The 72,089-nt window shown below is 40.6% G+C and overlaps 1 protein-coding gene across 1 annotated transcript; it reads right to left on the reverse strand.

Moving 5' to 3' along the window:
- Window positions 1–22,053: 22,053 nt before the first annotated feature.
- On the reverse strand, window positions 22,054–23,693 carry LOC149219104 (pathogenesis-related 5 protein Cup a 3-like). Its single transcript, XM_089382528.1, has 2 exons — window positions 23,485–23,693; window positions 22,054–22,900 (listed from the first exon to the last, which is right to left on the reverse strand). Exons 1-2 carry the CDS (start codon window positions 23,540–23,542, stop codon window positions 22,245–22,247), a joined length of 714 nt encoding a protein of 237 aa, XP_089238654.1. The 5' UTR covers window positions 23,543–23,693; the 3' UTR covers window positions 22,054–22,244.
- Between the last annotated feature and the right edge of the window lie 48,396 nt (window positions 23,694–72,089).

A 72,089-nucleotide genomic window follows, 5' to 3' on the forward strand; every position in this document is an offset into this window, starting at 1 on the left:
GATGATTAATTCTCGTTTGAGGTCTGGATGATGTGTTCTCCATGACGATTGTGTAGCAGGATGATTAGTTCTCCTGTGAGGTCTGGATGATGTGTTCTCCATGACGATTGTGTAGCAGGATGATTAGTTCTCCTGTGAGGTCTGGATGATGTGTTCTCCATGACGATTGTGTAGCAGGATGATTAGTTCTCCTATGAGGCCTAGATGATGTGTTCTCCATGGCGATTGTGTAGCAGGATGATTAGTTCTCCTGTGAGGACAGGATTGATTAAGTTCTCCTATCGAGGCATCCTACCCATGCAGTCTGGGACTCATGGGAAGTACCTCTCATCTGATCAATGAGCAGGGAAATGAGGATAGGGACCATAGTAGTACCAATGGACGCATCGTTGTATCTACCGTACTCCCTATGCTAGGATGACCTTCATTGATCTGGGATCAATGATACTGGTCTGGGACTAGTGGTAGGAGTTGTACCCACTATGACACTGACTTCGGGTCGGTTGAGGACTGGTCTGGGACCAGTGGTACATACTCTGAGACTGACTTCGAGTCAGTAGAGTACTGGTCTGGGACCAGTGGTAGGAGTTGTACCTACTATGACACTGACTTCGGGTCGGTTGAGGACTGGTCTAGGACCAGTGGTACACACTTTGAGATTGACTTCGGGTCAGTGGAGAATGGTATGACACATTCTCGATCAATTCTTCTTCTTCATGGTTCAGCAGAGCTGAGTAGAGCAGAGCAGAGCCAACAGAGTTGAGCAGAGCAGAGCAGAGCTAGCAGAGCTAAGCATAGCAGAGTTGAGCATAGCAGAGAAGAGCCAGTAGAGCTGAGCAAAGCAGAGCAGAGCCAACAAAGCAGAGTAGAGCAGAGCCAGAAGAGTAGTGTAGGGCATTGATAGCAGAGATAGTACAGTTGGACATATGGATCAGCAGATGGAGTTCTCCTTGGTTGAGAGGTAGTGTTAAAATTAGCAACTAGGGCCAAACTCGACGTGGGTCATATTATTTATGGCAACTGATATTTTTATTGGATCCATCATCTGATTCCGATAAGTATTTATGAAGTTATGAATTTATTTATGTTATGGACAAATTGTTAAGTCGGCCAACAACTTATGTAGGCTCAGAAGCCCAACAGTCATGTCTATTCAACCTCTACATTTTAGTATAAATAGAAGAGGACTTCAAGTCATTTCTACACACACTTGGATCTCTTCCACTCTCTACTTCTCTTTGGGTTTTAGTAGGAGGAGAGATCCTAAGGAAATGTCGGAAAAGCTGGAACTGCCAAAAAAGCCAGAAAAACTGGAATAGCTAGAAAAGCCAGAAAAGCTGGAAAAGTCGGAAAAGCTGGAAAATCTAGAAAATCCTGAATTGTCGGAAAGCCAGAAAAGCCGGAACTGCCGGAATAGCCGGAAAAGCTGGAACTGCCGAAAAAGCCAGAATAGCCAGAAAAGCCGGAAAAGCCGAAATTTCCGGAAAAGCCGAAAACGCTGAAACTGCCGGAAAAGCTGGAAAAGCCAAAAATACTGGAAAAGCCGGAAAAGCTGGAACTGCGAGAAAAGCCGGAAAAGCCAGAACTACCAGAAAAGCGAGAAAAGCTGTAATTGTTGGAAAAGCCAAAAAAGTCGGAAAAGTCGGAAAAGCCGGAAAAGCAAGAACTGCCAGAAAAGCCAAAAAAGCCGAAAAAGCCAGAAAAGCCGGAATAGCCGGAAAAGCTGGAAAAGCCAGAAACGCCGGAAATGCCAAAAAAGCTGGAAAAGCCAGAAAAGCTGAAACTCGCGGAAAAGCCGGAAAAGTCAGAACTGCTGGAAAAGCCGGAAAAGCCGAAACTACCGAAAAAGCTAGAACTGCCAGAAAAGCTGGAAACACCGGAAAAGCCAGAAATACCGAAAAAGCCAGAAAAGCCAGAAAAGTCGGAAATGCTGGAATTGCTGGAAAAGCCAGAACTACTGGAAAAGTCGGAATTACCGGGAACTGCCAAAACAACCGGAGAATCTATCTCCGAAGGAAGGCAGCATGATGTATGAGATCATGGGCAGAATAATGATGCATGATGATATGAGCATGGGGGCAACATAATGATGAATGAGATCATGAACATGGGCAGCTTGATGATGAATAAGACCATGGAAGATGCAGCTGATGAGCAGCATGAAGATGAGAGCAGCTCAGTCATCAGGTTCAACACATGTGACAGTACAACAAGGTGTCACATGGTAATGTGCAGCAAATAGATGAGATGCTGCACTATGATAGATGAACGAGTCACCTTAGAGAATCAGTCGAAGCAATATGTCTTCAACTGATCTCATGCCGATATCAAAAGTCAAAGTGATTGACTTCTATTGTAAATGTACTATCTCTCTCATTTTCTCTGCTGAACTTTGAAGAACATAAAAGAAGAATTGATCAAGGGTTTCCCCACATTGGGGTTTGTCCCCGGCTAGTGCCACATCTTGTGTCCTCTTGTCTTGGCTTGTCTTCTGCGATTTATATTTATGTTCTATCTGCAGTTTACTTTATGTTGATGTGATTGCTAACGTGGAAAAGAAATTGAAATAAATTGCTCTAGCATAGAACATACCTAAAATTAACATCAATCTCGTTCAATTTTTTGCTCAAGTACAAGTCTAACCATGTGAATAGATGTTTTGAAGTTGAACATGGAAAGACATCGTCTGATTACCAGCCAATGATGTAAGCCGTTAACAGATGCGAGAGGAATCACCGATAATGCTAATGACCCTCAAGGTACTACAATGCATTTTTCACGGTGTGAATAAATGATTTGATGTCGAACACCATACAAAGTCTTTCGGTCGAAGGCCAGTGATGTCAACCTATCGCCGGAAGCGAGAAACCTGCCATTGATGTATGCAAGCTTCAAGGTACTGAAGGGGTGTTTCTGAGTCAACTTCTTGGATGATGTGCTGATGTCGACAAGAAGCAACTCGTCATAGGAGGGCCTTGATGTATCTCACATCTACGACACTAAACGAGGTATATGATTTTGGATATGAAAAATCGACTGATGACAAAAGGTTCAGGAGCGGCAGTCATGAAAATGAAGGTTTACGGTATTGCAAAGGATGAAGTTTGAACTGAATGACTTCTCTTGAACATGTCGGCAACACTAAGATGAAGTGGTAGAATTGACCCAAAACAAAGCAATGAATGGTATGATAGGCCAACAGTGTGATAACCATCAAGCTGAATGACCCAACCCACATAGTCATGATGATGAAGTGAAAGTGTCATGTTCAAGAGCGACTTGTTACCATAAAGTTTTCTCAGCTTTTTCCTTTTCCCCAGTCATTGCTGACCAGTACCTCTTTATTTTTTATGAAGCTTGAAGAGGATAACATATGCTTGTTGTATAACTTCACCCTTCGGACAAATCCATCACTATTTGATGCTTTAACAAGTCTAACGAAGGTGAAACTAGGCCTTGTCTTGATGGACAAGTTTGTCGCTATTTGATGTTTTTAACGAGTTTAACGACAAAGACAACTTGGTCCTTTTCATGTTTAGAGAGTTTGAAAAGGGACGAAAAGGGAATTCCACAAATTCTTTTTCATAAAATAATCTCTCAAGTCTGAAAAAGCATAAAATAATGCAAGAGAGATATCGTTTACAATCCTTTAACGAGCTGGAATAGACAAGCGCTCGACAATCTTTTCATATTTAGAGAGTCTGCAAAGAGTTTAAAGAGGACTCCAATTTTGAGGAACGAGTGGTGTCTAGGGTAGCAATTGGTTCCGGTTATGTTGGAACTTCTCAAAACATGTTGATTTATGTAAAGAGGCTAGCTAATAAGACCACTCATTGCATCTATTCCTCAAAAAAGGTAAAACAACCAAGTGAAAGCGTATGATCGACCAAAGGGATGGTGGCAATGGGATGAAAAAAACCAAGACTCATCTGACGAAAGAGGCTGACAAAATCGCAATCACGAGGGTTAAACTGGAAATGGGTTCATTTTTAGACAAGCTTGAACCATATGGAACTATGCTTGGATTATGTTTCATGTTTACACAAGCTTGAAATGAACAACTATGCTTGGATTTAGTTTCACTTTTACACAAGCTTAAAATGAAAAACTATGCTTGAGATTGGTTTACATGCCCCCAACATGATGAAAGGGAGAGTCTCCTATAACCAGATGGAAGTCGTTGCGATGAAGCAAGACGATTATCCAACACCTTTTTGACTTCGTCCAGATAGGGACGAAGGTGAATGGGGTGAGTCCCTTCACATAACCCACAGGGAAACTTAACTTTACCATTACGTGCATTCCCCCTAAGCTTCATCACATTCACCTAAGTAGACTACTTACGGTTATCAGGTGGATGGAATGAAGGTTCATATACGAGATCAAGTGAAAGACTCGACTGGGATTTTACGAGATCTAATCAAAGACTCGACTTGGAACTTGGGACCTTGTTTCATTTTTTTTTTTAAATGAGCTTGACACAAGACAAGGAACTCTTCTCAGATTCCTTGTTTCATTTTTTAACGAGGTTGACACAAGATAAGGAACTATCCTCATAGGAGTTGTTTCATTTTCTAATGAGGTTGACAAAGTAAAAGAACTATCCTCATACTCCTTGTTTCATTTTTTAACGAGGTTGACACAAGACTAGGAACTGTCCTCGTATTCCTTGTTTCATTGTTTAACGAGCTTGAAACAAGACAAGGAACTCTGCTCATGTGCCTGTTTCATTTTTTAATGAGGTTGACACAGTAAAATAACTATCCTCATATTCCTTGATCACAACTCATAAGAGGTCATGAAGGAGAGATCTGGTTCCAATGCCCCCAGTACATGATGTACAACATCATTGAATTGATTGTCAGTTGATGTAGGTATGGAATAGGTTGCCACATAATTAACCCGTGGCGGGGATGATACCATTGGTACAAAAGGACCATTTAGGGAAGATGGTTGACTAGGAGCCATATTTGGATTGGAAAATGAAAGCTGGTCAATGGTGATAATTCTACCTTCATGCGGGAAACAAATCACTCGAAAGAGTGTTGAAACAATAGCTCCCATGCCATAAACATAGTCGCGCCCAAGAAGTAAATTATAATCTAAAGGGCCTGGGACTACCATCACATTCAGATAAACGATTTTTCCTCCCAAAGTAATAGGTAACTGAGGGAGGATCCCTAATGGTTGATTGGTTCCTCTGTTAAAACCCAACAGATTCTGTGTAACAGGCACAAGCGGTGGTGAACCAAGTGCTTGCCAAGTAGTTGAGGAAATGATACTCACTGATGCACCTTCATCTATAATAGTGCCAAATACAATCATATTACAAACCTGTACTATGATCTGGAAAGGCACATAAGAAGGAAGGCGGAATCCTGCCAATCGATTCCAATCAAAGGAAGTGACTAGACTACTTGGAGGGGGTACTGTAGAAACGGGAGAATTAACCCCTTGAGTTACGAGAACGGGAGGATTTTCCTCCTGTCTTGATGGAACAGGTGGATTTCCCCCAAGCTCATTTGAATCTGAAGAAACAAAAAGAACTTGAGTGGTATCATATTCACTCTCTTTGGGAAAGGTACGATTAGCTGAAGGTGAAATCGAGTCAACTGTTACCTCGACCTGTTGATTTGGGTCGAGTATAGACTCATAGGATTCACTTTCAGAGAGAATGGGTTTGACCGATGGTTGATTTTGGTCAATCAATTCATCAAATAGTGAAGGATTTAGGGAGAGTTTTCTGTAACCAGATGGAAGTCACTGCGGTGAAGTAGAACGATTATCCAACACTCTTTTGGCTTCATCCAGATAGGGAAAAAGGTGAATGGGGTGAATTCCTTCACATAACCTACAAGGAAACTTAACTATACCCTTATTTCCATGATATTTACTACCACTAGTTGATGGTGTGTCACCAGCATGATCTTGAGAAGTTGATGACACAGGATGATGTGAACGAGAAGACCATTCTTCTAAGATCTGAGGAATATCAGGACAATTTCAAAGAAGATGGTCTCCTGCACAAAGTTTGCATGGATATCGAAATTTGTGAGGCTTGATGGATGATTTCTCATCAGATGTTGCATTCAAAGCAATGGTTGCTTGGTTGCCCCTTTGCTGAATTTGCTTCTTCTTCTTCTTCTTCCCTTTCTTCTTCTTCTTAGCCACCTAGTTACTAGTACCAATACTTTCACTAGGCAAAGAGGAAGAAGGGGAGGAAGAAAAAACCAAGGAAGAAGGCAAAGGGTCAACTTTAGGATCAACTGGAGGTTGATTTTGTCCAGTTGGAGGTGTACTCGATTGCGGAGAAATCACAACATTTTGAACCAAGGAGGTTGAAAACAACCATACTGGCAAGCCAATGGTAAATCTCGGAAGGGACAATGTAGCCATATATGGAGCACCAATATTTCCAAAAGGAGGAAAAGGACTAGGATTCCCATCAAAAGGAATTCCTTGATCGGTGGACTCCGGATTTGTCGCCATATGTTTCAACCTAAGATCAACTAAGGAGTGAGTGTGGAGGATGTTATCTGTGGTCAATTAATTTTATTTTAATCAAAGTAACATAACAAAACAAAAGAGGGATAATATAGGCAAAAAGATTTACCAAGCAACTGTGAACTGCAGAATACCTCCTGGCAAACCAAGAAGTACGGGCAAACAATCTCCCCGAATGCTATGTTCGGTGTATCATAGTGTACAAGGCGGCCGACTCGGTTACCTAAGGATGGATAGCAACCTAGAGTTGTCCTCCCATATATACCTGAAGGTACGTGGAGGCCCAGTCCGTATAAGCGTTGTCTAATGCAAAACCGCACAGTGAGAGCATTCCCATATACTTTACGTACTGTAACACCGCCCTATATACCCAAAGGTACGTGGATGAGCTACGATATACTCACGTACATGGAATGAGGTATCACACTCGGGATGTATTGTAGACAAGTTAGCGACAACTGCTTTGTTTTACGACACCGGAACACGTCTCTAGCCTAGACCTCTAAATGTTTTTCGTTAGGTGACAATGCTCCATTAGGTAAATTCAGATAAATTTTAAGTTGATATTCTTTAGAATTTTCCTTTCAAGGTTCACCACGTGATGTATGTTTGCAATTCCTAAAATGCAACTAATATGATAAGCATTCTTTCCATTCAATTTAACAATGAAAATCCTTAGCTAGTAGGGATACTTTTTTATCAATCAACAAAGAGCACAAACTAGATGAAATTCCCTAAACCATTCCTTTCAAGCATTCACAAACTTTAATATGCACAATGCATGTTTTTCTTTTCAAATCCCTTAATGTTATGATGAACAAAAAGGAAATATGCACAATCGATCAAAAATCTATTTTCATAAAAATGACGATTTTGCGACAATTTCTTTTCAAGGAAAGGAAGAATTTATGACACTTTCAATTTCAAAGAAATGAGGAATTACGACACTTTCAACGAAAAGACAAACCATATGCACATATAAATGAATCGATCTTTTATGAATGAAGACTTTACGACAATTCAATTTTCGAAGGAAAAGACGACTTTACGACACTTTCTTTCAACAAAGATCAATCGACCAAAAACTAACTTTGACTATAGACTGATAATGACAAAGAAAACATTAAAGAAACATTAATCAATCCAATCAAAGTAGGGCTCACTAAGGAGATGAAAAGACTGTTTTTAGAGATAAGACATCACTGATATTTATCAAGCAAGCAATCAGAAATTTTTTGGCAAAAACTCAATCCAAAGGTGGGAATTTAACCTAAGGTTGATCAGCGTAGGTCAAAGAGGGGCTAACTGCACTATAGAGCACTGTCTCTCACTAAACCCTGCGCTGATTTCAATGATTTCAAGATTGATCAACGCAGGTCAAAGAGGGCCTATCTGCACTAATTAGCGCAGGCCAAAGAGGGAAAAACTGCGCTGATTAAAATATTCCTTTGTTAATCAAAGCAGGTCAAAGAAGGCCTACCTGCGCTGCAGAGCACTGTCTCTAAGGCTAGACTGCATTGATTCCTGTGAGGCCACTAACAAGTCATCTAACCTCAAATTTTGACCAAAATTCAATGCAAAAGGCTGAATTACAACAAGTAAAGTATGTCAAGGTGTCTAAAGAGGTGGATAAGCTACTAGGAAAGGTGATCTTCCCCAGTAGGGTCGCCAATTTGTTTTGGGAAAATTTAGTGTTCTTGGACAAACGCCTAACCCTTCAGACTAGTAGCTCAATCTAGAAACAACAGTACAAAGCATTCTCTACATTTTCTATAAGCAATAGATAAAATAAGAGAACAGAGAACCTACTTGTAGCTTCCGCTTGTTCCTTATCTCCCTTGACCGATTCTGTTGCTCCTTCCCGTACTTAAACCACTTGAGAAGTAGCTGCACACAGACAGAAACAAGAACCCATCAAAGCATATGATAATGATCTATTGATTAAAAATAACATGGAATCAAATACATGATAAGCATATGAAAGCATCAAAACATAATACAAGCATATGGAAAAAGCTTTGAATACTTAATTAGTAAAAGGAAGAGTTACAACCCAATTTTTGCTTGATTCAGCATCACTTGTCCAGTTCAATCCCATCCTCTCCTTACAACAAGCAAGACACTTTGACATCATTACAATACTTGCAATCAGCTAAAAACTCATACCAACATCATTTCTCCACAATCTTCAGCCCCCTGATTACTTAGATGAGTGGTCTTTTTATAGGTGAATGAAGGAGATTATGCCATCAATGGTGATAATGAATGCCTTTCTAAATTTAGAAATCAGTTCCATGGAAGAAGGGATAGAGGATTGATGTTCCTTAACTCCCTTCCTCGTCCAAATGCGAATTCAAAGGAGTGGTTAGCCTTGAGAAACTTCTAAAGGCTTCCAATGGATAAGGAATCTTCAAACCCTCACGGAAATTCTCTCAAATTTGCCCAGCGCAGGCCAAAGAGGGACCAAGTGCGCTGCATAGCACCCTGACAGTGTATGGTTTGCATTGCAGCACACCCTAATGAAGGCCTACCTGCGTTGATCTTCTTAGAAGTAGTTTTTGGATGTTTTCTATGATAGAACTTCTTGGGAAATGAGGCATTTTGATGTTCAACTTCTTCAGGGAATGTAACAACTGCATTAGGGGTTAATGGGACCTAATAGTATCGATCTGTAAGTTGGGGTTGATGTGCCCAAATGGATCTGTAACATAGAGACATATTCTTGGAAGCCTCGATCCTACCTACTCTAGGATCTGATCGCTGGCCAATTCGATTGGAAATTGACTTGAAAATAGGCCCCCAAAATAGACAGTTTAGATTCAAATCCTTTTGGCTCAGAGATTTGAGATTAATGCAAAAGGTGGAAACTTGGTGGAAGGAAAATGAGGAAATGGGAAGGAATCACATGCACATGTTCTAGCTAAAACTCAAGGAAATGAAAAGCAAGATCAAGGAATGGAACAAGGAAGAATTTGGGCACATCATAAGAGACCAACAACAATTGAACAAGAAGATGGAACATATTCAACAACAAATCATCAACCAAGGCAGGGAGGCTCATCTAGTGGTGGAAAAGGGGAGGCTCCTCAACCAACTGGAAGAACATAGACATCATGAAGAGATCCTATGGAAACAAAAATCAAGGATTAATTGGCTAAGAGAAGGGGGAAAAACACTCGGTTCTTCAACAAAACAATGGTTCAACATCAACATCACAATCAGATCTTCTCCTTAAAGGACAAAGATGGGAACAAAATTGTCAAGCACGAGGAAATGGAGGACTTGGTAGTTGTTGAAATATGGCAACAAGAATATTCCAATTTAATTTGTCCTTGAATTAAATTGTGAATTAAAATCGAATTTGGTCTTAACAGCTACTTGGAAATAATTAATTAATTAATTTTAAATTAATTAGTTGGAGAAATTCAAGTTAGAAGTCTTTCTGAAGTCATGCAAGAGTTATCCCTTAAATTAAGGAGATAAGATTGAGTTATATTTGAGTTGTAATTAGTTAACACAGTTTACTGAGTTAAGTCCAGTTAAATTAGTTCCAAATTGTTTAAGGAATTAATAGTGAGTTAACAATCAGTTGATGCATTAATGCACTCAACTAGTGCTACTCCAGTTAATTGAAGATTCCCTCATCAAAAACTCATGCATGTCTATTCTGAGAAAGACCCAGTTGAGATTAATGTTCAAGGATAGTGTACTATCAGTTGCATGTGTTTTCTCATGGATAAAACTCATGCATGCAGTCAAGGATTCATCCTTGAGGATTGCACAGTTTTGAGGGCTTGGTTTTCCACTTGGTAAAAGACAAATCATCCACAAGGAACAACGCAAGGAAATAGGAGCTTGGAGGGCAGAGAGGAAGGATTGTACTAAGAGCTAGCTAGTTGTGAGAGTTAAGGCTTTGTATAATTCCTATGTATTTCCACCACGTATGATAATACAATGGTGTGGGGTTTTTAGCTGAGGCTTTCCCCAAAGTATTTTCATGTGTATTGTGCCATTGATTCTTCTTCTTCTGGTTATATTGATCAGCTCGATCTTTAAGTTTCCGCAAATTGATAGTAGAAGTAGGTTATAGTATTCTGATTTGATTTATATTGCATTATTGGGTTAACCTATCTCAGATTTTCTACATGGTATCAGAGCTGTGAACAATATACTGAGAAGAGAATTCAAAGTTTGAAGTTCGGGATTGCAGGTGCAAATCGAATTCATATCATACTTCAAGGTTGGCCAATAGCATTCTATGGCTTGAGACTCGAGTATGCCTTGGAAGGTAGCTCGAATTACATATCATGGAAAGATAGAATGGAGGTTGTATTAGAAGACAATGTCTTGAAGGAATTCATTGATCAAGAAATCCCAAAGCTAGCTTCAAATAATGCACAAGAGTTGGTTGAGTGGAAGAAGTTTGTGGTGAAGGTGAGACAGATCATCCTTGAGGGAGTTCGAGACCATATTGTCTCGAGTCTCCATGGGAAGGATACTCCATTTTCAATGTGGAAGACATTGAAGGACCTCTACTAGAGCAGTAGCAACCAGAGGAAATTGGCGCTCAAGGATAAGCTTCGAAGAATTAAGATGGAGAAGGGTGATACCATTTCCACATATCTGAACAAGCTCACCATCTGCAGAGATGAGCTTGGTAGTGTGGGAATAACTACTGCCGATGATGATATGGTGATCCTTGCTCTCCTTGGCCTTCCAAAGAGTTGGAATAGCTACCAACACTCTATGAATGGAAGGGAGAAACTGCTGGATTGGGAACGACTGTGGTCAGATCTTATGCAGGAGGAGATCAGGAGGATCACACGAGATAGTTATTCATCCAAGAATGATGATGAAGAAAATCTGGCCTTAGCAAGTAAGGAAAGGAAAGGGAAGGTGAAGGCTTCCCATTCCAAATTGAATTCTTCTCATGGAGGGAAGAAGGGTGACATATCTAAAATAAGATGCTTTAATTGTCACAATATGGGACATTATGCAACTAATTTCCCATCGAAGAAGTCCAAGAAGGGATCCTCGAAAGGATCAGAAGGTGAGGCATTAACCTCTTAGTTTGAAATGGACTTTACCCTCATCGCATGCATGGTGTCATCGATGATGGGTTGTGTTTTGTATCTTGACAATGGAGCCTCATTCCACATGACCGGTGGTAAAAATTTATTCAGTGCCTTGGAGGAGAAAGACCTCAAGACGCGCATGATGGGTGGCGACTAAGGTATAGTGTTTCAGGAGTGGGCACGGTTGCTTTTTAGAGGGAGTATGGAGCTCCTCTCACCTTGACAGATGTGATGTATGTGCCTGGACTGAAGAAGAACTTGGTATCGATCGCAATGTTGGAGGACAAAGGCTACGATGTTGTCTTCAGTAAAGGAAAGATGTTCCTAAGACACATAGCCATGGGTCAGACCAAAAGGATAGGGATTTGGGTGAAGAATCTCTATAAACTAGAGGTAGATGATTGTGCAAGATTGAGTACTAAAGCAGAATTGGTGTAAAGCCAAGACATTGACGAGTTGTGGCATAGGCAGTTGGGCCATTTGCATCATGGGGCTTTGAAGATAATGTAGTAGATATCTACAGGACTTCCCAAAGGTAAACTTGAGCAAGTTGACACATGCAAAGGTTGTACCTTGGGAAAGTACACCAAGTCTTCCTTTCATGATCGAGACAGCCGAGCAGAGGTTATCTTAGAGTGAATTCATACTAATTTGTATGGACCATTCTCGACGACATCCATAGCGAAGCAAAGGTATTATGTGATTTTCGTCGATGACTATTCTTGTAAATGCTGGATTTATTTCATGCAGAAGAAGGACCAAACTTTCACAAAGTTTTGCGAGTTTAAAGCTTTGGTCGAGAAAGAGTCAGGGAAGAAGATCAAGGCCTTGAGAAGCAAAAACTATGGAGAGTATGTCTCTCAAGAGTTTAAGGACTTATGTGTAGTGGAAGGAATTAAACGAGAGTTGACGACACCTCATAACCCACAGCAGAATGGGGTGGCCGAGAGGAAGAACAATTGTAGGGGTAGCACGGGCAATGCTACATGACCAAGGCCTACCACTTCACTTGTGGGCTGAGGCATGCAACACAACAGTCTATTTGCAGAATAGAAGCCCGCATCACATACTTGGGATGAAGACACCAGAGGAAGCTTTCTTCAGTAAGAGATCAAATGTGGGTCACTTCAGGATCTTTGGCTCATCGGTATATTTCCATGTGACAAAGGATGCATGGAAGAAGCTTGAGCTGACAGCAGAGTTGGCGATATTTGTGAGGTACATTGATACACCTCACAACTATCGGGTGTACTTGCCTACCAGTCGGAGGATAGTGGTTCACAGAGATCTCAAGTTTGATGAGCAGAAGGCCATGCGAGTTTCCCTTGAGAGGGAGCTCCAACTACAGGATGTGGAGGAACTGTTGGTTCCTAAGGAGGAGGAGCCTCAGACTGATGTGGAGTAGCTGCATGCAGAGGTTCCAGGAGTGGAGACATCCACTCAAGCAGAGTCTTCTAGAGATGGACGAAAGCACACAAGAGGAGCTGACAAATTGTTGGAGGATGTGAGAGAGAATGTGGGAGCACCATCTTCTCAGCACAGACAGAGGAGGTCACCTGAGAGGTACACTGGATACATGACCCTTGCTAGGGAATGTGTTGAGACTGAGCCATCTTCCTTTGAGGAAGCACTGCAACAGCCGATTTGGGTTGATGCTATGGTGGAGGAGTATGACTCCATAGTTCATAACAGTGTTTGTGACATGGTTCCGAGACCGGAGAACAAGTCAATTGGGAGTTCCCATTGGCTTTACAAGGTAAAGAAAGCCATTGATGGTAGGGTGGAGAAGCATAAGGCAAGATTTGTTGCCCGTGGCTTTTCACAGGTCGAGAGGATCATGTTGCTGCATTATATTTCGACAGAGGAGCAAGATGTTGACATTTTGACAAAGGAATTGTCAAAGTGTAAATTCAAGTTCCATAGAGACAGAATCGGGGTGGTAGATAATCCCTTTCTTGTTGAGAGGGAGTGTTGAAATATGACAACAAAAATATTCCAATTTAATTTGTCCTTGAATTAAATTGTGAATTAAAATCGAATTTAGTCTTAATAGCTACTTGGAAATAATAAATTTATTTATTTTAAATTAATTAGTTGGAGAAATTCAAGTTAGAAGTCTTTCTGAAGTCATGCAAGATTTATCCCTTAAATTAAGGAGATAAGATTGAATTATATTTGAGTTGTAATTAGTTAACTCAATTTATTGAGTTAAGTCCAGTTAAATTAGTTCCAAACTGTTTAAGGAACTAATAGTGAGTTAACAGTCAGTTGATGCATTAATGCACTCAACTAGTGCTACTCCAGTTAACTGAAGATTCCCTCATCAGAAACTCATACATGTCTATTCTGAGAAAGACCTAGTTGATATTAATGTTCAAGGACAGTGTACTATCAGTTGCATGTGTTTTCTCATGGATAAAACTCATGCATGCAGTCAAGGATTCATCTTTGAGGATTGCGCAGTTTTGAAGGCTTGGTTTTCCACTTGGTAAAAGACAAATCATCCACAAGGAACAATGTAAGGAAATAGGAGCCTGGAGGGTAGAGAGGAAGGCTGGAGAGAAGCCAAGATCGCATGTGAGCATCTGTGAGGATTGTACTAAGAGTTGGCTAGCTGTGAGAGGTAAGTCTTTGTATAATTCCTATGTATTTCCACCATGTATGATAATACAATAGTAAAGGGTTTTTAGCTGAGGCTTTCCCCAAAGTATTTTCATGTGTATTGTGCCATTGATTCTTCTTTTGGTTATATTGTTCTGCTCGATCTTTAAGCTTCCGCAAATTGATAGTAGAAGTAGGTTATAGTATTTTTCTTTGATTTATATTGCATTATCGGGTTAACCTATCTTAGATTTTCTACAGTAGTGAAGCACTTCCACAATATTCTTACGGAACCGAATGAGGACAGGACAAAGGGAATTTGAAGAATTACACAAAACATCCCTCACCTAGTTTTGCAAGATCAGAACCAGGGACTTATGAGGGTGGTCTCTATGGAGGAAGTGTAAGAGGTAGTTAAAGGAATGTCAAAGAATAAAGCCCCAGACCCGAATGGTTTTACAACAAAATTCTTCCAAGTTGCTTGGTCCTTGATTAGCAAAGATGTTATGGAAGTTGTGGAGGAATCAAGACGCAACCAAAAGGTATGTCCCAACCTAAATTTTGCTTTCATCGCTTTAATACCTAAAACTGCAAAATTTGAGGACCCGCAAGGGTTTAGACCCATAACATTGCGTAATGTGATATACAAAGTCATCGCCACTGTTATTGTGAGACGTCTCAAACCCCTACTGCCCAAGCTTATCTCTCCTAAGAAAACAGGTTTTGTTGAGTGCCATCAAATCTTGGATGGCTTCATAATCTCCCAAGAGACGATCCATTCCCTAAATCAACTCAAAGCTCCCAACATGATGATCAAACTCAATTTATCCAAAGCTTATGATCGCATTAGCTAGACATTCCTCAACAACATCCTCAAATCCTATGGATTTGATCAAAGATGGATTAATTGGATCACAGTGATGGTTTCTTCCCCTGTTTACTCTATCCTCCTAAATGGCTCCCCTACTAGAACTTTCAATCCTTCACGAGGCTTGAGGCAAGGAGACCCTCTATCGCCATTCCTATTCATCCTGACCACAGAGGGTCTAGGCGGTTATTTGAAAAATGAAGCCCAATCTTTGAAGATTTGAGGTCTTTGCTTATGGGGCAATGAACTTCCGATCACCCACCAACATTTTTTAGATGATATCATTGTCTTTTTCCATGTCTCTCTTAAAGAAGCCTAGTGCATCAAGAATATCCTCTAAGACTTCATGGATGCCTCGGGGACCTTGATCAACAATGACAAATCTTGCATCTTATTTTTCAACACTACAAGAAATGTCAAATCTTTTTTGGCTCAAGTGTTAGGATTTGGCATCAGCTCCCTTCCCTCCAAATACTTGGGGATGCCCCTGTCTCTGAATTCTATGAAAACTTCCTATTGGAACTCCCTCCTCCAGAAAATCCAAAAGAAGCTCAGTAACTGGACCTTTCGAAATCTCAATCTAGCTAGTTGCACTATCCTTCTCAAAGTTGTTCTACAATCCATCCCTATCTATCAGTTATCGGGTATGGCAGCCCCTAAAACATCCTATTCCAAAATGGTGGAGACCTTCAAAAAATTCCTCTGGGGAGGAGCTCAATAGCTAAAGAAATGGGCTCTAGTCTCATGGCAAAATTTATCGAAGCACAAAATGGAAGGGGGACTAGGATTAAGAGATCCCCTTATTCTAAATCAAGTTTTGGGAGCTAAATTATGGTGGAGATGGATTAAAGGAGGGGAAGATCTTTGGAAGCATATTTGGACCAAGAAATATAGAATGCCCATCTGGACAAAAGATATTCTCAGGTATCGGGACCCGCCTAAAGGATCGTCAATATGGAACCTAGTTTCCCAAAAAGAGAACTTATTCACCAACATTTCTTCTGGGAAATCAGATATGGAGCTATCGCCCAATTCTAGCAGGACTCATGGCAACAGAGGGGAATTCTTTTCACCAAATAAGACCTGAGCGAATTGTTCCTCTACACCTCAAGAAATAACTTCCAATCTGTTAACCAATACTGGAAAGAGGACTTGGGCATTGAAGAATGGAGACAATGGAAAACTCAAGCGGATTAGCCCGAACCACTTGACTCGAATGAATGGAGACAACTAGAAAAGGAACTGGAATCCAAAAGAATAATTAGATAGCAAGGGCCAGACATACTAAGATGGGGATACACAATAAAATGCACCTACATGGTCCAGGAGGCTTATAGATTAAAGGTGGGTAGGGGTCAAGAGAAACAAAAATTAATATGGAAAAAAATGTGGGGAGGAAAGTGGTGGCCAAAAGAGGCTACCTTTCTATGGCTGGTTTGTAGAGGGAGAATCTTAACATGTGATCAACTTCAAAAGAGAGTCTTTTATGGTCCCTGCTCCTGCATTCTTTGTGGGAATCATAATGAGGAGCTGGAACATCTACTAAACACATGTCAATTTTCCACACAGAAATGGGACCAGGTGGAGGATCTCTTTGGCCATATGGATCGGGACCCCCAGAGTATAAGAGTATCCATCCTCTTGTGGCACCAAGGCCTATTCTCCAGCTTGGTACTCAACTGGGCCTGGAATCTAGTCCTTGGATTTACACCCCGGGATATCTGGAAGGAACGCAACCAAAGGATATTCAAGAATAGAGAACAGACCCAAGAGTTAGTTTGGGACAAGATTCTCCAAAATATTAGATAAACTATCCTGGCAAAGAAATGAAGCCCAGAAGACTGGCAAGTTAGCCTTCAAGAATCTAGAATCCTCAAACGGCTTGAACTAGCGCTGAGCATGATAGCCCCAAACTCTTGGAAACAAATTTCAGGGCGAATGGAATCAAGCCAAACCTTCACTACCCCACCAGAGGGATTCATCAAAATCAACTTTGATGGTGCCTCGAAAGGAAACTCGGGTCTTGCAGGGTTTGGAGGGACATTTAGGGATCACAGAGCAGAGACTAGGTTCATATATGCATATTACTACGGGCAGGCAAGCAACAATGAAGCAGAATTTGTAGGAGCCCGAAAAGGCCTAATCCTAGCCAATACTATGGGTCACAGAAGGATAGTATTGGAGGGAGATTCCCAACTTGTAATCAACACCCTTAGGAAATTAAGCCAAGGGACGAAATGGGATAAGCTTAGTCACAACTGGAGGACTGCTAGATTGGTGCAGGAGCTCGGGGGGCTCATCAAGAACTTCGATTATATAATCACAAAGCATGTAAAGTGAAAAGGAAATAGAGTTGTTGACTTCCTAGCAAATTGGGGATGCTCTTATCAAATTGAACCCCTGGAACTAATCTGCCCCCCCCAACAAGAGGACGGGAGGTTGAAGCCACTAGATGAAATCCTCATCCACGATAAGGACACTAGCTTAAGCAGCATATGAACACTGGACCAGAACCCCTGATTGGGGTGTGTACTTGCCAATCGATGAAATCAAGGAATTTAATGGTGAGAGCCTCGAAGTGTGAACCCACCACCTTCCACATGCATGGCAAGGCTGGGAGGGTCACGTCGGGCAGCTGTGAGAGTTATAGTTGGGAGGGTGACAATAGGATAGGTGTCTGTCTCCATTATGGTAGTGAGGTTCTGAAGGTTTGCATGTAGGGTGGTAACCAGAGTAAGCAAGGAGATTACCGCAAAGGAGGGCATTGAAACAAAGGCCGGTGAATAGACTAGGCTCGCATCTAGGCCGCCATAGTAAGGGTGAATTGGTATGTTATCGTTGCAATGCTGGAAGTCTTCGGGGTTTATGGTCTGGGTTGGCAGGGTATCAGTTGGCAGGGTTCTATAAGTCTGAGTCCTACTTTGTTTTGTTTAATGCTGAGTTTGGGTGTCTGCAACGGAAATTGGCTTGGAGACACCACCATTTCCCTGCTTTTTGGCATTTGGCTTTCCCGCTGAGGGATCCTCCTCACCATGCATGCTGGGAGGGTAGCTAGAGAGGGTAGGTAGGGTGGGGGAATTGCAATTTTGAGGCTTGCTGAACTCTAGGCCGAAAGGCCTTGGGTTGTGGTTGAAAGCCAAAGGGACATAAACATCACCGTGATGGACAGGATGGGGGATACGGTGGCCTCAGACCTGTAACAGAGCGAGGTAGACCCAACAGGGAACAAGCCTGATGGGCGCTAGGAGTCTAAGTGAAGCGGGGCTAAGGGAGAGTTGAGTAATTTCTTGTGTCGGAGGGGCAATGTATGGGGCTAGGAGCCTGGCAATAACAGTGCAGTGTCTGAATTTGTTAGTGTTGTCTCTAGAAATCAAATTACAAATTGTTTTGAACCTAATTTGGATGGTGAACAACTCGGTCAGTTTTTATGCATGTCAGGTGGACTTTGTACATGTAAATTGCAAGGAATGAGTCTCGGGCAGCCTGCAAGCAGGTGGCTCAACCCGTCGAAATGCTTCCACTACCACAGAGTATATTATCGAGGGTGAGTTAAGATGGTCCAAGCAACGCCAAGCACACACAACCCAGCTCTATGCGGTTGAGGCAAAGGCAGAAAAGCCAGATGAAAATATGAAGAAGGGGAGTCTCATAATGCGGGAGGCAAGTTGAAAAGCCGCAAGTTGACAGTGAACATTCCCAATGAAGCGACGGAAGCATACCATAAGGGCATTGACGAGGAAATCCGGTAGCTCATAGAAACATGGGAGGCCGGCCTGAATCGACAGGCAGGCTCCATGGAAATTGAAGCTGAAGATTGGCGGGTCTTAGTACTAGATCCCGATCAGACCTGAGGCAGAATAACACAGTTCAAACACACCATCTTCCTTTATTGGTCAATGAAAGAAATCCTGGGCAAGGCCCTAGAACAAATTGCCTTGAACATGGCTGCCGCAGTGCATACATTCCCGGACTACAAAAGGGAATTTCAGAAAATCGTGTTTCAATCGCAGAAGCAAGATGGTCGCCTCCAGCCGATTGAGAAACATTTGCCTTGCATCTTGCCAGCGGATGAGCTTCCAGGGTCGAATGTGAAAGGCCCAACACCAGTGGATTTTGCCTCGGCAGAGGATGCAGATCACTGAACCAAGGTCTCTTGTATAGTTTTTGATGCAGATAGCATTTACTTTCAATTGTAATTACAGTGATGTTAGTTTGCAATTAAGTAGGGAAATAGATATGGACATACAACTTTACATAGCTTGGATAGGAAGGATCAAACTGTTTCAATTTTGGATAGCATTCCAGGTTGTTAGGTGACCAATAAACTTGGTTTCCAGCAAGTCGAGACCACTTAACAAATCTCTCAAATAGTTGTAACTCACTGATTAAATTTAATAGAAAAAAACGACCTACTAAAGTTAACCAAAAATATATATATATTCTTCCCATTTTTTTACACATTCTTTTAATTAGCAAAATTCGAAGCCCGCAGCAGATATGGCTGCCAAAGAATATGCTTATCATCACAGTACGGTCACTGGTGATATTTTTTAAAGAAACATAGCAGTATTTCTCGCGTAAGGATATAATTGCTTCCAAGGAAACGTCTACTAAAATTAGTAGCAACATGAGGGGAATGATCTGTGCAGTGTGGGAACCGCGAATGGCAACACTTTCTCACTTGTTTAAACTTTAAAGGCATATTAAAACAACCCGAATCAAACTGTTATAACACAAAATGATGAAGCTTCTACGTAACCATAAAAACTTTGAACCTGTAGTTGCCAAAAAAATGAAAGGCTTCCTCCAGTTACCTGTAGCTGCGAAACCCTTCTGAGAACAAAGTTTCAAATAATCATAGCTGTAAACAATTAAACCTAAACCTGGAGCTATGAAAAAAATTGAAAGCCTGTTCCAGTAACCTGAGGCTGCGGAAACAATTAAAGGCTCCCTCAGTTGAACTGTTCCAAACCCCTGTAACCCAAATATCATCGCAAAAGTGGCGCCTCCCAGATTTGAACTGGAGACCTTCGGTATGTTCACCTGTACGCATGATAAACTCTGGAAAAACCCTTGTTTTTTTTTTTTTTTTTTTAAAATCGAATCCATCAATAATTATTGGTCGACAGTATCCATTTTGAGCAGATGATTTGTAATAAATTTTCGTTGCGTATTATGAGATATAAAAGTGGGGAGTGGTTTATAGTGTGATTTTTTGGACTTTCCAGAACTGAAATTTTGTGAAAAAATTTGAAGTAAAATTTTGATTTGTGTTATTTAAATTGGTTTTTTTACTGTATATATAAATAACTGAATCATGCCGGAATTACTGATAAAAATTGTAATTTCGATACATTCTTATCAAATTTTGAAAAAATTATACTAAAAACAATTTCCAAAAAATCACTCATGACAACTCTCAAAAATAACATTTTATAATAACATAAATTTGGACAAATTCTTTCCAAAAAACAATGCCATTATAAATAATAACATAAAATTCGCTAGTTCTTTCCCTTTGGTCGATATTTCATTTGTGAATTCGGTAGATATAACACTAATGATATCAACCTGAGCCACCAAAAAACTTTGGCAAACTACAGGATAAACCAATTGAAAATGGAACCAATTTAAATTAAAATAACCTATCTCAAATAATGCAAGCAAAAAAAATATTGTGCAAGTTTTTTAAAGTGGAGGAGAGGGATTATCACGGTGGTTGCTGTGTAGTGGGATATAGGTCTTTTTCCCTTAAGAAGCCGAGGTTGCTGGTAAATCTCTGTAAATTTCTGCCTGATATGGTTATTCACATATTATGTATTATTTTTTAATTGATATATATTGAATATTTAAAATATTTTGAGAAAAAATTACATTGAAAATTTTAGTTTATTCATTTCGAATCAATCAATATCGTTCATTTTTAAAATAAAATAAAATAAATCTAAATAAAAAACAAATCATCCTAACCATTTATTTGTTTATTTATACCAATCATTCTATATATTTTGTTATATACATAAATAGTGATCATGACGGACTTAGATGCAAAGTTGATAAATCCATATATTCAACAGTGTATGAGTTTTGGTTGCAATCGTATACATGTTCATGCCCTATACATGTTCATGGCCCATCCACTGTCATTATCTTGACATGAACTACAATTTTCCAAAGCAACGTCACTAATCTAAGAGGAATAGGCTAATTTAGATTGATGGACGCAGCTGCTGCATCTCGGGACTGTGATGATGAGCATGAGAAGTAAACTGCAAGACATTAGAACTAGTAGTCACGATGTAGGATTTTGTCATCCGTTAATATATAATTTTTTTTGTAAGTTTAGTATGATTTTCTGATTTTCGAGTTTACATGTTTATTATTCACCTTGCTACAGGGAGGATAGCACAAGATTCGAACCCAAGATGTCTGATTTGGTGAGACTTCATTCCACAACGATCGCCACTTGAGCTATCCCAAGCAGACAACCAATATATAAAATATTAAAAAAACAAACCATTTCAATTTAAATTCAGCTAATGGCCTTAAATGCCTGTAAATCCTCATAAAAGCAAATAGAACAAATAACATATATATTTATATTGATGTGCCTTGAAGATGAGTCCATTATTAGAATACCTTTCCACAGTGTAAAGTGAACTTCCATTTTATGAATGGTTGAGAGAATCTAATGAATTTCTACTTTACAAATCTTTAATTTAGCTGATTTACCGAATGAGTAAAATCAGTGTTTAATTGTATTTTGTTTTGTATAGGATTTATGTATCTTTGCTATTTATATTTCATGGTAGATCTGTTTTTCATCTTTTCTTGAAGATGAACAACAATAGATGGTTCGAAAAATTAACTTGAAACCAATAACATGATTGATCCAAAATACATTTTGAATAACAACTCTTTCCTAAATTACTCTTGTTAAAAGAATGACTATATTAAACATCAACAAGCTTCTTCTTCCATCCCACAAACGGACTAGCACTGGCCTTTGACGTGAGGCTCAGGCTATTCACAGAAAATCAACGGAATACCATTGAACTGTGAAATGGGAGAATTTCACAGTAGAACTTATTTAATTATTTGACAATAGGACTACTGGATCAAAATTTCCTCGTATGGAGATCTGACGCACGCACCATAGTGGTGCGACCAAACGAGAAAAATAGATACAGAGAGAATCAAGGGCAGAAAAGTACTCTGTAGGATGTACTGCTTTGGCATTGGGTGATTGGCTCTTCAGTGTCCCTAGGATAAGTATAGGCCTGGGGGCAATGGGACTTGAAAAACCGGGAGTAAATATTGGAAGGGCAGTTGCGAGTATAATTACCGGCGCAGCAGAAGAGATCGGTCTGAGGAAAAGCCGCGCAGCTGCTCAGGCAACCTTGCTTCACCTTCAACTCTGGCACGCAAACAGCGCTTATGTTTTCTTTGCAGGACACAGTAATGCATTTGGGATTTCCGTTGGGAGTCAATGGACCGATGGATACGGGCACATTAAAGCCATCGTTGACCGACACATAGTAGTAATCTGTTAAGCCATACCCGTACACCTGGTACCCCGCCCATGTGTAAGGGGCTGCGCCCGTGTCATTGCACTTGAGCTTCCCCTTGCAGTCACCGGTGGTGCAACTCCCCACTCCCGATTCATTAAATGTGCAGTTCGTTCGTGCCCAGATCCTCCCGTTCTGCGCCGGACCGCCTGGACTAGAGGGAAGAGTTAAATTCCAGGTCTGCCCGCTCTTAATCTCCTGCCCATTGTTTGGATTGTTACTGGCGCCCCAGATTGTGTGTGAGCAATTGTTGGTTACTACAAATAGAGTATCCGCAGTAGCTTCTGTAAATAAATAAATAATTAGTGGGTAGATCATTCTTCCATTTAAAAATTTAATATTAAGATTGATCATTCATCGTTGTAAATAATTAGTCTTATGATTAATGTTGGTTACTACAAATTGAATATCTGTCATAGCTTTTACAAATAATTACTGAGTAGATCATTCTTTCATTTAAAAATTATGATTTATCATCAATCATTACAAATAATTAGTGAGTAGATCATTCTTCCATCTAAAAATCTAACGTTATAATTAATCATCTCACTGTCACTAATTCTAAATTAAACTTATCACAAAACCAGGTAAAGTAATACCGATAATTCTCTGATAGATCTATCTTGATAGATGGTTTTATCTTGCCTATTCAGTAGGTGTATTATGTGTTGTTCTCTGGTCAATATGCTGTCTAATTATTGGTGGAAGCTTTTTGTATAATCTGTTGTATTTGCTCCTTGTCGGAGACGGTCTTCCTATGTCTTCCTATGTATCCAAATCTTTATATTCTCTCAATATAAATCCATGATGATTTTCTCTCTAGAAAAAAAAATTCTCTGAAAAGCAAAATTATTTGTAAGTGACTCACCTCGAATGGAGCTGTAACAAAAGATGATGAATATTATGCCTATGACCGATGCCATCATGGACTCTGCTGAAATAAAATCCAAAATCTGAACAACTTTTCAATGAATATTTACATAGTTGTGGAACCCTTTTTATATAAAAAATTGTAGCAGCTAGAGAATTTCTCTGCCATATTTGCTCTGGTTCTGTGAAGTGGTCTTGAGTTCGTTAAATTTCCATCTCTTGATCCCGGAGATAAGGATCAGCATCCACACGGAACCAATTTAGGTTAAATACAGATTTTGTGATAAGTCCACGCTATCTCATTATGGTTACCCATAATATATCATTTTCAACCATTAAAAATAGGTAATTAAATATTCTTGATCAAAGAGTCATAAACCATAAATAGGTTCAAAATTTAATGGTTGTTTAGTGAAATAATAAATTCATACTGTCAGAAATGTCGATACATTGAATTGCGTAGAAGTTTTAAAATGTTCGTTCGTTTTTGGTTTGAGTTGATTTTTTATTTCATTTATGATGGGAGAATAATTAAAAAAATTGTTTTTCCAAAATAAGTAGGAAACTTCCATCATATTTGATATTTAAAAATTTTAAGGCAATTTATAAGTTAGAATACGCCAATTTGTAAGTATCATGATAACCTAATAAATATTTATATTTATAATATTATGGTAACTATGTTTATATTTATTATTTTATTTTATTTTTAAAAATGTTATTAAATAATTTAATATATTATATTATAATGAGTGTTTTATAATTTTAATATTGTTTAAAATATTATAATTTGTTGGAATTGCAATTTTGAGTTTGTGTATTCTAAACAATATTAATGTTTTTTGGGTTTTTTACTCATCAATAAAAAGGAATGATTAATCTTTCTTTATACAATTGAACAATCAACTCACATACCATATCTTAATTTTTAGGGGTTTTCAAGATGTTAGATTAGTTTTTACATTTACAATAATCATTTAAATTCTCAATATATCTAGGTTACGAGCTCTTGGATATACTATTGGTGTTATAGTGGATGTTAGCTCTGCCACAGTTTGCAGCATCTGATGGGCAAAAAGCAGGTTTGGTAGTGCTGGTCACACATTCAAGAGGTTTGCAGCAATGGGTTTCTTCTTCCCCTTCATCCCCCTTATTCTCCTTCATTACCCCTTAGTCCCCTCACAATACCCGTTTAAACCCCATATAAAAACTTATTATTTGTTTACCCCGGCATTATGTTTTAACCCTTATAACCCTGCACATATAAAATAATCCACAACCCGGGCCCACCCCTAACCTGTCACATGATCCGTTATATCAACAATAAACCTGTGCATTTATGCTGACTATCTGATCATGTCGTCATATCATCCAATGGTTATTACTTTCCCCGCTCCGCAGACCTGTGCACCTGTTAGCTCCTGGGAAAATTGGTTTCCCACCCATCGCATCAGACACATTTTCATTGAATCGCGCTTCCCCTGTACATAAATGGTCATTGCACAAAGGTGGTGCGGCAAAACCACTTCCCACCATTGTACCATTTCCCCCGCCCATTAACCATCGCCTTCCTTTTGCCACTCGATCACCGTCGGATCTACTTGACCGCGATCCGACGGCCCTCATTCACCCTGTTCATCCGCCTCCTGATAGTTCACTCTAGCATGATATCTGCCGTCTATTTCTCTAATATAACGGCTCATATTCAAATTGTGCCTTTGTGCCTTCCTATTGCCCTCCGTCAGCATATCTTGATCGTCCATGCAATCCATCCGACGACCAATGTTTCATCTCGGTCCCAGTTCGATTTCAAAGTATTTTAGGTGTATTCTTCAGTGTTTTTTCGAGCATGTTCTGCGCGCGCAAAGGAGAAAGTAAGCCATCAACTCCCTGTACTCCGTGCGTTAAATTCTCAACTACCTGCATTCAACACAGCACGGCCAAGGACGAGGAGAATGATCCTTGAGCAGATCAATGATAACAACAGTGATTAAAAATTATAAAGATAATATTTCACTTGTTCAAAAAGTACATCAAAGTATAGAAACGACCATTTTGTTCATTAAAAAATTCAAATCTTATCAGAAGCCCATAATAGTTTGTAAATGCGGTTGGTGGTCAATTAAGAAACCTCCACGCATACCCTAGTAGAGATTTTTGTAAACTGATTCTATATATACCTAGAAAAATGATGTAATAGGTTGATGAGTGTTAGATGAGTGCTATTGTGTTGTAAGCTTCAACTTCTAGAGAGTGTAACTACTGTGAGACCTACAGTGTCTGGTCTTCATTTCCAACTAATATAAGCTTCTTTTACTGTCATTTGCTCACCTTTCACTTCTTCTATGTTCCGGGTTGTGCCTGTTTTGCATTAATTCATGTGCTGTGAATGTTTTAGCATCGGAGGGGCTGTCATCCCACCTCTGTGTTAGAATTTATCGTTTATCATTGAATCTGCTTACAGGTTTCTATTGTTTTAATACCAGAGAGCTTTCATCCTATTTGTGTATTAGATGATAGATTTACAGACCTCCTAACTAGTTGCAGCTGGCCATCACAGTGTCCTGTGTATCTGCTGCTGTAGTCAGTCTTCTCCATCATCACATTTTGCTTAAACTGTGAATAATTGGTGGTTAAAAGCCTTGTAGTTTGGGGGTGTTCACCCATGTCTGGGGTCAATCATAGTAGGAGTGGTTATCTGGCTTGAAAATGCAGCCTCTCTTTCATTCATCCATCATTTATCCAACATTTTATTGAGTTTGTAATGTTCCCGAGCATCACTGATATACAACCTAGGTGAGTTTCTTGGGGTGATAACATTAATTGGCGCTGTTGCCGGGGAGAGGAGAATCGAAGTTCAGCTTCCCTGGGAGAACGACATAGCTTCAAGCTTTGATGACAGAGAAGGTTTGAACAAATATTTTGGTTGTAATCATCTATCTGGCGACTCCATTGGAGGAAGACCATCCTTTGGTGACTCCACATTGAAGTTCTGGCTCAGTTTATGAGACACACTCGAAGAAATCCTCAGAAAGCTCCAGCTGAACCAGTGCCTAAACCTGAGAGGATTGTTAAATCGAAGAAATCTTTACAGAAAGGGGCATCAGGATCAGGTAAGCCTAAGAAGTCTCATTCATCTCTGAAAGATAAAGTTATTGCTCAAGATATACATATTAAAGATTTAAAAATCATCACTGTTAATAAAGAAAAACCTTCAGAGATTGGTTCAGCCCCTTGTATAGTTAGTTCCTCTTTGAATCTCAGTCCAAAGAAAGCATCCCATGTAATCCAAAACATCCCTTTATCTCTGCCATCCATCACATCACTTCATACCATTCAATCTGCTAGTGTTCTTCCGAATATTCCCATCATGGCAGAACAACAAGCACCTACGAGGATAGAAAGAATTGTTGCTACTAGATATTGACCATTGGTGTTGCTTGTGCCTTTAAATCCTATGCCCGTGGGAGAATATCAGAAATATATGCCTAAATTTACTAGTACAGAGGGAGTAACAACAGAAGAACACCTTGAAGCTTTTTACAGTTATGCTGATAATTTAGATATAAGTGAAAATGATGTGTGGACGAGAGTTTTTGTCCAGAGTCTTGATGGAGAGGCTAGGAAGTGGTTTAGAGAATTTCCCCAGAGATCTATAACTGATATTGAAGCATTGGATGATGCATTTTTGAAGCAATGGGGAGATAAAAAGGACTTGCTGTATTATCACACAGAGTTTGGTAATCTAAAGAGGGACAATGGGGAATCAATACCTGATTTTAATAAAAGGTTCAATAGAATGTATAGTAAGATACCAGCTGAGGTGAAGCCTACTCCTACCTCTGCCAAACTCACTTATGCCAATGCTTTTGACTCTAATTTCAGCTTATTATTGAGAGAAAGGAGATGTGCTACATTGGCAGACATGCAAGATGAAACCCTAGAAGTAGAATCCAATATTATGGCTACAGAGAAACTAAAGGGTCAAGCTGACAGAAGGAGATAGAGAACTCAGGCTTCTACTTCCTCTAGTTCATCTTCAGAGCCTAAGTTAGACAAAATGACTAAAATGATAGAGTCATTGGCAGCTGAAATTTCTAAGCTAAAGGTTGAGCAAAACTCAGGGAAAATAAGGCAACAAAATACATTTGCTCCAAGAAACCCAAATCTGTTCATAAGAGAAAATGAGCAATTACAGATCTTGCAGAGGGGTGAAGAATCAAAAGAAGATCAGAAAGTTAAAGCTCCTTTTCAAAATGTAGTTATGGAGGAAGAACATTTTGAAGAAGATGAGGATGAAATTCACTGCATGGAAGATAAAGGTAGTGCTGCATTCTTGACAATGGCTGAGTATGAACAATCTTCGCTGCAAGAACAAAACGGTCAGGAGTGGGACAGAGGAGCTGTTTTGCAAACTGATGAACAACAAAGATATAATTTGAGGTCTAATGCAAAAAATGCAAAGGAAAATCCTGCACAAAGAGCTGTTTTCCAAACAGAACCACTGAAAATCAAGCAAAGAAAGTCAGCAGCTGATCCAGTCATCCTCAAAGCTCCATTTCAAGAGGTAAAAATTGCTGATAAATCATCTTCATCTTTCAGCTTTGAGTCAGAAGTTCAGAAATTAAAAATATTTGTGCCTCTGGTTGAGTTGGTGAAGAGTGAAGTATTTAGAAGGCCTATCCTTGAAGCCCTTGAGCTGGAAACCAAACAAACCTCCACTGACTTTGTCAATTTGCAAGATGACAAGCCTGCCATTGTGCTCAATCCCATGGTTGAGCCTGCTGATAATAATTCTCCATCTTTTTATGTTTGTTTGACCATTCATGATAAAACCCTTCACAATTGCCTGCTAGACACAGGGGCCAGCCACAATTTGATGCCTAAAGCTGTCATGGAAGAGTTGGGCCTTGATATCACTAAACCCTATCATGATTTATTTTATTTTGATTCAAGGAGGGTCAAATGTCTTGGATTGATTAAAGATCTGGCGATTACCTTAACTCCGTTGCCCATGAAGAGTATGATGATGGATATTGTGGTGGTGGATATCCCTCCTAAGTTTGGCATGCTGCTGTCAAGAGGGTGGATTAAGAGATTGGGTGGGACATTACAGAATGATTTATCTTATGCAACTGTCCCAGTGTTTGGAGGAGAAAGCAGGAGGTTATATAGAGAGGCACAATTGGCATACATCATTAGTGATGAGAAGAATCCTACAAATCATCCCATTTATGTAGTGGACACTGATTTTGGAGCATGCATTCTCCAGATAGAAGAATCTCATAAGGCCGAAATGCAGCTCAGGAAACCAATAGTTCAGGCCTAGAAAGAGCAACGAAGTCAGATTTGGGAGATGTTCTTTGATGGAGCATGTTCCAGGGAGACTGCAGGAGCAGGGGTGGTGCTAGTATCTCCGTAACAAGAAAGCATTCAACTGTCTTTTCAGCTGGTTTTTCAAGTGAAAAACAATATAGCAGAGTATGAAGCTTTGTTGTTGGGCCTTAACGCAACAAAAGACAGAGGAATCAAGAATATGAAAAACCAAATTAGCCACCCACTTTGAATACCTGAGAGGCACTATGATCTTGGTAGCCAACAATTTTTTAATTTCTTTTTCAATTAGTGGAAGAAGCATTGGGTTTATTGGTCTCAGCTTCTATTTGAAAGGAACAATGTCTTTTTCCAGAGGGATTTTATGGCTTCAATCAGATTGCTGTGCACCCAAATGATCAAGAAAAAACTGCATTTACCACTCCTTGGGGCACTTTTATGTATGCCAAAATGCCATTTGGATTGATAAATGCTGGAGCAACCTTTCAGAGAGCTATGGACATAGTGTTTGTGGGAGAGAAAGATAAATTTGTCCTTATCTACCTTGATGATATTACTGTTTATTCCAACAGCCATCTAAATCATCTACAACATTTGAAAAAAGTATTCTTGAAGTGCAAAAGGTTTGGAATCTTTGTCAACCCCAAAAAGTCACAATTTGCTTTACGTGAAGGCAAGTTGTTAGGAAATCTTGTGTTAGCTGCAGGTGTTCAGATTGACCTAGAAAGAGTGAAAGCAATTTAGGCTTTGACTGTCCCCAGATCAAAGAAAGATATACAATCATTTTTGGGCAAAATAAATTTTGTCAGGAGGTTTATACCAAATTTCGCTGAATTAGTTAAGCATGTGACCTCCATGTTAAAGAAAGGAGCAGAGGTAAAATGGACCGATATAGCAAGACAATCCTTTGAGTCTATTAAGAAGGCTATTATGGAGGCTCCCACTTTAATAAGTCTTGATTATAGCAAGGATTTCCATATTTTCTCATTTGCCTCTCAAGACACCATTGCAGCTGTTCTATTGCAGTAAGATGATGAAGGTTCAGAGCATCCGGTGGCATTTTTCAGCAAGAACTTGAGGGATGCTGAACTGAGGTATGATATTATAGAAAAACAGGCATATGCTCTTATTAAGTCCCTAAAGGCTTTCAGAGTTTATATCCTGCATTCAAAAATAATTGCATATGTTCCCTCTGCTGCAATAAAAGATGTCTTAACTCAACATGATGCTTATGGAAGGAGGGCGAAGTGGATTGCTAAAATGATTAAATTTAACATAGAGCTGAAGCCCACCAAGCTGGTCAAAGGTTAGGGTTTTGCCAAGTTATTGGCTGATGAAAATTGTAGGTCTTTAGACATTGATTTCCTATGCACAATTGCAGCAAACAGTCAGACAAATGAAGAGGAAAATGCGGTTGAAACAGAGAGAAAACAGTCAATGGCCGAGAATCTAGCTTCATGTAACTGGTATGCTGAAATAATTAATTTTTGCTGAAGCTGGAAATACCTTCAGAATTAAGTACAAGTCAAGCTAGAACTTTAAGGCTTAGAGCAACAAAGTATTGCATTATGGAAAATCTGCTTTACTGGAGGGATCCATCTGGAATATTTTTAAGGTGTCTAGACAAAGAACAATCAGAAGAAGTTATGCAGCAGTTTCATAACAGCATGTGTGGAGGGCACCATTATTGGAAAACCATAGCCCATAAAATTCTCAAAGCTAGGTACTATTGGCCCAATTTATTTTCTGATGTATTTTCTTTTGTTAAATCTTGTGACAGGTGCCAAAGATTTGAAGAAAAGCAGCAATTAAAATCCTTGCCCCTAAAACCAATAATTGCAAAAGGACCTTTTCAGCAGTGGGGCTTGGATTTCATTGGAGAAATCAATCCACATTACAGTGGCCAGCACAGGTGGATATTAGTTTCCACTGATTATTTCACAAGGAAAGCTGATCATAATGTGGTCATCAAGTTTTTAACAGAGAATATTTTCAGCAGATTTGGTTGTCCACACAAATTAATAACAGATAATGTAGCAGCCTTCAGGGCAAAAGAGCTGGTGGAAATATGTGATTCAATGGGTATCAAACTGGTTCACTCCACCTCATATTATCCACAGGGTAATGGTCTAGCAGATTCCTCTAATAAAAGTATGATCAGGATAATTAAAAAGCCGTTAGAGGACAATAAAAAGAACTGGGATTCAAAGCTCAAGTATGCATTGTGGGCTGACAGAGTGACCATCAACAAATCGACAGGGAGTTCTCCATTCAAGCTGGTATATGGCACTAAGGCTATATTTCCAATTCAGTTAATTCTCCTTGTGGCAAAATTCCTTCAAGATGAGTAGGATGAAGAAGAATACATGGCAAGAAGAATCGCTGATTTGACAGAGTTGCATCAGATTAGAGAACAAATGGTTGAAAAAGCTGCAGTACATTAGAGGAAGGTCAAGGAAGCCTTTGACAAGAAGGGAAAAATAAATAATTTTCAGATTGGTGACTTGGTGTTGAAATGGGATGCACTGAAGGAGAAGAAAGGCAATCATGGGAAATTTGATGCTTTATGGACAGGGCCTTTCATTATTTCACAAGTTCAAGGGAACAACACCTTCATACTGAAGAGTATGGGAGGTGAAGCAGTTTTTGATGGCCCAGTTAATGGGCGATTTTTGAAAGTTTATGTTGGTTTAAGGTCTTTGGCCTTAAAGGTTGTAAATAGTTTGTTTTTATCAGTTTTGTGCAGGCAAAGTAGACTCCATGCCCAATGGAACACTAGGAATTTTGGTTAATTTATTTTCAACGGGAAAGGCAGTGATCTACAGGTTCTTGAGACCTCATAGGGAGGATCTCATCCCCGGAAGGAGCCAGTGTTAGCTCTGCCACAGTTTGCAGCATCTGATGAGCAAAAAGCAGGTTTGGAAGTGCTGGTCACACATTCAAGAGGTTTGCAGCAGTGGGTTTCTTCATCCCCTTCATGCCCTTATTCTCCTTCATTACCCCTTAGTCCCCTCACAATACCCGTTTAAACCCCATATAAAAACTTATTATTTGTTTAACCCGGCATTATGTTTTAACCCTTATAACCCTGCACATATAAAATAATCCACAACCCGGCCCCACCCTTAACCTCTCACATCGTCCGTTATATCAACAATAAATGTGTGCATTTATGCTGACCGTCTGATCATGCCGTCATATCATCCAATGGTTATTTTTTTCCCCGCTCCGCAGACCTGCGCGCCTGTTAGCTCCTGGGAAAAGTGGTTTCCCACCCATCGCATCAAACACGTGGTGCATTTTCATTGCATCACGCTTCCCCTGTACATAAATGGCCATTGCACAAAGGTGGTGTGGCAAAACCACTTCCCGCCATTGTACCATTCCCCCGCCCGTTAACCATCGCCTTCCTTTTGCCACTCGATCACCGTCGGATCTACCTGACCGCGATCTAACGGCCGTCATTCACCCTGTTCATCCGCCTCTCGATAGTTCACTCTAGCATGATATCCGCCGTTCATTTCTCTAATCTAACGGCTCATATTCAAATTGTGCCTTTGTGCCTTCCCATTGCCCTCCGTCAGCATATCTTGATCGTCCATGCAATCCATCCGACGGCTAGTGTTTCATCTCGATCCCTGTTCGATTTCAAAGTATTTTAGGTGTATTCTTCAGTGTTTTTTCAAGCATGTTCTGCACGCACAAAGTAGAAAGTAAGCCATCAACTCCCTGTACTCCGTGCGTTAAATTCTCAGCTACCTACATTCAACACAACACGGCCAAGGACGAGGAGAATGATCCTTGAGCAGATCAATGACAACAACAGTGATTAAAAATTATAAAGATAATATTTCACTTGTTCAAAAAGTACATCAAAGTACAGAAACAACAATTTTGTTCATTAAAAAATTCAAATCTTATCAGAAGCCCATAATAGTTTGTAAATGCGGTTGGTGGTCAATTAAGACACCTCCACGCATACCCTAGCAGAGATTTTTGTAAACTGATTCTATATATACCCAGAAAAACGATGTAATAGGTTGATGAGTGTTAGATGAGTGTTATTGTGTTGTAAGCTTCAACTTCTAGAGAGTGTAACTACTGTGAGACCTACATCGTCTGGTCTTCATTTCCAACTAATATAAGCTTCTTTTGCTGTCATTTGCTCACCTTTCACTTCTTCTATGTTCCGGGTTGTGCCTGTTTTGCATTAATTCATGTGCTGTGAATGTTTTAGCATCAGAGGGGCTGTCATCCCACCTATGTGTTAGAATTTAGCGTTTATCATTGAATCTGCTTACAGGTTTCTGTTGTTTTAATACCAGAGATCTTTCATCCTATCTGTGTATTAGATGATAGATTTACAGACCTCCTAACTAGTTGCAGCTGGCCATCACAGAGTCCTGTGTATTTGTTGGTGTAGTCAGTCTTCTCCATCATCACATTTTGCTTAAACTGTGAATAATTGGTGGTTAAAAGCCTTGTAGTTTGGGGGTGTTCACCCATGTCTGGGGTCAATCATAGTAGGAGTGGTTATCTGGCTTGAAAATGCAGCCTCTCTTTCATTCATCCATCATTTATCCAACATTTTATTGAGTTTGTAATGTTCCCGAGCATCACTGATATACAACCTAGGTGAGTTTCTTGGGGTGATAACATTAATTGGCGCTGTTGTCGGGGAGAGGAGAGTCGAAGTTCAGCTTCCCTGGGAGAACGACATAGCTTCAAGCTTTGATGACAGACAAGGTTTGAACACATATTTTGGTTGTAATCATCTGTCTGGCGACTCCATTGGAGGAAGACCATCCTTTGGCGACTCCACATTGAAGTTCTGGCTCAGTTTATGAGACACACTCGAAGAAATCCTCAGAAAGCTCCAGCTGAACCAGTGCCTGAACCTGAGAGGATTGTTAAACCGAAGAAATCTTTACACAAAGGGTCATTAGGATCAGGTAAGCCTAAGAAGTCTCATTCATCTCTGAAAGATAAAGTTATTGCTGAAGATATACATATTAAAGATTTACAAATCAGCACTGTTAATAAAGAAAAACCTTCAGAGATTGGTTCAGCCCCTTGTATAGTTAGTTCCCCTTTGAATCTCAGTCCAAAGAAAGCATCCCATGCAATTCAAAACATCCCTTTATCTCTGCCATCCATCACATCACTTCATACCATTCAATCTTCTAGTGTTCTTCCGAATATTCCCATCATGGCAGGACAACAAGCACCTACGAGGATAGAAAGAATTGTTGCTACTAGATATGGACCATTGGTGTTGCTTTTGCCTTTAAATCCTATGCCCGTGGGAGAATATCAGAAATATATGCCTAAATTTACTAGCACAGAAGGAGTAACAACAGAAGAACACCTTGAAGCTTTTTACAGTTATGCTAATAATTTAGATATAAGTGAAAATGATGTGTGGATGAGAGTTTTTGTCCAGAGCCTTGATGGAGAGGCTAGGAAGTGGTTTAGAGAATTGCCCCAGAGATCTATAACTGATATTGAAGCATTGGATGATGCATTTTTGAAGCAATGGGGAGATAAAAAGGACTCGATGTATTATCACACAGAGTTTGGTAATCTAAAGAGGGACAATGGGGAATCAATACCTGATTTTAATAATAGGTTCAATAGAATGTATAGTAAGATACCAGCTGAGGTGAAGCCTACTCCTACCTCTGCCAAACTCACTTATGCCAATGCTTTTGACTCTAATTTCAACTTGTTATTGAGAGAAAGGAGATGTGCTACATTGGCAGACATGCAAGATGCAACCCTAGAAGTAGAATCCAATATTATGGCTACAGAGAAACTAAAGGGTCAAGCTGACAGAAGGAGATAGAGAACTCAGGCTTCTACTTCCTCTAGTTCATCTTCAGAGCCTAAGTTAGACAAAATGACTAAAATGATAGAGTCGTTGGCAACTGAAATTTCTAAGCTAAAGGTTGAGCAAAACTCAGGGAAAATAAGGGAACCAAATACATTTGCTCCAAGAAACCCAAATTCGTTTATAAGATAAAATGAGCAATTACAGATCTTGCAGAGGGGTGAAGAATCAAAAGAATATCAGAAAGTTAAAGATCCTTTTTAAAATGTAGTTATGGAGGAAGACCATTTTGAAGAAGATGAGGATGAAATTCACTGCATGGAAGATAAAGGGAGTGCTGCATTCTTAACAATGGCTGAGTATGAACAATCTTCGCTGCAAGAACAAAACGGTCAGGAGTGGGACATAGGAGCTGTTTTGCAAACTGATGAACAACAAAGATATAATCTGAGGTCTAATGCAAAAAATGCAAAGGAAAATCCTGCACAAAGAGCTGTTGTCCAAACAGAACCACTGAAAATCAAGCAAAGAAAGTCAGCAGCTGATCCAGTCATCCTCAAAGCTCTAGTTCAAGAGGTAAAAATTGCTGATAAATCATCTTCATCTTTCAGCTTTGAGTCAGAAGTTCAGAAATTAAAAATATTTGTGCCTCTGGTTGAGTTGGTGAAGAGTGAAGTATTTAGAAGGCCTATCCTTGAAGCCCTTGAGCTAGAAACCAAACAAACCTCCACTGACTTTGTCAATTTGCAAGATGACAAGCCTGCCATTGTGCTCAATCCCATGGTTGAGCCTGCTGATAATAATTCTCCATCTTTTTATGTTTGTTTGACCATTCATGATAAAAACCTTCACAATTGCCTGCTAGACACAAGTGCCAGCCAAAATTTGATGCCTAAAGCTGTCATGGAAGAGTTGGGCCTTGATATCACTAGACCCTATCATGATTTATTTTCTTTTGATTCAAGGAGGGTCAAATGTCTTGGATTGATTAAAGATCTGGCTACTACCTTAACTCAGCTGCCCATGAAGAGTATGATGATGGATATTGTGGTGGCAGATGTCCCTCCTAAGTTTGGCATGCTGTTGTCCAGGGGGTGGATTAAGAGATTGGGTGGGACATTACAGAATGATTTATCTTATGCAACTGTCCCAGTGTTTGGAGGAGAAAGCAGGAGGTTATATAGAGAGGCACAATTGGCATACATCATTAGTGATGAGAAGAATCCTACAAATCATCCCATTTATGTAGTGGACACTAGTTTTGGAGCATGCATTCTCCAGATAGAAGAATCTCATAAGGCCGAAATGCAGCTCAAGAAACCAACAGTTCAGGCCTAGAAAGAGCAACGAAGTCAGATTTGGGAGATGTTCTTTGATGGAGCATGTTCTAGGGAGACTGCAGGAGCAGGGGTGGTGCTAGTATCTCCGCAACAAGAAAGCATTCAACTATCTTTTAAGCTGGTTTTTCAAGTGACAAACAATATAGTAGAGTGTGAAGCTTTGCTGTTGGGCCTTAACGCAGCAAAAGACAGAGGAATCAAGAATCTAAAGGTGTTTGGAGATGTTTATTTGATAATTCAACAAATAAACAAAGCATTTCAGGCAAAGAACCTAAGGCTAAAAGCATACAGAGATGAGGTATAGAGAATCATAGACTCTTTTGATTTTTTCTGTATTTCATACATTCCTAGAGCCCAAAATCAGCTTGCTGATTCCCTTGTTGTGTCTCCAAGTCTATTTATTCCTCATATGCCTCCCAGACTAGTTTATGAAGTGCAAATGAAGTACCGACCTTCCTTGCCTGACAATGTCCACCATTGGAAAGTTTTTGAAGATGATAATGAGTTGAATAGGTTCCTTCAAGTCATTTTTGAATTTTCTGAGATGCAAATTGACCAAGAAAATGAAGCTTTATTAGAAAAACCCCAATCCCAGCTTAGAAATAAAATTGGTAAAGACAACATTGTCCAACTTCCTAGTAACCATATTCCTAAGGGCTTAATTCCTCTTGAAAGACTGTTTGACCAAAATGATGTGCCTTACAAGGCTGCCCAAAAAGAAGACCAATCTGTAGTCTGTAAGCATGATATAGGAAGCCCAGGTCAGCCCAAATTCATAAATCTATCCACTCATTTATCTGCTAATCAAAGTGCTGAATACTGTAATTTAATGAGGCAATTTGCTGATGTGTTTGCCTAGGAATATAGTGATCTAAAAACATATGACAAGAACATAATTCAGCATAAAATCCCTCTGGAAAAAGTCATTGCTCCTTTCAAATAGAAGCTAAGACCAATAAACCCAATGCTTCTTCCACTAATTGAAAAAGAAATTAAAAAATTGCTGGCTGCCAAGATCATAGTGCCTCTCAGGTATTCAAAGTGGGTGGCTAATTTGGTGGTCGTAAGGAAGAAGAATGGAGAAATCAGACTTTGTGTAGATTTCAGAAATTTAAACAAATTCTCAAAGAAAGATAACTATCCTCTGCCAAAGATGGAGCATCTGTTGCAAAAGGTCTCAGGAGCTAAAGTGATGTCATTTTTGGATGGATTTTCAGGCTTCAATCATATTGTTGTGCACCCAGATGATCAAGAAAAGACTGCATTTACCACTCCTTGGGGCACTTTTATTTATGCCAAAATGCCATTTGGATTGATGAATGCTGGAGCAACCTTTCAGAGAGCTATGGACATAGTGTTTGTGTGAGAGAAAGATAAATTTGTCCTTATCTACCTTGATGATATTACTATTTATTCCAACAGCCATCAAAATCATCTACAACATTTGAAAAAAGTATTCTTGAAGTGTAGAAGGTTTGGAATCTCTGTCAACCCCAAAAAGTCACATGTTGCTTTACATGAAGGCAAGATGTTAGGATATCTTGTGTTAGCTGCAGGTGTTTAGATTGACCCAGAAAGAGTCAAAGCAATTCAGTGTTTGACTGTCCCCAGATCAAAGAAAGATATACAGTCATTTCTGGGAAAAATAATTTTTGTCAGGAGGTTTATACCAAATTTTGCTGAATTAGTTAAGCATGTGACCTCCATGTTAAGGAGCAGAGGTAAAATGGACCGATATAGCAAGACAATCCTTTGAGTCTATTAAGAAGGCTATTATGGAGGTTCCCACTTTAATAAGTCTTGATTATAGCAAGGAGTTCCATATTTTCTCATTTTCCTCTCAAGACACCATTGCAGTCGTTCTATTGCAGCAAGATGATGAAGGTTCATAGCATCCGGTGGCATTTTTCAGCAAGAACTTGAGGGATGTTGAATTGAGGTAGAAAAACAGGCATATGCTCTTATTAAGTCCCTAAAGGCTTTCAGAGTTTATATCTCGCATTCAAAAATAATTGCATATGTTCCCTTTGCTGCAATAAAAGTTGTTTTAACTCAACCTGATGTTGATGGAAGGAGGGCGAAGTGGATTGCTAAAATCATTGAATTTAACATAGAGCTGAAGCCCACCAAGCTGGTCAAAGGTCAGGGTCTTGCCAAGTTATTGACTAATGAAAATTGCAGGTCTTTAGACATTGATTTCCTGTGCACAATTGTAGCAAATAGTCAGACAAATGAAGAGGAAAATGCGGCTGAAACAGAGAGAAAACAGTCAGTGGCCAAGAATCTAGCTTCATGTAACTGGTATGCTGAAATAATTAATTTCTTGCTGAAGCTGGAAATCCCTTCAGAATTAAGTACAAGTCAAGCTAGAACTTTAAGGCTTAGAGCAACAAAGTATTGCATTATGGAAAATCTGCTTTACTAGAGGGATCCATCTGGAATATTTTTAAGGTGTCTGGACAAAGAACAATCAGAAGAAGTTATGCAGCAGTTTCATAATAGCATGTGTGGAGGGCACCATTATTGGAAAACTACAACCCATAAAATTCTCAGAGCTAGGTACTATTGGCCCACTTTATTTTCTGATGTATTTTCTTTTGTTAAATCTTGTGACAGGTGCCAAAGATTTGAAGGAAAGCAACAATTAAAATCCCTGCCTCTAAAACCAATAATTGCAAAAGGACCTTTTCAGCAGTGGGGCTTGGATTTCATTGGAGAAATCAATCCACATTCCAGTGGCCAGCACAGGTGGATATTAGTTGCCACTGATTATTTCACAAAGTGGATTGAGGCAGTCCCTACAAGGAAAGTTGATCATAATGTGGTCATCAAGTTTTTAACAGAGAATATTTTCAACAGATTTGGTTGTCCACACAAATTAATAACAGATAATGCAGCAGCCTTCAGGGAAAAAGAGCTGGTGGAAATATGTGATTCAATGGGTATCAAACTGGTTCATTCCACCTCATATTATCCACAGGGTAATGGTCTAGTAGAATCCTCTAATAAAAGTCTGATCAGGATAATTAAAACGTTGTTAGAGGACAATAAAAAGAACTGGGATTCAAAGCTCAAGTATGCACTGTGGGTTGACAGAGTGACCATCAAGAAATCGACAGGGAGTTCTCCATTCAAGCTGGCATATGGCATTGAGGCTATATTCCCAATTCAGTTAATTCTCCCTATGGAAAAATTCCTTCAAGAAGAGCAGGATGAAGAAGAATACATCGCAAGAAGAATCGCTGATTTGACAGAGTTGCATCAGATTAGAGAATAGCTGGTTGAAAAAGCTGAGTACATCAGAGGAAGGTCAAGGAAGCCTTTGACAAGAAGGCAAAAATAAATAATTTTCAGATTGGTGACTTGGTGTTGAAATGGGATGCACTGAAGGAGAAGAAAGGAAATCATGGGAAATTTGATGCTTTTTGGACAGGGCCTTTCATTATTTCATAGGTTCAAGGGAATAACACCTTCATACTGAAGAGTATGGGAGGTGAAGCAGTTTTTGATGGCCCAGTTAATGGGTGATTTTTGAAATTTTATGTGGTTTAAGGTCTTTGGCCTTAAAGGTTGTAAATAGCTTGTTTTTATCAGTTTTGTGCAGGCAAAGTAGACTCCATGCCCAATGGAACAATAGGAATTTTGGTTAATTTATTTTCAGCGGGAAAGGCAGTGGTGTGCAGGTTCTTGAGACCTCACAGGGAGGATCTCATCCCTAGAAGGAGCTAGTGTTAGCTCTGCCACAATTTGCAGCATCTGATGGGCAGAAAGCAGGTTTGGCAGTGCTGGTCACACGTTCAAGAGGTTTGCAACAGTGGTTTTCTTCTTCCCCTTCATCCTCCTTATTCTCCTTCATTACCCCTTAGTCCCCTCACAATACCCATTTAAACCCCATATAAAAACTTATTATTTGTTTACCACGGCATTATGTTTTAACCCTTATAACCTCGCACATATAAAATAATCCACAACCCGGGCCCACCCCTAACTTGTCACATCGTCCGTCATATCAACAATAAACCTGTGCATTTATGCTGACCATCCGATCATGCCGCCATATCATCCAATGGTTATCGCTTTCCCCGCTCTGCAGACCTGTGTGCCTGTTAGCTCCCAAGAAAAGTGGTTTCCCACCCATCGTATTAGACATGCGGCACATTTTCATTCCGTCGCGCTTCCCCTGTACGTAAACCACCATTGCACAAAGGTGGTGCAGGAAAAGCACTTCCCGCCATCGTACCATTTCCCCCGCCCGTTAACCATCGCCTTCCTTCTGCCACCCGATAGCCGTCGGATCTGCCCGACCGCGATCCGACGGCCCTCATTCACCCCGTTCATCCACCTCCCGAGAGTTCACTCTAGCATGATATCCACCATCCATTTCTCTAATCTAACGGCTCATATTCAAATTGTGCCTTTGTGCCTTCCCATTGCCCTCTGTCAGCATATCTTGGTCGTCCATGCAATCCATCCGATGGCCAGTGTTTCATCTCGGTCCCTGTTCAATTTCAAAGTATTTTAAGTGTATTCTTTAGTGTTTTTTTAGGCCTGTTTTGCGCGCACAAAGATGAAAGTAAGCCATCAACTCCATGTACTCTGTGCATTAAATTCTCAGCTACCTGCATTCAACACAGCACGACCAAGGACGAGGAGAATGATACTCGAGCAGATCAATGACAACAACAGTGATTGAAAATTATAAAGATAATATTTCACCTGTTCAAAATGTACATCAAAGTACAGAAAGGGCCATTTTGTTCATTAAAACATTCAAATCTTATCAGAAGCCCATAGTAGTTTGTAAATGCGGTTGGTGGTCAATTAAGACACCTCCACGCATACCCTAGCAGATATTTTTGTAAATTGATTCTATATATACCCAGAAAAACGATGTAATAGGTTGATGAGTGTTAGATGAGTGCTATTGTGTTGTAAGCTTCAACTTCTAGACAATGTAACTACTGTGAGACCTGCAGCGTCAGGTCTTCATTTCCAACTAATACAAGCTTCTTTTGTTGTCATTTGCTCACTTTTCACTTCTTCTATGTTCCGGGCTGTGCCTGTTTTGCATTAATTCATGTGCTGTGAATGTTTTAGCATCAGAGGGGTTGTCATCCCACCTCTGTGTTAGAATTTAGTGTTTATAATTGAATCTGCTTACAGGTTTCTGTTGTTTTAATAACAGAGAGCTGTCATCATGTATGTGTATTAGATGATAGATTTATAGACCTCCTAATTGGTTGCAGCTGGCCATAACAGGGTCCTGTGTATCTGCTGGTGTAGTCAGTCTTCTCCATTATCACATTTTGCTTAAACTGAGAATAATTGGTGGTTAAAAGCCTTGTAGTTTGGGGGTGTTCACCCATGTATGGGGTCAATCATAGTAGGAGTGGTTATCTGACTTGAAAATGTAGCCTCTCTTTCATTCATCCATCATTTATCCAACATTTTTTTGAGTTTGTAATGTTCCCGAGCATCACTGATATACAACCTAGGTGAGTTTCTTGGGATGATAACAGTGGAAACCCATTAGTTTGATATTGTTCTTTGATCCTTACCCAAATTAATCCAATGAATTACCCATTCACATGGCAAAAACAAACAAAATTTCACAATCAAACTAAAAGTCATTTTATTATTTCAAAGTTTCAAAGCTTTAAAATTCTATTGAAAATTTAAATTTAAATTAAGTTTTAAAAAAGTAATTTTATTGTTTTAAAGGGTTTCAGAACTTTAACATTTTATTGAAAATTTAAATTTAAATTAAGTTTTTAAAATGTGATTATAGATTTTTAAATGTGTGATTATTCATTTTAGAAGTGTGATTATTGATTTTTACACATGGGCAGAAAGGGCTTAATTGCAATTTAGAAATTTGGTAGGAAGTAAGGTAAATGAAGGCTCAAATTACAAATTGGGACAAGCAAAAAGTTGGAACTTGTTGGTGAGAGTTTTATTTGAGTTGGTGAGAGCTTTATTGGGAGGGAGTGGGTCTATTTTAAAAACAAAAATAAGCAAAGTTTGAACAAATGGAGCGAGGACTTGAAATTGGGCTTAATCTAAAATTTAAAATAAGCACATCTTCAACAAAGGAATGGAGGGATTGATTTGAAAATTGGGCATGATTTGGAAGTGAAAGAAAAAGAAATGTTTAACCAAGATGAAAGAGAGTTTGGAATCTAGATTTAAGAAAGGAAAATAAGGTAAAACTTCCAAACATTCAAAGGGTTCAAGAAGTATAAGGTATTTTAACTAAATATGAAAACATAGTATTTGAAAACCTATAAAGGCCAAGCTTGATCTTGAATGTAATTTGTTATGGAAGTGTTTGGGCTCAGCGAGGTAATAACAAAAAGATATATCCTAAGCAAGTCAAGAATGAATCTATTTGAATATGTTATTTATCATTAGATAACTAAGCATATTATTACAAAATATTTGCCTAGTAGCATAATAGTCCAAGGCATATTCATCATATAATATCAATAAATTTCTCTTAGAAACCCACATCATAGATCATTAACAAAAAACTCATTATATTTCTTTAAACACTACCAAGAAAATCTCATTTATTGTCACATATATTTTCCACTTATTGTTGATATATCATTTTTTATTTGTTGGTTAGAAACTTGTGGTATTGAACCCATGACCTTCATTTAATAAGTGCCTTATTAATACAATCTGTCACTGTCTATTCTATGCCTCATGGGCTTATTGTGTATATATCTTAGTTGTCATTGTCCCTTTTCATTTATTTTTACTTTATCTTCCTTTTCATTTTCTCATAGTTTCCATGCCATTGTGATGCTATCTACATCAATGATGTCATCTTTATCTCTTCCAAGTGTCAACTCTTTAGTGTTTTCGTTTGAGCCTATATGTCCTCCATTGCCTTTCCACCATCGAACTAGAACCTAGTATCTCTTAATATCATTTATACCTTCATAGACAACACTTATGCATTTCCTAACCATATAATTTTATTATCACTTGGTTGTACAATGAATATGTGATCTTTATTCACATTTTTTCATATACCAATTTCTTCTTTGGGCCTTTTACAACAAGGACCCACATATATTTCATCAATAGTAGGGAATCTTTGACTTAGGTAATCATCCATGAAATGAGTTCATTATTGAGTATCATTATTGATGTTGTCTTTCCTTTTTCCAAAAAGAACCTCTTAGCCTTGCCTAGTTAACTAAAGGCACATCTAAAGCCTTCAAAACATTTTCAAGTTATGTTATCTTTAGAAGGCAATATTCTTCCCCTCCGTCTTTTATCATTCTACTAAAACTAGTAATATATGACTTAGGGAAGTTTGGCCTACCATTTGTGTAATTATACTAATTCTCATCTCTAATAGTTGACTTATATTACATGCCAAGGGTGTCATCAACCATACTAGAAAATTGAAGTGTCAAGGGAATTTGATGTGCATGACATTTTGACTTCCATATAGTATGTGTTTCCCCAAAAAATTCTTCAAGTTATATATATCCTTGATCAAGTACAGAGTGGTGGTGTTTATGTTGGGTATGTGTTATATTCTTTACATGACTATCTCCATGCAATGTATGTTGCACTAGGAACGACAAGGGGGTCACAGGGGGGTGAAAGCTCCCTTGTCTGGGACTCCAAAGGTAGTGTCCTTGAAAAGAATTTTTTCACCGTTTTTATTTTGCATTAGTTTTAGGAGTTTTCAACACATGATTTTTTCATTTAGCGATTTTTGATGCATGGTATTTTATCCCATGGTTTTATAGTTTCGATTAAGGCACACTAATTGTATTATTTTCTATTTTATTAAGAATCTTTTTGCAGCAATTAATTGTATAGGGTTAAAACCTACATTTGGTATCAGAGCAGTTTTGGCTTCAAGGGGATGCTTTTGTGGCTAAGGGGATTTTCTCGGCCTTGTGGTAGACCTTGTTATAGTGGGATATCTACAAAATTGATTCTTGTAGTGAACATAAATAATGAGTAGTTCAAAGATAGAGATCAATAAATTCATGAACAGAGTTTTGAGTTGTAAAATATCAAAATACAAAATTTGTTGGTGGACATATATTAGTGGATCACTTTAGATCTAGGTATGATACCAATAGGGATGTCAATCGAAGAGTGGACCAAATTGGACCAAAAGGAAAAGAGAAAAATTACAATTTTGTCTCTCAAATTCAATATTCTCGAATGTTTTAGAAGAAGTTACAACAAAGGTATCATGGAACAAGTTAGGGATTCTATATCAATCTAAGCCCTTGTAAGCAATTTTTTTTTTTTTAACGAAGTCGGGTACTTATCTATTATAAAAGCCTAAGTTACAGAGATCTATTACATTGCAGAAGAGAGATTTTTGATCTGAGGAGCAAAAGCGGGTTCGCAGACCCATATTCCTCAATACTTCTCTTGTTTAATCTGAAAGCAAACTGAAGACGGCTGTATTGCCTTACAAAGGAACCTCCTAACCAGCTAAATTTACAATGCATCTGTTAAGGGAAATGTTGGGTGACAGAATCCTCCTGGTTCCTGGCGCTTGCCTTGGTTGAGGCTTCAGCCTGGTAACTCTGGGTAAGGGAGCGGATGTGTTCCATGGCCGCCTCCAGGTGGCTGCATCGCTCTTTCAACCCTTCAATCTCATTCTTCCTTTTGTCCAGTTTTTTGCGCTTTGAGTTCCTATCTGCATGGTAATCATCTTGCAGCTCTTTAAGCTGCTTGGTTAGCCGATTGATCATAAATGTATGGGCCTTGCACATGGTGCAGTCCCTGTTGTTGAAGATGTTGTCCAGAGGATTGGCTGGATGAGCTTGGTCAACGGGTTGATTCTTTTGTTCGGCCATATTAGCTAACAGAGGACTGGGATTCGAAGGAAGAGAAGTCCCAAGATGAGCGAGGAGCTGGAGAATAAAGAGAGGGGACGAGGTGTCACAGTGGTTCTGTCTTAGGCGAGAGGAGAGCGAAGGAATCAGAGTGATGAGGGTAGGCTGTGGAAGAATATCCGGAGCTTTCCTGCCAACCAGAAGCAAAGATATCAGAGGATGTAAAACAAGTAAACTTAAAACAGCAGTTACCAGGAGCGCTCTGCTGATCTTTGAGTCCCGATGAGTGATGATGCCTTCAGTGAGGTGTCTTCTACTTATGAAAATGCAGTGGAGGTGCAGAGCATTGCCCGGAGCTGTGACCACTGTTACCAGGAGCTCGTTGTTGACCTTTGTATCCCGTTGAGTGGTGCTGCCTTCTGCAAGGTGTCTTCGACTTGTGAAAATGTAAAGGAGGTGCAGATCATTGCCCGAAGCTGTGCGAATACAAGAACCCTGTCTGCGATTTATAATACCATGAAGGGTCCTCCCGATCTCGAGTAGAGTTTGAGCAGATCTAATCTCGGGAGAGGGAAGATCTGAAGATTTGATTTGGTTGCTGTTGAGGGGCGTGCTGAGAAGATGGGCGCAGCCCCCGTTTCTGAGAATGTCTGCGCTGGTCAGATGGAGGATCCCGATGTGATAAAACACAATGATGGTAGACAGATCATGAGGGAGATTGGATTTTCGATGGAACCGGGTAGTGCAGTAGGGGGAGGGCTGGATGAGAAGGGGTTTGTACCTGCTTTGACTGAAATTCTTGGGAGGGGCAGCGGGAGAGGCCCGCTTATGGGATGTCTTTCTCGTAAACCATATCATTTTCCTTGACTTGACTCGCTTGCCTTTCAGTAGCCTTGTTTGCCTGTGCATCTGCTTCCACATTGTTTGTTCGTAGGATGTGCTTAAAGGTGGCTCCTCCAATAATTTTGATGTTGTCCATTATCCTTCCTTTGATGTTGTTTAAGGCTGCTTGATTGAACTCTTTCCCTGTGATCATTGCTGCTATGATGATGGCAGAGTCGCCAACGATCAGAAGGTTTCTAATGCCCAGGTTCCTGGCAATGGATGTCCCCAGAAGGAGGCTGTATGCCTTTGCCTTATTGTTTGTCATGATGCCCAGACCCCATTCAAACGTGACTAAGTTTCTCCCTTGCTCGTCTTTGATAACTCCACCTGCTCCTGCTTGACCTGGGTTGTTCTTTGATGCACCGTCAAAGAAGAGGGTGGGTCTATTTTGCTTTTGGATCCAATTTTTAACTTCTTCCTTCGTCCCTCTCAGTTTCCATTCCGTATGCCTGCTTCCTTTGTTTACTATTTTTTGAGTGCTTCTTTCGCATTTGAATTTGTTAGACCACTCTTTTATTTTTGCATCTGTCGGTTCCAATTCCTCCTGGGCTATACCGTTTGCCTCTATGGACTCAGAGATGAGGGCCATCGTTTTGGCTAGAACACTGGAGGTACTAGGCTTTTTGTTCTTGAAAATGCATTTATTCCTTGCAATCCAAATCTGCCAGCAGAGGTTGGCAGGGATGCTATTCCAAATCCTTTTGGCTAGGCCCTTGCACTTACCAGATTGAGGGAAGCTGTTTCCCCATTGTTTCTGGAAGAGAGTGATCTGGTTGGGAAGGTCCCTGATGTTTAGAGGGCTGGTGATGAGCTTCCAGCACACTCTTGCGAAGGGGCAGTCCATGAAGAGATGGTTACTGCTTTCCTCTTCCTCCCTGCACATGCAGCAAATTGAAGGGCCTTGAAGGCCCTTCTTCCTGAGGTTTTCAGCAGTCAGGATTTTGCCATGTAGAAGGGTCCAGTTGAAACACTTAACCTTTGGCAGACATTCGGTTCTCCATGTTGCTTTGTGAAGTGGCCAATTTTTTAGTGCTGAGGCATTTTGCAGAACTTTGTATCCCTCTTTAACTGTATAGCTACCACCATTAGGGTCCCAAACGAATTTGTCTTCCACCATTCGGTTTGTTGGGGCTGAGCCTGTCAACGAAGTCTTGAGCTCGGCCCAGAGGTTCTTGAGGATCTCAGGGAGGGGGAGTGGTCTCCAACCTGTCCAGCAGTTCTGATCCCAGAGAGAGATATCGTACAAGGTTTTGATGATCCAGGTGGATATTGGTGGCCACCTGCCAGGTCCACCTGGACCCCCACCATTGTCTTTCTCAGCATTTTCAGTTTCCTTAATTGTAGCACAGTTTACTATTTTTAGCAGTTTTTCGGGTCCTGAACTTCCGGAGCCGTTTTGAGGCCCTAAACGACGTTTTTTTGGAATTCTGGGGCAATCGAGCCCTATGTTGCCTCCCAAAGTGGTAGTACTCAGATAGATCTTTCTAACGAGCTATCGTACGCGTCAAACGGAGATCGTATGCCAAAGTTACGACCCCGGGAAATTGATGTACCAATTTACCCAAACGGGGCCCACAATTTGGCGTTTCATCTTCTAGGGTTAGGTTTCGGTATGTGAAGGGTTTTCCATTGTTTCTCAACAATAAATAGGCCTTCGAGCCTCATTGTAATACAGTTCAGAACAGTTCAGAGGCATGTAGCCATCACATCTCTTCTCAGAGATAAGCTACCATCGCCCTAGCTAGTTTATTGCCATTTCTGTTTGTAAGCATATGTCAGTATTTTCCATTAATGAAATGAAGTATTATTTCCGCTGCATCTTTGTGTATATGGTTATCTCTGTAATTTGTTGCGTTCCTGTTTAAATCTGGATCAGTGGTATCAGAGCGGTCTGCTTTTTCTCTGTTTTTCTTTGCATGTCCCCAACAAGGTCGGGATATAAGGAGTTAGGGCTTGAACTGGTTGAACCTTTGCAAGACCAGCCTCGCAAATCCCGACGGCCTCCCATGGCGGACGAGAAGAAAGACGAGGGGGCAGGAGATCCCATCAAAATCTTGCTCGAAGAAGCGCTCGAGCGACAACGGAACGCGATGATGGACAACTTTGCGCAGATCCTTCAGCGGCTACCCAGAAGCGGCGCATCGGCTTCCAGCAGCTCCTCTGGAAACGCCACACCCTTTAAGGTACAAGTTAATTTTGAAATCCCCATATTCGAGGGTCAGATAGATGCCGATGCCGTAGATAAATGGTTAAATCTGCTAGAGGGTTATTTTTCTGTTCATGAATTTTCGAGTCGGGAAAAGATTGTTTTTGCTCTTCTCAAAGCAGCCCCCCACGTCAAGGACTGGTGGGAAACCTACTGCGAGCAGAAGGATGAAAGTACTGGCTCACTATTTTCAGCCGCACCCACCTGGGATTCGTTCCGGGATGCCATCAAGGAGCAGTACTACCCTGTCGGAAGCTATGAGGATGAATACATAAAGTGGACCACGCTGCGGCAGGGAAGGGACCAAGATGTGCCGGAGTTCACCAATCTTTTCCATACCCTTCGCACAAAGTTGGGTATCAAGGATTCGGAGCAACATTTGATACTCAAATACCGTGGCTGCCTGCACAAGTACATCCAGGAAGAAATACAGTTCCTAAACATCCCCTCGCTCGGTGCAGCATACCGGTATGCCGTCAAAGTCGAGCAGAAGTTTAAACAAAAGAAGCGAGACTTTGGATCTGCGAATCCAAAGCAGGGGAAAGGTGCCCCTAAACCACAGAACAAAGGACAAAGCCAAGGCGGGACAGCCCAAGACAACCAGCTGAAGCTGCAAGCAAAGAGCAACGCCGCGAAGCCGAGAAAGGACACTGGAAAATGGTGCGAGTTCCATAAGAGCTCCACTCACAACACAAGTGAGTGTCGGGCCAAACAGTCACTGGTGGCTGAGCTAAAGGTTTCAGAATCAGATGCATGTTCCGACTCTGAGTCAGAACCCGATAAGGGGTATGAAAAAGGGAAGCAGATCATTGATGCGGATCCCAGCGCCACTGTTGCTACCGCAAAGATCCAGAAAAATGAACCCGAAGATCCAGAGGAGGAGGAGCGTCTCTTCCACTCCCAGATGTGGGTCAAGGGCTCCCCGATACAGTTCATTGTTGATAGCGGGAGTCAAAAGAACCTCATTTCGGCAGAGGTCGTGAAGCGGTTGGGCTTACTGACCACAGCACATCCACAACCATACACCATTGGGTGGCTTTACCAAGGGCGAGATCTTCGCGTGAGCCAGCAGTGTCGCCTTCCATACAACATCAAGCCCTTCACGGATGAGGTATTGTGTGACATTGCTCCCCTTGAAGTTTGTGATGTATTACTAGGACAACCATACTTGTGGAAGCGACATGCTGTGTATGAATCAAGGCCCCGTGCTGTTATTATTACATTGGGAAATAAGTTGTTCAGGATACCAGAGGTACCACCACCTGCCGCCATCTCTTTGATTACTGCAAAACAATGCAGTAAGATCATTTCCAAAACCAGGAAATTTGTTTTCCTGATGATACGCCCTCAAGGGAAGAAGAAGACAGTGGCCGCGGCCTCCAAACGAGGTCCCTCTGCACGGCAGCTACAAATGGACAAGATTGTGGAGGAGTACAAAGACATCTTCACCTCCCCGGCAGGGGTTCCTCTGCACTGTCAAGTCAAGCACTCCATTGATCTGACCCCAGGTGCGCCGCTACCCAATGGACCAATTTATCGGTGCTCCGTTCTGGAGAACAATGAAATCAAGAGGCAGATTCAGGAGCTCCTACAGAAAGGTCACATCCGTCCGAGTTCTTCGCCCTGTGGGAGCCCGATAGTGTTGGTACAGAAGAAGGATGGGACGTGGAGACTCTGTATTGACTATCGGGCGCTGAACAAGATCACTGTCCGTAATAGGTACCCGATCCCGCGGATTGATGACCTCCTAGACCAACTAAAGGGGGCGAAATATTTCAGCAAGATCGATCTGAAGTCAGGATATCACCAGGTACCAATTGAACCCTCAGATGTGTGGAAGACTGCCTTCAAATCCAAGGAGGGCCTCTTCGAATGGTTGGTCATGCCTTTCGGATTGACGAATGCTCCTGCAACCTTTATGAGGCTAATGGATGACATCTTGCGGCCATTCACCAACTCCTTTGTAGTAGTATACTTGGATGACATTCTAATCTTCAGCCAGAGTTGGGAAGAGCACCTCCACCACATCCGACAGGTTCTCCAAACACTGCGGCAACACAAGCTATGTGCCAATTTGGAGAAATGCACTTTTGGCATGACCGAGGTCCAGTATCTGGGATACATCATTGATGAACAGGGGGTGCATGTCGATCCAGCCAAGGTCCAAGTCATTCGGGATTGGCCCTCTCCAACCACTCTAACAGAGCTCCGCAGCTTTCTAGGTCTTGCCAACTTCTACCGCAGGTTTGTGTTGGGATTTTCTCATATTTCTTGGCCCTTGAGTCAAGTCACCAAGGGCGGGGCGAAAGCAAAATTCTTTTGGTCTGAATCTCAACAGAAGGCATTCAGGGAGTTGAAGGATCGCCTCTGCACGGCACCAGTGCTCGCGTTACCAGATTTACAACAACCATTTGAGGTCGAGACAGATGCCTCTGACTATGCTATTGGGGCAGTCCTTACTCAACATGGACATCCAGTGGCATATCACAGTGAAACACTTTCAGACACAGTCCGGAAGTACCCCACTTATGATAAAGAGATGTATTCCATTGTACAGGCCTGCCGACAATGGAAGCATTACATTTTGGGGAAGGAAACGGTCATCCACACAGACCACCGACCTCTGCAATTCATACAGACCCAAGGGAAATTGCAGAATGATCGCCATCAGAAGTGGTCTACATACCTGCAACAGTTTCACTTGAATATCAAGTATAAAAAGGGCAGCACCAATAATGTTGCAGATTGCCTCAGTCGACCACCGATCATGGCGCTAACCACCGTGCTCAACTCTTGCGGGCACGAGACTTCTGATTGGCCACTTCTCTACAAAAGCGACCCAGAATTCGGCCACACATACCAGACACTCTTGGAGGGTCGGCAGGTTGCAGATTTTCACCTCCAGGATGCCCTATTATGCCACCGCGGTCACCTTTGTGTTCCTTCAAGCGAGCGTGCCAAGATGATTTGGGAAGCACACTATTGGGAAGCACACTACAGTCGGGCTGCTGGGCATTTCGGGGTCGAGAAAACAGTGGCAGTACTGCAAAACTATTTCTATTGGCCGAATCTTCGACAGGATGTTGGGAAGTACATCCGATCATGTACTGCCTGTGCCATTGCCAAACCGACCATTAAGAAGCAAGACCTCTATACCCCGTTGCCTACCCCTAGTCGACCTTGGGAATCCATCTCCATGGATTACATGTCAGGCCTTCCTTCCACTAAGCATGGAAATGACTGTGTTTTTGTGGTCGTCGACAGGTTCTCAAAGATGGCCATTATGATGGCCTGCAAGAAGAATATCACAGCAGAAGCCACTGCTAAACTCTTCTTTGAACGAGTGTGGGTGCACTTTGGGATCCCACAGTCTATCATCTCAGATCGGGACAATCGGTTTCTCAGCACATTTTGGTCCAGTCTCTGGTCAATGCTGGACACCAAACTCACGAAGTCCACAGCCTTCCATCCTCAAACTGATGGCCAGACAGAGGTTGTCAACAGGATGATTGTGCACATTCTGCGCATGTATAACTCAAAGCATCCACGCACATGGGACGAGAGCCTCCCCTATGTTCAGCACAGCTACAACCGAGCTCTTCACAGCTCCACTGGCCATAGCCCTTTTCAGGTGGGTTTAGGATTCCAGCCACTATGCCCCATTGATGTGGCCATGCCACTTGCAGCTACTCACATGAATTCAGCTCATGTCCAGTCCGAAACAGATAAGGCCACCAGCTTCATTGAGCGCATCCAACATATTCGCCAGCAGGTCCATGACATTCTTGAGAAATCAAATGCCAAGTACAAGCAGCGACATGATCAACACCGGGTGCCACACAAGTTTCAGGTGGGCGACAAAGTCTGGTTGCATTTGCAAAAGGAACGCCTTACTGGAGCCTATCGGAAATTGAGACCACTTCGATATGGTCCTTACACCATTACTAAGGCTATGGGAGACAATGCATTTGAGCTCAGCATTCCCCCATTCCTTGGCCTGCACCCAGTGTTCAATGTGGACCGCCTTCGGCCATACTTTCCACCATTGCTAGACACATCCGACATTGCAGAACAGCTCAAACCCACAGAATTAAATCCCGATTGCATGGAACAAGCTGCAACTGATCGGATCATGGACACACAGATCAAGAACACTCGTCAACAGCATATCCAACTGTATCGAGTTGTCAAAGCAGGCCAACTCCTTCAGCAGGGCAAGTGGCTCACCAGGGAACAAGTTCAGCAGAGGTTTCCTCATCTCATGGAGGAGCTCAACGCAATGGGGACCATTGCTTCCTAAGGGGGGAGGAATGATCCAGGTGGATATTGGTGGCCACCTGCCAGGTCCACCTGGACCCCCACCATTGTCTTTCTCAGCATTTTCAGTTTCCTTAATTGTAGCACAGTTTACTATTTTTAGCAGTTTTTCGGGTCCTGAACTTCCGGAGCCGTTTTGAGGCCCTAAACGACGTTTTTTTTGGAATTCTGGGGCAACCGAGCCCTATGTTGCCTCCCAAAGTGGTAGTACTCGGATAGATCTTTCTAACGAGCTATCGTACGCGTCAAACGGAGATCGTATGCCAAAGTTACGACCCCGGGAAATTGATGTACCAATTTACCCAAACGGGGCCCACAATTTGGCGTTTCATCTTCTAGGGTTAGGTTTCGGTATGTGAAGGGTTTTCCATTGTTTCTCAACAATAAATAGGCCTTCGAGCCTCATTGTAATACAGTTCAGAACAGTTCAGAGGCATGTAGCCATCACATCTCTTCTCAGAGATAAGCTACCATCGCCCTAGCTAGTTTATTGCCATTTCTGTTTGTAAGCATATGTCAGTATTTTCCATTAATGAAATGAAGTATTATTTCCGCTGCATCTTTGTGTATATGGTTATCTCTGTAATTTGTTGCGTTCCTGTTTAAATCTGGATCATTTGAGCTTTGCCTCGTCCATCCACCTTTGAAGGGGCCTATATTTGATGAGCGTTGCCCTTGCCTCCATGCCCATTATCCGGTCCTCCCATATATTAATATCTCTGCCATTACCCGGGGCTCTTGAAATGCATGATTTGAAGTGAGGAAGAGTCTTTTTAATCAGCTTCCAAATAGGAGTACACGGTCTTTCGATGATGTTTTCTGATAGGATGTTGCTATTGACCCCGTTTAAGTACTTCCTCTTGATGACCTCTGTCCACCAGGTCCCTCTCTCATTGAGAATTCTCCAAACCAGTTTGTAGCCCATTGCCATGTTTGCTAGCTTTGGTATTCTGATGCCGAGTCCTCCTTTTTCTGGGGGGAGAATGACTTTGTCCCACTTAACAAGGCTGAACTTTTTTGTGTCCTGCTTTCCTCCTTTCCATAGGAAACCTCTGATAATCAGCTCCATGTGTTTGTGGATGCCTGCCGGGGCAAGAGTAGTAGCAAATTGATAGATTGGGAGGGCTGAGAGTATGGCCTTTATGAGAATGATTCTGCCTGCCAGGTTAAGCCAATACACTCCCCAGCTCTGTAGTTTCCCTCTCAATTTCTCTATTAGTTTTGACCAGATCTCGGCTTTGATTGTTTCTTTGGCCAAAGGTAATCCTAGATAAGTAAAGTGGGACCAGTTCCCTTGGGCAGGGATTTCCATGATTATGGAAATTCTCTGGGTGATGTTTCTTGGGACATTCCAAGTGTAGATCATACACTTGTTGTTGTTTAGTTTGCCTCCGGAGGCTTGGAGGAAGAGATCCAATGCTTTCTTGAACCTTCGGGCCATTATGCTGGAAGCACCCCCTATTAGTAGAGTGTCATCTGCGAAAAGGGAGTGATTAATTCCCTTAGATCCTCGGACTATATCCACCCCTGTTATTTCTTTGATTTTTCGCTTGTTTTCCAAATGTAAGCTGAGGGTTTCAGCCACAATAATGTAGAGAAAGGGTGACAATGGGCACCCCTGCCTTAGGCCTCTGGAACTCTTGAAGGCGTTGCATGGCCTTCCGTTGATGAGGGGTGTTGTCCAATTGTGGGAAATGCATTCCATGATCCTGCTAGTAAAGTGCTCTGAGATGCCAAATTTCATAAGGACTGCCTGGAGGAATGCATGGTTAACCCGATCAAAGGCGTTTGCCATATCCAATTTGATGATCATGCCCTTCTCCTTCCTGGATATGCTGCTATGTATTGCCTCCTGGATGAGGATGACATTATCCGTTATATGTCTCCCAGGGACAAAGCCACCCTGGTTTTTGGATATGAGGGAGGGAAGGACCTTTTTAAGCCTGTTCACCAGGATCTTAGTGATGATTTTGTACGAGACATTACACAGGGAAATAGGGCGGAATCTGTCAAAAGATTGGGGGCTAGGGTCTTTGGGGATAAGGGCTAGATGAGAGGACTTAATACTGCTACCCAGCTTACATTTTGCAAAAAAAAAATTTGCCATTCTGACATAATCCTTCTTGATAGTTTCCCAATGGGTTCTATAAAAGGCCACTGTAAAGCCATCAGGGCCAGGAGCCTTATCCAATGGCATGCTGTAGATGGACTTTTCTATCTCCTCCGTTGTGATTTCCTTATCTAGATCTTTGTTTTGAGCCTCTGTGATTTTGCTCTCAATTATGTTTAGGAATTCCGGTTTTTCCATGTAATGAGGGTCAGCAGTTAGAAGAGTTTGGAAATGCCGGGACGCTGCTTCCTTAATCTCACCTTGCTCTGTTAAAACTCTGCCCTCAACTGATATTTTCCCAATGTTGTTCCCTGCTCTCCTCAATTTGATGTTATTATGAAAAAAAGAGGTGTTTTTATCACCTGATTTGAGCCAGAGGCACCTCGATTTTTGCCTTTGCTCTTCTTCTTCCACTCGATTCTGCTTGTACAGCTCCATGTACAGATCATTTTCTTTCCTTATGTCATCTTCTGTGTCTTGGCTTTTCTCTTTTTCTTGATTCCACTCCGCTAATTTCCTTTGGAGGTCGCTTTTCCTTTTCTCTGCCTCTGTTGCATAGTTCCTCGCCCATTGCTTGATGGCTATCCGGAGAAGTTTTATCTTTGTTTCCCATACATAGTGCGGGGATCCTTTGATTTCAGTTGCCCAGGTGTCCCTTACCAAGTTCCTGAAAACCTCGCTGCTGTCCCACGCTCTGTTATATTTAAAGGGTAACGGTCCCAGGTTTTCCGTTTTAATCAGATTCAGAGCTACATGTTTATGGTCTGAGATAAAACCTTGTATAATTGAGCTTTGGATCCTTGCGAAGTTGACCACGATTCTTTGCTGGACTAGTATGCGGTCCAGCCTCTCTTTGATGTTGTTTTTACTGGTTCTCTTGTTTGACCAAGTAAATCGCCCGTTCTGAGGTGGGATGTCAACAAGACTGTGCTCTTGAATGATTTTTTCTAAAGCATCCCTTGAGGGGTCTGCGAAGAAATTTCCTCCCATTTTTTCCTCCGCATTCCTTATTAAATTCAAGTCTCCTCCTAGGAAGATGTTTCTGCCCTGAGCATTCATTAAATCAGATGTGATTGACTCCCAACAAGCGGCTTTTTCTCTGAAGTGGGGAGGGGCATAAACGTTGTATATGGTGTATTCCTCAGTCCTGGAGATGTTTTGCATATCTGTTCTTAGCCACCACCTATTCTGCCTGCTGTCCTTGAGTTTCCATTTGTTTTTGTCCCATATTGTTCCTATTCCTCCTAAGGCCCCTGATGTGCTCAGTGCCATTCCTTCGTAGCTTCTGCTTCTTTTCACACTGCTCTAGAATTCTTGTTCAGTTATTTTGGTCTCCTGAAGTAGTAGAAAGTCTGGGTGTTCCAATTTGAGAAGGTCGCGGACTGCATTAGTTTTTAGGGAGGAGCCCATCCCCCTACAATTCCAAGAGACCAGATTCATCATTTACTATATTTGTTATGTGTTCCTCCTTTCTCCTTCATCTTCTCCCCGCTTCCTTTGGCCTTGTCTAAGTATGTATCCATTGGTTGTTGGGTCCCTGTTGCCATTTCTTTTGCTGCATTCTCATCCCTGATCTCTTTATTTGATTTCCTTCCAACTTTCCTGGGTGGATCGGTGGATGTGGTGATTTCCTTCGTCTTGTTTCTTGTTAGGATTCTTTCGATCGTTGGGGGAGGGGAGGACTGAGGGGGAGAGGGAGGGGCTGTTCTGGGGCCTCTCGGTGAGTGGGGGGGGGGGATGGAGGGTCTTCTATTGATAGAGATTCGAAAGGGTTAGAGGAAGGGGGGGGGGGGAAGAACCAGATCCGGAGGGGTGAGAGGGAGGGGTTGGTGTTTCAGATGAGGGCTTTGAGGAGGTTCCAGGAGGGGGATTTGTTTTCTTCTTCTTAACTTTTTCCCATACTTCTTCAGGGGTTTCATCATTGTTTTCAGAGTTTATAGGTTTGTTCTTACTACATCTATTAGCAAAATGCCCATATTCATGACATACCTTACACTTGAACGACAGCTGTTCATAGTCCACTTGCTGAATGTGCGTCCACTGGTCGACCTTGAGTTTGATCGCTTCTGGTAGTCCTTTCCCCAAATCCACTTCTACGCATATCCGGGCACATGCGTGCATGTTTTCTCTTGGCTCCGATCTGTCGATGTATTTCCCTACTGCGTTTCCTATAGCTTTCACCGATTCGTCTCCCCAGCAATGGAGAGGCAGATGGGGGAGACGGACCCAGACCGGGACAGCGCTGGGAACGTCCATCTCGGGGTCAAAGTCGGGAGTCCATCTGTTGAGGTAGAGTCCTCTGGTGTCCATGAAGTATGGACCGTTCCTGAATATGAGGTTGCGATCTTCCACCGTTTCGAAAAGGAAGGTGAAGAAACCCCTCCCGCAGAATCTTATTGCGATCTTCCCTTGGACCATCGAATTCCAGTTCCTTTCTACCCAGCGTTGGACTATGCGGGGAGAGGGCCATAGTCCTGTGAACTTTCCTACCAAGCCCCGATCTGCCAGAGCGACGGCTGCTCTCCTCGGAAGGGCAGGAGGGAGCAAAACTTCTGGGATTTCATCAAGCTTCTTAATAAACTTTGAGGCTGTAGGGCGAGCTTTCTCAGTGGTATTCTCTTGGATGAGGGAGGCAAAAGACTTCTCCAGATCCTCCTGATCATGGGATGGGGGATCCATTGTAGGGAAGGTCAGAAGCGCAGGGGGCGCTCTAGCGGAAAGCAGAGGGAGGGATGGGCCGCAGACCCCCAAAGGAAACGGGCAGAAGGCCCCAGGGTGACAGGGAGGGCGAGCAGAGGGGGAGAGCAGCCCAGCAGCAGCGCTGCCAGGCGCAGGCGCTCAGAGGGTCAGGCTACGCAGCAGCAGAGGCCGCGGGGAGCAGAGCGCGCGGGTCCGAAAACAGCTTCTTTTTTCACTTGCTCTTACCAATGTCATTATTGGTAATCAAAATCCAATAATCCTTGTAAGCAAATTTTTTACACATAAAAAGTTGTATAACTTGATAATGAAGGATTAAAATGATCTGGAATCTCTGATTTACTGGCATTATCCAAGACATTTTCTTCAACTAATATTAACAAAATTGCATGAAAGAGCACATAAAAACCATGTACGCAAATATTGATGAAGAAGCAACATAAAGGAGACGATAAATACAAATGGCACACTAAATTTTGATAATATAGTTTGTCCAATGTGGACTACGTCTTTGGGCTCATCTTCAATAGTGGTGAGCTCGCTTCATTCATCTCAACAAAAAGAAAGGAAAGTATATGAAAAAATACATCATTATACTTCCATCCTCAGAGTGACTTGAAATTTGACTACTAAAATCACAACAATCATAGCACCAACAAGTTTGTCTTGTCCTCCTGATCCTTTTTATTGTAAACATGACCTACTTCTGAAAAGCACATTATTGTCTCGATCTTCATGCATAAGAATTAATGAAGAAGGTAGGCTTCTACCATGACCCTTGAAAATTGCTACTCATATGCAAAAATTGACTACACCATTGTGATCCTTATGAACCTCTAGTTAAAATGAGTATAAAGTTGACCCCATTCTAACATTGTCAATTATGGGCCTTAAGAGAATCTTTTAGATTCCTCACAAAATGAATAGAATATTCCAACAAAATATTCCTCCTGGAACTAATTGTTATGCAACCAACTCACAAAATAGAAGAAAACATAGATCAATGACTTAAAAATTAGCCTCTTCAAGGGGGAAACCTCCTTTGAATTACATAATGAACAATTCTTGGATGATACAAATGAAAATACCTCCTTTCTATATATAGGAGTCTAAGGGGTCATAATATAATCATAGCCTACATAACATTAATAATGTAAGGGCATGACAATAAAAATAGTGGGCTTCTATGAGACACAACAATAACAATATAGGGGTTACATTAACAATAACAATAAGGGGGATACAATAACAATAACAATAAGTGGGATACACTAGTATTATAGGGACCTAACATGACCCTTTCCTTCAAAAAAAGTGTTGTCCTCAATGCTTGATTAATTATGGATGCATCTATATAAAATTCTCATCCTCCCATGTGGAATCTTCAGCGGGTAAGTTCTTCCACTTAATGAGATACTATGAAATTGAACGATTTCGTAGTTGTCGGGTTCTTGTTTCCATGACTGGTTTAGGCTCCAATATGATTTTTCCTTATTTGTCAAGTTTTGGCAATATTGTTTGAACCGAGAACTTGTCATCCATAATCGTCTTTAAGCTTGAAACATGGAAAATTGAGTGTACTCAAGAAGATGTAGGAAACTCTAATTTGTATGCCATAGTACTGTTGAAAATAGCAACAAGAAATGCTAAAAATAGCATTGCTATAGATAGCATTTCAAGATATATTCCAATTTTAAGTTGTCCTTGAATTAAAATAGGGAATTAAAATTCGAATTTAGTCTCACTAAATGTTTGAAAAATAATTAATTAATTCATCTTGAGTTAATTAGTTGGTGAAAATCAAACATGAAGTCTTTGTGAAGACGTGCAAGAGTTATCCCTTTGATTGAGGAAGTTATCCCTTAATTAAGGAGATAAGGCTGAGTTGTATTTGAGTTGTAATTAGTTAGCTTAGTTAACTGAGTGAAGTCCAGTTAAATTAGTTCCAAATAGTTTGAGGAACTAATTGTGAGTTCAATCAGTTAATGCAAGCGTGCATGAAACTAGTGATCTCCAGATAACTGAATATTCTCTCATAAATAACTCATGCATGTCATTTCAGACAAAGACCCAGTTGAGATTAAAGGCAGGGACAATGCACTATTAGTTGCTAGAATATTCCCATGTGAATATCTCCTGCATGCAGAAGGAATTCATTCCTTGAGGATTGCACAGTTACTACAGAGGTCAGAGTAGTGTGTGAGGTGAGAATCACACAGGTGGTAGCTGGAGGACCTAGGAGAAACTGCACAAGGAAATAGGAGGCTTGGAGGACAGAGGAGAAGGCATATGTGTTGTCTATTCTGTCTATGAGCAGCAGTGAGGGATTGTACTGAGAGTTGGATAGCTTGAGAGCTAAAGCTTTGTGTAATCTTGAGATATTTCCACTTGTATGATAATACAGATAGCAAGGTTTTTAGTTGAGGCTTTCCCCAGAGTATTATTCTGTGTTTCATGTGTGATTGAATCTTCTTCTCTGTTATATGTGTTCTGGTTGATCTTGCTCAAAATCGATTAAGCTTTCACAAGTTTGATTGTAGAAGTAGATTGAGTATTTTGCTTTAGTACATTGCATAATCAGTTTAATCTACAGTGAGAATTTCTACATGGTATCAGATCAAAGGTGATCAAAGCAGAGAATAATATATAAAGAAGGGAGAAGTTTGAAGTTTGAAGTTCTTGATTGTAGGTACAAAATCGATTTCTTATCACATCTCAAAGTTCACCAATGGCGTTCAATGGCTTGAGACTCAAGTATGCCCTGGATGGCAGCTCGAATTACATAGCATGGAAGGATCGCATGGAAGCGGTATTAGAAGACAATGGTTTAAAGGACTTCATTGATCAAGAAGTCCCCAAGCTAGCAGTAGCTAATGCCCAATAATTGGCGGAATGGAAGAAATGTGTGGTGAGAGATAGGAAGATTCTTCTAGAGGGATTTCGACACCATATTCTCTCGAGTCTCCATGGGAAGGAGACTCCGTTTTCAATGTGGAAGACATTGAAGGACCTATATCAAAACAATAGTGACCGGAGGAAGCTGGTGCTGAAGGACAAGCTTTGGAAAATCAAGTGTGAAAAGGGCGACACGATCTGTACATATCTGAACAAGCTCACCACCTACAGAGATGAGCTTGGAAGTGTAGGAATCACGACAACTAATGATGATATGGTGAGTCTTGCTCTCCTTGGTCTTCCTAAGAGCTAGGATAGCTACCAGGAAATAGTGAATGGAAGAGAGAAACTACTCGATTGGGAACGACTGTGGTCGGATTTGATGTAGGAGGAGATCAGGAGAAGCACCAGAGATGGTTCTTCATCTAAGCATGATGATGAAGAAAATCTAGCCTTAGCAAGTAAGGTGCGGAAAGGGAAAGGGAAGGCTTCCCATTCCAAATTGAGTTCTTCCCATGGTGGGAAGAATATTGACAAATCTAAAGTGAGATGCTTTAATTTTCATGAGGTGGGCCATTATGCTACTAATTGTCCATTGAAGAAATCCAAGAAGGGATCCTCGAAAGGATTAGATGGTGAGGCACTACCCTCACAGTTCAAATTAGATTTACCCTCATTGCATGCATGGTTTCATCAATGGTGGGTTGTGTTCGGTACCTAGATAGTGGAGCCTCATTCCACATGATCGACGATAATAGTTTATTCAATACCTTGGAGGAGAAAGATCTCCAAATGCGCATAGAGATGGGCGATGATGGAAAGTACCGTGTTTCAGGTGAAGGTACGGTTGTGTTTCAGAGGGAGCACAAAGCTCCTCTCACCCTGACTAATGTAAAGTATGTGCCTGGACTGAAGAAAAACTTGGTATCTGTCGCGATGTTGGAAGACAAAGGCTATGATGTAGTCTTCAGTAAAGGAAAGGCGTTCCTGAGACACATAGCCACGGGTCAGACCAAGACGATTGGGATTTGAGTGAAGAATATCTACAAGCTGGAGGTAGATGACTATGCTGCATTGAGTTCCAAAGCAGAATTGGTGCAAAGCCAAGATATTGGCGAGTTATGGCATAGAAGGTTGGGCCACTTGCATCATGGGGCCTTGAAGATAATGCAACAGATTTCTACCAGACTTCCCAAAGGTAAACTTGAGCAAGTGGACACATGCAAAGGTTGTACCTTGGGTAAGTATGCAAAATCTTCCTTTCAAGATCGAGATAGTCGAGCTGAAGCAATCTTGGAGCGAGTTCATACATATGTGTGTGGACCATTCTCGACAACCTCCACCGCTAAACAAAGGTATTATGTGATTTTCATTGATGATTTTTCTTGTAAATGCTGGATCTATTTCATGCAGAAGAAGGATCAAACCTTCTCAAGGTTTTGTGAGTTCAAAGCCTTGGTTGAGAAAGAATCAGGAAAGAAGATGAGGGCCTTGAAAAGCAACAATGGTGGAGAGTATGTCTCTCAAGAGTTTAAGGACTTCTGTACTGTAGAAGGAATTAAACGGGAGTTGATGATAGCTCATAGCCCACAACATAATGGGGTGGCCAAGAGGAAGAACATAATGATTGTGGGGGCAGCTCGAGCGATGCTACATGACCAAGGCCTACCACTTCATTTGTGGGCTAAGGCATGCAACACAACGATTTACTTGCAGAATAGAAGCCCACATTGCATACTTGGGATGAAGACACTAGAGGAAGCTTTCTTCGGGAAGAGACCAGATGTGGGTCACTTCAAGATCTTTGGGTCATCGATTTATTGCCATGTGACCAAGGATGCCCGAAAGAAGCTAGAGCCAACAACAGAGTTGGGGATACTTGTGGGGTACATTGATACTCCCCAAAACTATCGGGTGTATTTGCCTACCAGTCAAAGGACAATGGTTCGTAGAGATCTTAAGCTCGATGAGTTGAAGGCCATGTGAGTTTCCCTTGAGAGGGAGCTTAAGTTGCAGGCAGAGGAGGAACTTTTGGTTCCTAAGGAGGAGGAGCCTTAGACTGATGCGGAGTAGCCGCATGCAGAGATTCCAGGAGTGGAGACATCCACTCATGCAGAATCTTCTAGAGAGGGGCAGAAACGCACAAGGGAGGTTGACAGATTGTTGATGGATGCGAAAGAGAATGTGGGAGATCCATCTTCTCAACACAGATAGAGGAGGTCACCTGAGCGGTACACTGGTTACATGGCCCTTGTTGGGGAATGTGTAGAGACTGAACCATCTTCCTTTGAGGAAGCAGTACAGTAGCCAGTTTTGGTTGATGTTATGGTGGAGGAGAATGACTCCATAGTTCGGAACAATGTTTGGGATGTTGTTCCAAGACCGGAGAACAAGTCAGTTGTGAGTTCCTATTGGCTTTACAAGGTAAAGCATGCTGCTGATGATAGTGTCGAGAAACATAAGGCAAGGTTTATTGCCCGTGGTTTCTTACAAGTCGAGGGGATAGACTATGATGATACTTTTTCTCCTTTAGCAAGGTACTCATCTATCAGATCGATGTTGGCACTATTAGCACATGGGTTGGAAGATCCATCAGATGGATGTGAAGACTACATTCCTTAATGGCAAGATTGAGGAAGAGGTGTACATAGAACAGCCGGAAGGATTTTAGACCTTCGACCGTGAGTCGCATGTGTTCCGACTCAAGATAGCTTTGTATGGGATGAAGCAAGCACCTCGTGCTTGGTACACCAAGATTGACAACTACTTCACCGGGTTATGCTTCACAAAGAGTGAAGTGGATGCGAACTTGTACCACATCATGGTGGAAGGTAAGAAGTTGATCATTGTTCTTTATGTTGATGATCTGATATTGAAAGGTGATGTTCAGTTGATCATGTCTTGCAAGGAGGACCTTGCAAGAGAGTTCGAGATGAAAGAAATGGGTCTCATGCACTACTTTCTAGGCATGGAAGTGTGGCAGGAGGATGGGGAAGTGTTTGTGTCTCAAGGCAAGTATGCCAATGAGATACTCAGGAGATTCCACATGGAGAAGTGCAAGCCCATGCAGACTCCTCTAGTAGGTAACTAGAGGAAGGATGATGCTACTTCAGGGGAAGTAGTAGAAGCTACTGTGTATCGGCAACTTGTGGGTTCACTGATGTACTTAGTGAACACACGACCAGATTTGTGCTATGCAGTGAACCAGCTGAGTCAAGTTATGGTTCAGCCTACCAAGCTGTTTTGGAAGGCAACGAAGCATGTTTTGAGATACCTTAGAGGCACATCTCAGTATGGATTATGGTACAAATGATCAGAGGGAGTGAAGCTACAGGGCTTCACAGATGCAGATTGGGTAGGGAGTCCATCAAATTGGAAGAGCACATTAGGAGGAATTTTCAACCTTGGTTTAGCTACAGTTTCTTGATATAGCAGGAAACAGAGGTTAGTTGCACTTAGCTTAGCAGAGGTTGAATACATGGCTACAAGTCAGGCAGCATGTGAGGCCATTTGGATGCAAAAAATTCTAGTTGGTTTATTTAATCAGAGGATGGATCCAACTGTGATGTTTTGTGATAATTGGAGTTGTATCAAACTTTCTGAGAATCTAGTATTTCATGATAGGTCCAAGCATATCGACATTCGATATCATCATCTCAGAGACTGTGTGGCGAGGAGGATCATGTTGTTGCAGTAGATTTCGACCGAGGAGCAAGATGTTGACATTTTGACTAAGACATTGTCGAAGTGTAAATTCGAGTTGCATAGAGACATGATTGGGGTGGCAGATAATCCTTTTCTTGTTGAGAGGGAGTGTTGAAAATAGCAACAAGAAATGCTAAAAATAGCATTGCTATAGATAGCATTTTAGGATATATTCCAATTTTAATTTGTCCTTGAATTAAAATTTGAATTTAGTCTCACTAGCTATTTGAAAAGTAATTAATTGATTCATCTTGAGTTAATTAGTTGGTGAAAATCAAACATGAAGACTTTGTGAAGACGTGCAAGAGTTATCCCTTTGATTGAGGAAGTTATCCCTTAATTAAGGAGATAAGGATGAGTTGTATTTGAGTTGTAATTAGTTAGCTTAGTTAACTGAGTTAATTCCAGTTAAATTAGTTTCAAATAGTTTAAGGAACTAATTGTGAGTTTAGTCAGTTAATGCATGCATGCATGAAACTAGTGTTCTCCAAAAAACTGAATATTCTCTCATAAATAACTCATGCATGTCAGTTTAGACAAAGACCTAGTTGAGATTGAAGGCAGGGACAGTGTACTATCAGCTGCTAGAATATTCCCATGTGAATATCTCTTGCATGCAGAAGGAATTCATTCCTTGAGGATTGCGCAGTTACTACACAGGCCAGAGCAGTGTGTGAGGTGAGAATCACATAAGTGGTAGATGGAGGATCCAGGAGAAACTACGCAAGGAAATACGAGGCTTGGAGGATAGAGGAGAAGGCATATGTGTTGTCTATTCTGTCTATGAGCAGCAGTGAGGGATTGTACTGAGAGCTGGATAGCTTGAGAGCTAAAGCTTTTTGTAATCTTGAGATATTTCCACTTGTATGATAATACATATAGCGGGGTTTTTAGCTGAGGCTTTCCCTAGAGTATTCTTCTTTGTTTCATGTGTGATTGAATATTCTTCTCTGTTATATGTGTTCTAGTTGATCTTGCTCAAAATCGATTAAACTTCTGAAAGTTTGATTGTAGAAGTAGATTGAGTATTTTGCTTTATTACATTGCATAATCAGTTTAATCTACAGTGAGAATTTCTACAAGTACCAACCTTTTGCAACACCTTGTAAGGACCATAGTACTTGGGTGATAATTTATTATCATTCTTAGCTTGCTTGAGGGACATTTGTTTGTATGGTTGTAGCCGTAAAAATATCCAGTTGCATATATCAAAACTTCTTTCACTGTGATGTTGATTTTCTTGTTGTTTCATTCGATTCTTCACCAGTGTGAGGTTATCCTTTAAGAGTTAGAGAACTTGTTGTTGATGTTTGATGTGATTTTCCACTGCTTGAACCTTAGAATTTTCTCTTAAAGATGATGTGATGGGCGATGGATAATATCCATAAAGTGCCATAAATGGAGTCATTTTTGCTGCAATATGGAAGGAAGTGTTATACCACCATTTAGCTAGAGGTAACCACTTGAACCATTTTGTTTTTTTATCAGATACAAAGCAACGAAGATATCCTTCCAAACATTTTTTCATTATTTCAGTTTTCTCGTCAGATTGAGGATGATAAGATGAGCTATGATCTAATTGAGTACCGAGACAAGAAAATAATTTCGTCCAAATTTTTTTAGTGAGATAGGATCTTTGTCACATACATTAATCTTTGGGTTTCGATGTAGCTTTTGAATTATTTCCATAAATGTAGTAACTATTGTACTAGCTTTAAAAGGATGAGATAATGCACAAAGGTGTGCATACTTGGTAATTCTATCAACTACCACCATGATGACACTCTTTCCTTCAGACTTGGGTAAACCTATGATAAAATCCATTGATACCTCCTCCCAAAGCTGACTTGGAATGGGTAAAGGTTGTAACAGACCCAGGGTATTAATTATCTCAACTTTATTTTGTTGGCAAACCAAACATTTTGCCACAAAATTTTGAATATCAAATTTAAGGCCATCCCAAAAAAATTCCTTCTTGACCATGTAGCAAGTTCTTAAAAATCCTAAGCACCCTCCTAGGGGGGAGGTTTGTAATTAAAAAAGAATCTTTTGCTTGAGTTGAGAATTCATACATAGATATAAGCGATCTTTGTACCATAATGAATCATTTTTCCAGATAAATGAATGAGATGTATTGGGATCTTGCTGCAAATTTTAAATGATTGTCCACACCTCTTTGTCATTCTTCCATTCATTCCTTTCTTTAGTTATCCAATCAGGTTGGATAATAGAAATAGCACAGAGCAATGCTTCCACATCATCATCATTTCTTGAGAGTGCATCTACAATAACATTTTGCTTCCCCTTTTGGTAGGTGATTTCAAATTCATAACCCAACATCTTTGTGACCCAATTTTTCTGCTCTTTTGAATATAATCTTTGAAGTATTTAAGACTATCATGATCTATTTTTACCTTGAAGTGTCTTCCGATTAGGTAAGTTAGTCATTGCTTTAGTGCATGTAGTATTGCCAACATTTCCTTCTCATAAATAGGTTTGTGTAAATACTTTCCCTTGATTGGACGACTTTCAAAAGAAATGGGTCTTCCTTCTTACATTAAAACAACACCAAATCCATTTCCCAAGGCATCACATTCCACAGTAAATGTATTTGTGAAGTATGGTGTAGCTAAGACTGATGCTTGGCACATTGCCTCTTTACGATGTTCAAAGCCCTTAGTTGCTTTTGAAGTCGAAGAAAATGCATCTTTCTTGAGTAATGTTGTTAGAGAAGTTGTTATTCTCTGATAATCCTTAACAAACTTGTGATAATACCCTGTCAACCCGAGAAATCCTTGAAGAGGCTTTAGGGTTGTGGGGATTTTCCATTCCTTAATGGCTTTAATTTTATTAGGGTATACCTTAACACCCTCATGAGATACAATATGACCCAAATATTCCACCTCCTCTAATCCAATGAAACATTTGGAGGGTTTTGCATATAATTGTTTCTCCTCCAATAGTTTGAGCACCCTGTCAACATGTTGAACATGATCCTTCCAAGACTTGTTGTAGATTAGTATATCATCAAAAAATACTATCACAAAATTTCTAAGGAAGGATTTGAAAATGGAATTCATCAAACCTTGAAATGTGAAATGAGCATTAGCAAGGCCAAAAGGCATGAACACAAATTCATAATGACCTTCATGAGTTTCAAATGTTGTTTTTAGAATGTCTTCAGTCTTCATTCTAATTTGATGATTTCCTGAGCGAATATATAGCTTGGTGAAGTAAATTTCTCCATGTAATTTATCCAACAATTCATCAATGACAGGAATGGGAAATTTATCTTTAATAGTGAGCACATTTATCTCCCTATAATCTAGACACATACGCCATGATCCATCCTTCTTGTGCAACAATACTACTGGATCAAAGAAAGAACTTTAGCTAGGTTGAATTATACCAACCTCTAACGTTTCTGCAACCATAAGTTCAATTTCACTCTTTTGGGCATAGGGATATTTGTAAGGCCTTATGTTTGGAAGAATTGTTCCTAGAATCAAGTGAATAGCATGACCATTATCACGAATATGTGGGACGCCTTTGGGAGTCTCAAATACCTTTGAATGATTGTCCAATAATCCTTGGAGATCTGAAGAAATGGACAATTTCAATGTGTGAACATCTACTGAGCATAATTGTGCAATTATGCCTTGTTGTTCTTTCTTCAAAATATTTTTCATGCCATTAGAGATGGTTATCTTCTCTGGTTTCCCTGTAATGCCCCTTAATTCAATTTCCTTTCCTTCCTAGGAAAATTTCAAGAAAAGTTCTTGAAAATTAAAAGCTAGTGTCCCCAAAGATTGTAACCATTGGACTCCTAATACAACATCAACACCACTATTGGAATGGAAAGAATTGGACTATTCAATACATATTTGTAGACTTTTACTGTATATTCAGCAACTTATGTGATATGCTAAAACACAAGACAACAATCTACTCTACTCTTCAGCGGGAACAAAAATTGATCAATGAAAACAATAAGCATAAAATGAAGAATATCAATCACACATAACACAAGATTTCCATGGGGAAAGCAACTGCTAAAAACCCCGACTATCTATATTGCATTAACTAGAAGATATGAGAAGAAAATATAATGCTTGTTCAACCCAAAAAATTCCTACACTAGTATAGTCTAACTCTTTGCTTCCTAGGTTGACTCTGGCTAACACTTAACCAATTTGCTAGCCTTCCAAGCCCCTACTTCCTTGCGCAAGACCTAAGGGAATTACCCTTTATTTAATGTGGAAATTCCTTCTCCATAACTACGCAATCCAAACATAGTCCTTCATTTGTTTCATGCACCATCTGTACAACTCAGAAAATTTTACAACGGATAATACACTATCCTTGAACTCTAATCTCAAATGCTTCTTTCTCTTAATTGACATGCATGAGTTATTTATGAGTGAATCTTCAGTTAACTGGTGTGGCACTAAGGATGCACTGGTACTATACTCCTACTAGTTCCTCCAACAGTTAGAACTAGTTTAACTGATTATAACTTATTTAGACTAAGTTATCTAATTACAACTCAAAAGAACTTAACCTGGGCCCCTAAAATTTAGGGATCACTCTACATGAATCTATATAGACTTCCAACTCAAATTTCTTAAGTCAGTTAAGTCAGTTTTACTTAATTAACTATTACAAGTTGCTATGAGAATAGAATTACAATATAATTCTCAATCTAATTCAAGGAAAATTAAATTAGAATATTTAGATGTTATTTTTAACATTTTTTGTTGCAAATTTCAACACTCCCTCTCAACAATAAAGGAATTCAACTCTATCCAGATCTTGTACCTTTGGAATGGTCTACATGTAACACTTCTCTCTAGTGTTGTTGCTGCTGCAACTTCTGAAACTAAAAAAACACCAAGCCTGAATCAGTATGATGCATCTTTCACCAGAGTCTCTGACTTCTACTAGATCTACCTCTGTTGATTAAAAACTCTACTCTTCTGTTGACTCTGCCTCTGTGCCATCTGCACCGTTGTCAACTATACTCTTTGCTCCCTAGTATCTGACTATTGCTAGCCTCTGCATCTGTCACTCTTATATTTGATTGCATCAACCGCCACTAATCCATCCTACTATTGTGTACTATGGGCTCCTGTTGATCCATGAGACAAAAACTCTCAGTGGACCCTACCCAAATTTCTACCCTCTTGGGACTATTACTTCACATTGCCCCACCTCTCACCTGGAGATATGGTTGCATCTGCTCCCTCTGCCCATTTGTCACAAAATTTCCACCTACTGGAGGTCTTTGCTTTAGTGGATGTCTCTACTCAGTCTCCTCTCTACTTCTCCAATTGTGGTTGCTCCATAACTTTTGAGGCTACTTATGAAGTTGCTTCTTCTCTGCTTGAGTGGATCTCTCCACTTGGTCTCCTCTGTGGTTCTCTAATTGTGGCTTCTCCACAAATTTTTGAGACTGCTTCTGAGGCTTCCTTTGGGGATGCATGCTGAGGGGTAATTCATTTTCCCTCTTAACCATCAAGTCTCTAACCTTTGCATTGCTCCTCAAGGCTTTGCATGCATCTTCGAACTTGAGAGCATATAGGTTCTTGACTCGCACACCAATCTGTTTCACCTGTCTTGTGGTAATGTGTCTAAGGAAAATCTTTCCCTTACTAAAAATCACATCATATCCATGGTCTTCCAATACCATGATAGAAGCAAGATTATTCTTTAGTTCTGGAACATACATCACATCTGTAATTCGGAGAGGGGAGCCAGACTCTCTTTGAAAGGTAATTGTACCGATCTCGGTAGTGCTATAACTCCCGTCATCTCTACACTCTATGTTTTGCTTGAGGTCTTTCTCCTCAAAATCACTAAAGAGATCTCTATTCCCTGTCATATGGAACTAGGCACCGTTGTCGAGGTACCACACGCTTCCCATTACAGTGTTGGCCATGCATGCAATGAGAGTGAAATCAAGTTCAAATTTTGAAGCTGGAGATTCACCTATTGCTGCAACTGCATACTCCTTCTTGCATGCTTTCCTCAGTGGGCAATTTGTGGCATAGTGCCCGTACTCGTGACAGTGAAAACACTTGACTTTCGATAAGTCCTTCTTTCCTCCCACCTCACCTTGGGACTTATTTCCCTTGGATTTCCTTTCTTTTCTAACTAATGCAAAGTCCTCTTCCACTTCTTTGGAAGAGGTCCCATCTCTGATGTTCCGCCGAATATCTTCCTGTACCAAATCTGACCACATCACTCCCAATATGGTAGCTTATCCCTCCAATTTACAGAGTCCTGGTAACTATGTCAGCTCTTGGGAAGTCCTAGAAGAGATAGGCTCACCATATCATCTTTGGCAATAGTAATACTGAAACTTCCAAGCTCATCCCGAAAATGGGTGAACTTGGTTAAGTAATTCATAATTGAGTTTCCCTTCTCCACCTTGATATTTATGAGTTTGTCCTTCAGTGCCGAATTCCTATGGCCATTGCTATTTTTAAACAGGTTCGCTAATGCCTTCCACATTGAGAATGGAGTATCCTTACTATGGAGACTTGAGACAATATGGTCTCGAATTCCTTCTAGGATAATTATTCTCACTTTTTCCACATACTTTCTCCACTTAGCCAGATCTTTAGCATCCGATGCTGGAGGCTTAGGAATGTCATGATCTATGAATTCCTTGAGGTCATTGTCTTCTAGCATTGCCTCCATCATATCCTTCCAAGATATGTAATTCGAGATGCCCTCTAAATCATACTCAAGTCGCAAACCGTAGAATGACATATTGCTGCTATGAAGTATGAACTTGCAAATTCGATTTCCACCTACACAACAAACTTGAAATCTTATCTTCTATACTATCTTCAGCTCTGGTACCATGTAGATTATTACTATAGATTCAACAACTTATGTGATATGCTAAAACACAAGACAACAATCTACTCTACTCTTCAACGGAAACTAAAATTGATCGATGAAAACAATTAGCAGAAAAGGAAGAATATCAATCACACATAACACAATATTTCTCGGGGAAAGAAGTTGCTAAAACCCCCGACTATCTATATTGCATTAACTAGAAGATCTGAGAAGAAAATACGATGCTTGTTCAACTAGAAAAATTCCTACAATAGTGCAATTTAACTCTTTACTTCTTAGGCTGACTTTGGCTAACACTTAGCCAATTTACTAGCCTTCCAAGCCCGTACTTCCTTGTGCAATCCCTAAGGGAATTAGCCTCTATTTAATGTGGAAATTCCCTCTCCATAATTGCGTAATCCAAACACAGGCCCTCAACGGATTGCATGCACCATCTGTACAACTCAGAAAATTATACAATGGATAGTACAATGTTCCTGAACTCTAATCTCAACTGTGTCTTCCTTTGAACTGAAATGCACGAGTTATTTATGAGTGAATCTTCAGTTAGCTAGTGTGGCACTGATGATGCACTAGTGCACTTCCTCACTACTAGACTCCTACTAGTTCCTCCAACAGTTAGAACTAGTTTAATTGACTATAACTTAGTTAGACTGCATTATCTAATTACAACACAAAAGAACTCAACCTGGCCCCCTAAAATTTAGGGATCACTCTACATGACTCTAGATGGCCTTCGAACTTGAATTTCCTAAGTCAATCAAACTTAATTAACTATTACAAGTTGCTATGAGAATAGAATTACAATTTAATTCTCTATCTAATGCAAGGACAAATTAAATTAGAATTTTTATATGTTATTTTAAAATTTTCTTGTTGCAAATTTCAACATGCCCTCTCAACAAAAAAGCAATTCAACTCTATCCAGATTCGGTACCTTTGGAATGTTATGCATGCAACACTTATCTCTAGTGTTGTTGCTGCCACAAGTTCTGAAACTAAAAAAGCATCCAACCTGAATCAGTATGATGCCTCTGTCACCAGAGTCTCTGACTGCTACTAGCTCTGCCTCTGTCAACTGAAAAATCTATGCTTTTGTAGAGTCTGCCTCTGTGCCATCTGCAATGCTATCAAATCTACTCTGCACTCCCCACTATCTGACATCTGCTAGCCTCTACCTTTGTCACTCTTATATCTGACTGCATCAATCGCCATTGATCCATCCTACTACTCTCTACCGTGGGCTCCCATTGATCCATGAGACAAGACCTCTCAATGGACCCTCTTCAAATTTCTACCTGCTTGAGACTATTACTTCACATATCCCCACCTCTCACCTGGAGGTATGGCTGCATGTGCTCCCTCTACAGACTTGCCTCGAAATTTCCCCCTACTGGAGGTCTCTTCTTGAGTGGATATCTCCACTTGGTCTCCTCTCTCTTCTCCAATTGTGGCTGCTCGATAACTTTCTGAGGTTGCTTCTTCTCTGCTTGAGTGGATCTCTCCACTCAGTCTCCTCTCTGGTTCTCTAATTTTGGCTTCTCCACAAATTTTTGAGACTTCTTTTGATGCTTCTTCTGGGGCTGCGT

This window comes from Pinus tabuliformis, chromosome Q (genome assembly GCF_031772625.1).
Source record: "Pinus tabuliformis cultivar Carrire ecotype Pingquan chromosome Q, CPIR1, whole genome shotgun sequence".
Lineage (NCBI taxonomy): Eukaryota > Viridiplantae > Streptophyta > Pinopsida > Pinales > Pinaceae > Pinus > Pinus tabuliformis.

Coding starts and splice junctions, on each gene's coding strand:
- LOC149219104 (XM_089382528.1), bottom strand. CDS start 23,542: ATGATGGCATCGGTCATAGGCATAATATTCATCATCTTTTGTTACAGC. Junction 22,901..23,484: donor TTGTTACAGCTCCATTCGAG/GTGAGTCACTTA, acceptor ATTTATTTACAG/AAGCTACTGCGGATACTCTA.